Here is a 72,089-nt window from a genome sequence, read left to right on the forward strand (position 1 = left end):
GCACCGACTTCTTCCATCTCTCCAATGAAAACCTCAAAACTTCCTTTTTAAACTGCCTTTCTAGTGAATCAATAGGAAGGATTACTTTAGATATTCCTCTCCTTTATTCCTCTCCTCCTTTTCACCCGCCCTGGTACTATAATTCCGGACTTAAGAGGGAGAGAGTCACCTCTTTCTGTCGCATGCGAGTTGGGCACTATAATCGTATCGCTAACCTTCACAAATATAAAATAGTTTCATCCCCCTACTGTAACTGTGGATTTCCACGACAGGATATTGAACACATCTTATGGGACTGCTCTTCTCTTAATTCTAACCGCCCCCTTCTCCTCTCCTCCCTTCAATCCGCAATCAAAAAACCTCTTCCCTTTCATCTATCTCTTCTCCTTAAAGATCCGTCTCCTTCTGTTGTTAACTCTATCTACTCCTTTTTACTCTCTTACAATCTTAGAATTTAAAGTAATTATCTATTTTCCCTCCTTATCCACAAGATATCCTCTCTCACCTCTTATTACCTCCCCTCCCCCCCTCTTTTGTTATTCTTCCCTTCACACACTCTTAGACAATCTATATATATATATATATATATATATATATATATATATATATATATATATCACATACTCCTCCTATCCAGGTCTCATCATCAACTCCGCCAAATGTAACCGCAATCAAATCAAAGCTGTGAACAAAAGCCAAAATAAATCAACCTTGGAGCGAACTTTACACTGGCCGTAAGGGTTTGGATTGACCCGGTGTCACAAATAGCTAGAAGAAGAAGATATTAAGTTAGCCGGAAATTTTTCAGGCCAACCAAAAATCTTCTTATGGAATCGTTTGTATTTTCATATGAAGATGTTTGAAGTGTAATTAAAAACGTTTGTGAGTAATTAGAATAATTATAAAAAATTAATCATTTTTACAGTATGTAGTTAGCCAACATAACTAAATATTAAAAATTCTCCTTATGAATCGTTTGTATTTCGTATGAAGAGTTTTGAAGTATAATTAAAAAGGTTTGTGAGTCAGGTTGTGAGTTTGTGTTCGTTTTTAATTTTAATTAAATTTTTTTATATTGTGACGTTAGCCGGAAGCTATATAAAATGGACGCTGTCCTGTGATTGGTCGATTTATGGTAAATACTAAAATTTTCTCATGTATACTGATGACCTTAAGTGTAAGCAAAAGAAGCAAATTTATCTCTTTTGTAACTTTTAATCCATGACTAATTTATTATTAATTCCGCATAATCGCATAATAATATATCGTGGATCGTGGTGTGTAGATAATTGAAATATGTTTTTCTACCAATAAATAAGTAAATCTTTTATAATTGTTTTATAATATAAGTCATCAATCAGAAAATGATCACAATTTGTAATTATGTATTTAATTGTTATTTTATATTCGCTTTCAAATAATAAACTATATAATAATAAAATTTATATAAAAAGATGGTAATATATGTAATCCAATTAATTATAATTGACAAAATAATTTCTTGTGAAAAAATAAAAGTAAAAAATATAAAAGAATTTATTTTATAACTTGTATAAAAAATCAGTTTTATGCTAAGTATATTATAATTTTCTGGACTGTAATAATATTTAATATATAATTTTTACTATATAAATATATATTTCTAATATAAAATCTATTTCTACAGATAGTAAGATCGGCTGAGTTATGTCACAGAATATCGCAAGGCTTACATCAAAATGTGAGAGAGAGAAGATGGCATATATCAATGTGAATCTATTGCTGATATTGTAAGAGCAAAAATAGATATCTCTGTAAATTTTATTATTTTTGCATCCGAAAACTTGAAAGTTGCCCATGCCTTATTGGAAGTAAGTCTTCTTTTGTATTTTCAAATATATATAAGCGCATTTTTAGGATATTCTTTTATGTTATCATTTTTTGGTTAATTATTATTAATTATTATTGATTACTTTGTTAATTTTTCAGATAGAAGCAAATAAAAGAAATTTTAATTTTAATCATCTTCATATTGTATAAATTACAGCAATAGGAGTAATAGTTTCATGAGAAGTACAAGGTTTCACTTTAATGTTCAAATCATTATATTGTTCCCATAATCCAGAAAATCGTTTACAATACGCCACAAAATGTCCAGGATATCCTGCAATAATGCCTGCCAATGAAATATTGAAATGTTTACAGGTTATTTAAAATATATTAGAAATATGGAAAGATATTGAACACGCATTTGATATAAGTGATATGAGAATATTTATTACACAACAATTAGTACGACATTAAGGTTTTTACTGTGGATATTATAAATTTTTAATTCATAATATTATGCAAACTGACATGTATCATTGTAAAATAAATTTTCTTTCTGCACAAAATATATGCTCGATAGATTTTTTAATACATTATTTAGTTTAATTAATAGTACTATGGTTTTTTTAATTTACAAATATAATAGTAATATTATTATTTATGCTAGTATATGTTTAAATTAATTATATAATATAAAAAAAACTTCTACTACTAAAATTATTATACTACACATATTACAAAAACTTACTAAACTATTGTATATTATAAAAATCCTATATTAATATACCTATAATAAAAGAAGTAATTAAAATCGATCACCACTGGCAATATTTATTGAGGTAAAAAATCACAATCACGACGTTTCGACCATAGATTTTGGTCCTTTTCGAGTGAACTACAAAAAATTATTTCCAGTAATACAACAAACAAGAAAAATTAATATTACTAAATTACATAGATGTTCAAATAAGATTTGAGCAACAAGTTATATACATACAGTAATTAAATTAACAGTTCTATCGTGAGAAATAAAAAATCACTTCGTCAAGATTATCATGTCACTGTCTCCATCAACACACAGAGAAAGACTAGACAACCTTTATTATTCTATCATAAATATTGTTTAAATTTTCAGTGTTCTTTTGTAAGTTAATCGTGTTGTCAAACTTTTTTATATAAAACATTTCGGCAATTTCTCTCTTTCTCACGTATTTCTCATTGTGTAAAATAGTCGGTGATGACCAATCGAAGTCATGGTTAAATTCCACTTTATGCTTGCTAATAACGGAAAAATTACTTTCGTACACTTTTATGTTGTTGCGATGTTCTTTTATACGAGTGCTTACATGTCTTTTTGTTTGGCCGATATATAATATGTTACAATTTTTACAGTCTAGTTTGTAAACGACTTCCGTTCTGTTATTAATGGGCAACCTATCTTTACCACGTTTAATTATAATTATAATTAACATGTAAGCACTCGTATAAAAGAACATCGCAACAACATAAAAGTGCACGAAAGTAATTTTTCCGTTATTAGCAAGCATAAAGTGGAATTTAACCATGACTTCGATTGGTCATCACCGACTATTTTACACAATGAGAAACACGTGAGAAAGAGAGAAATTGCCGAAATGTTTTATATAAAAAAGTTTGACAACACGATTAACTTACAAAAGAACACTGAAAATTTAAACAATATTTATGATAGAATAATAAAGGTTGTCTAGTCTTTCTCTGTGTGTTGATGGAGACAGTGACATGATAATCTTGACGAAGTGATTTTTTATTTCTCACGATAGAACTGTTAATTTAATTACTGTATGTATATAACTTGTTGCTCAAATCTTATTTGAACATCTATGTAATTTAGTAATATTAATTTTTCTTGTTTGTTGTATTACTGGAAATAATTTTTTGTAGTTCACTCGAAAAGGACCAAAACCTATGGTCGAAACGTCGTGATTGTGATTTTTTACCTCAATAAATATTGCCAGTGGTGATCGATTTTAATTACTTCTTTTATTTATTTACTGGCGATCCTCAATTAAATACCTATAATGTTTTCCGAGTTTTATCATTGTTGGTAAAAAAATATATCCATGATATATTATGCGATTATGCGGAATTAATAATAAATTAGTCATGGATTAAAAGTTACAAAAGAGATAAATTTGCTCGTTTTGCTTACACTTAAGGTCAGTACACATAAGAAAATTTTAGTATTTACCATAAGCAAATCGACCAATCACAGGACGGCGTCCATTTTATACAGCTTCCTGATGATGTTAGAGTAGCGAGGATAAGGAGTGGACCAAATAAATTTTATCACAGATTCATTGAACTGTAATTTTAACATCCAGTAACTGTACGAGTAGAGTCATGAAGCAAGAAAAATATATAAGAAATGAAACTAGAATTTAGAACATAGAATACATAGTGTAGAGACAGAGGTTATACATTGCTCAACCTAACATTCCGCCTCAATGTATGAGCCGTAACATAAATGTAAATATAACTTAAACTTTGCAAACACCAATATAAGAACGAAGCTTAAGGGGTAATATCACCTTGTGTTCACTAAATCAAGGGTCATTTTCTCGAAGCGATTTAAAATAAATGGAAAGATTTATTAAATTCTGATTTTCTCAACAATAAAGTACAGGTCTTAAGGTATAAAAAAAAATTTTTTTTATATTTTTAAAAATCAAAATGGCGGCACTGTAGCTCTTTGAAAAAAATCCATTTTTCGTCGTTGACCTTGCTGGCCGTACCTCTACAGATCACAATTCTGCATCTGGAACAAAAATTCAAAATTTTTCTAAAAATATGGTCCAAGACCTAGTGAATGGCGTAGGATTTTTTTAATTAATCGATTTAAAAAAAAATGGCGTCGATTTGAAGCAAAAGTTTTTTTTCTTTCGAAAAATTCAATCGAAAATCGGCCATAAAATCGGTAATTTTTAATTAATCAAAAAAATCCTACGCCGTTCGTTGGAGAATGTTATTGTAAAGCTACAGTTAAATTTTGAAGTCAATCGGCTGAAAATTGAAGGCGCTAGTGGTACGGACAGCTCGAAAAACATGGTTTCGAGATAAACGCGTTTAAAGTTTTAAGTAGTAAAATTTAAATGAAATTTTTGATTTACCTCTAATCTGCGATGCCTGCACCATACAATTGGCCTTCTAGTTGAAGATTCTCATGGTCGTCATCCTTTCTTGAAGATATTGCGGCCTTGCGAGCTTCTTTAGCTTCTTCAGAAAGGGAGCGCTCAGATAGCTTGATTTGATAGCTATAATTCGCCGATTTATTTCGTACGCCTAATTTTCAATTTTAGAGCAACTGTCTATGTATACCGGAGCACAGTCATCATAAGTCACTACAATTTTAAAACCTAAGTCTTGCTTACTGGCTTCCGTAAATTTTACTTTTTTATGACAAGTGGAACATACTAAATCTTCAGATAAAATAGAAAAAACTGAGGCGAATTGCAGTATGCAATATCCAAATGTACTATCATAATCGATATCATAATTGTCTTCAGACAATTTTATTTTTTTCGCTGACGTGCCGACGCTCTCATCTTGCTCCTCCAGTAAGTATCGATTTTGCACTTTCCACTTGCCGGAATTTCTTTTTCTCTGTATTTTCTGGCTTGTTTTAGTCCCTTTACGGGAAGCACAATCTACTTTACTCATTTTCTAAATAAAGACAAGATAGATTGATAAACTCACTACAATAACAAGAAACACGTGTGGTTCACGAGTAAGCAAAACGCCATGTTTTTCTCTCTCAACGGATTTTTTCGCATCATATCCTTTTACAGTTCGTAAATTTGAATAGTAGAGACGTCTATTAGTCAAATTTTGAATCTTAAAACTATCGACAGTGATTAAGATAGAGAAAAAGACCACAACTGCGCCGCACTCGAGCGCGTTTGAATTACCCGCAAAACAGCGCTGCGGTTTTTTCCGAAAAATTGACTTTTTAAATTATTTAAAAAATCTCCTCTCCCATAAAACCTTTTGGATTTCATTTTTGGATAGTTTATCGAGCATTTAAGTCAATAAAAAAAAAACGAAAAAAAAAAGTCAACAAGGTGATATACCCCTTAATAAATTGGTCTCCTGTGAGACTTTTCGTAAGTATATCGGCAGTTTGCTCTTTGGTATTTACGTAATGCACGTTGATTTCTTTGCTTTGGTACATGTTTCTAACGAAATTGTATTTAACATCAACATGTTTTAATCTACGATGTTCCCATCGGTTTAATAGATGAATCACAAATTGATTGTCCTTAAACACAATGGGATAGGCATTATTCACATTAAAGTCCTCTAAAAGTCCTTTTAGCCATATTGCTTCCGTCAAAGCTATTGTCAAAGCAACATATTCTGCTTCAGTAGACGAGAGAGTGATTCCAGTTTGCTTCTTCGTTGACCAAGCTACCGTAGAGCCGAAGACCTGAAGTAGAAAACCAGTAGTTGACTTGCGATCATTGTCTGTAGCCCAATTTGCATCTACGTAGACTTGGAGTGGTGTTTCTGGATTTAAGCCTCGTTTGAATAGCAGTCCATAGTCGAGAGTGCCTCTGATATATCGAAGAACTCGTTTAAGGCCTTTCAAATGAGTTAATTTCGCCTTGTTCTGGAAACGACTGTAATAGTTTATAGTAACACTTATGTCAGGACGTGTGTTGAGCATAAGAAACATCAGACATCCAACGAGCTCTCTATATGGTTTTATCTCGATTATGACTTCTCCGTCGTCGTTTTCTTGTTTTTCAGGATTTGCTTCCATGGGTGATTTGGAAGAATTGCACTCTGTCATTCCAAAGCGAGTGAGCATTTTTTCCATATATGCTCTCTGGCTCAAAAATATGCCTCTTGATGTTTGCTCGATTTTTATTCCGAGGAAACTTCCAATTTCACCAAGGTCCGTCATAGCGAATTCACTTTTAAGAGCATCAACAATCTCTTGAATCTGGATTTCATCTTGGCCTGCAATGATAATATCATCGACGTAAAGCAGTAGATACAGCCAACACCTTTTGGATGTTGCTATATAGAGACATCTCGTTCTGATCTCGTTCTGATCTTTTGAATTCTTTGCTTTGGTACATGTTTCTTAGGGTCAAAATGAACTCGTTCTGATCTTTTGAATTCTTTGCTTTGGTACATGTTTCTTAGGGTCAAAATGAACTCGTTGAATCGAGCATTCCATGCTCGTGGAGCTTGTTTCAGTCCGTAAGGAACGATTCAATTTACATACGAGGCCATTATCTTGGGTGAATCCTTGAGGTAACTTCATGTATATTTCTTCATCAATAGTTCCGTGTAGAAAAGCGTTTTTAACGTCTAGCTATCTAGTTTTTAGCCTGAGTTCGTTGACTATCGATAGAAGAATTCGCACCGTAGTGAGACGCGCAATTGGCGCATACGTTTCTTCGTAATCCAGGCCTCTTCGTTGAGAATATCCTTTCACTATCAGACGTGCCTTGTATTTGTCGATATTTCCGTCTTTATCCCTTTTTATCTTGAAAACCCATCTATTATCGATGACTTTTCTTTCAGGAGGCAATGGTATTAAATCCCAGGTTTTGTTTTCGACGAGAGATGTAATTTCTTCATTTATCCAATCACTGCCTTTAATCATCTCGTCCTTGTATGTCGTCAAAATGTTGTGGAACATCTTCGACAAAGGATTCTGCGCTGCGCTTAAAGCCAAGACAGTGTAGTCATTTAAATACTTGGGCTTGTTTTTCTGTCGTGAGCTCTTTCTTAAATGTCTGCTTCATCTTTGAGCGTTGTGTTTCTTCGATTATCGTCTTCTTCTTTAGCACTATCGAAGTACCCGGATTCTTCATCACTTGAGATATCTTGTTCTCCGCCTGAATTGGGAAACTCTTGATTCCTTGCTGCTTCTTCTGTAGACTTAAAATCATCATAAAAATCTTCAGACTCGGAAGTAAACTTTAACTCATTAAAAATAACGTCTCGACCTTGTAATATTTTACTACTTTCGACCACAGTCGATATCCGTTCGCACAATAATCTATTAGTCTGCAGCGTTTTGAACGTGATTCGAATTTTCGTTGATCAGTTCCTTTGGAATGTGAAGATGTGCAACGCATCCAAAAACCTTCAGTTTCCGAAGATTGGGTTTTTCTCCATACCAGAGTTCCGCTGGCAGCTTGCCTTTCACAGCGTTCGTTGGGCATCAATTGATTAAGTAAACAGCCGCTATTACAGTCTCGGACCAAAAAATCTTACTCATTTTTTAATTCAAAATCATACAGCGCGCCTTTTCGATTATTGGCCGGTTCATCCTCTCCGCTACTCCGTTCTGTTGTGGCGTATAGGGAATCATGAGTTCGAATTGTATTCCGCAGTCCTCGAAATGTTGACGAATTCCAGTCGAGAGGTATGCCCTTCCATTGTCAAATCTGAATCTGCTTACTTTGAAATTAAAATGAGTTTCTGCCAATGATTGAAACATTTTGAAATGTTTGAGCACTTCTGATTTGGCTTTCAATGTGTACGCCACAGTAAAATGAGTGAAGTCATCAATAAAAGTAAGCAAATATCTTTTTCCGTCAAAGGACGTAACGTCCATTGGACCACAAAGATCACTTTGAACCAGTTCGAGAGGACGCTTTGCTCTGATGCGGTGAGATTGGTGAGGGAGGCGAGTCTGCTTGCCCTCCACACAGGTTTCGCAGAGCTCTAATGAAGTCTCCAATTCCTTCACATCTATTCCATCTGCCATGCTCACCATTTTCTTCAATCCGGAGCTGCTCAGATATCCTAAGCGACGGTGTCACAGTTGTGTTGTTTCACTGATCTTGCAGACATTCGCGGTTTCCGTTACGCTTTCAACACATAGTTCATACAGCTTGTCTTTATGACGCGCGATTGCGGCGACTTTGTCCCCTTTCTTAATGATTGATGATGAATTCCTTTACCGTCTTCAAAGATTACTGAAAAACCATTCATTTCAAGTTTACGAACTGAGAGAAGATTACATTCGAGTCCCGCTACCGATAAGATTCCAGTTATTACAATGTCACTAATTTTCCCGTTTACTCGCGCGCGTTCACTCTTAAGTTCCCGACTTTATTTGCAGTCAACACGTGATCCGACTTTGCAACGCGTATATTTATCGGCGTGGTTAATTTCCGCATGTTAATTAATTTTGTCTTTTCCATTGATAAGTGCTCAGTAGATCCGGAATCTAAAACAAAATTTACGTTTGACACGCTACTGTCACTTCCATTTGAGAAAAACACAAAAGCCTTTTGATTTTTGTTACAGTTATCATCAACCGTGGCATTCGCCGTTTTCGAATTTTTATCTTCGTTTTTCAATTTCCGACACTCGGACCGTTTGTGTCCAACTATGCCGCAGTGGTGACATCTGTAGTCAAACCGAGTACGTCTCGTTCCCGCGCTATTCCCGTTCGAATTAACACTTCGTTATTGTTCGCGTTTCGATTTCCGGTTGAGTTCGCGTTCCGATTTCCTTGCGCTTATTCGTCGTAGCTGAGAACATGGTAGACGAACTTCCACCCATTGAATCTGTGCTGCCACCTCGCTTCGCTTCTTCATCCAATAACCTCGTTTTGACGAAGCTAAGAGTTAACTGTCCACTTGACATTGTTTCGAGGGCTGTTACGACCATATCGTACTCTTCGAGCATTGTTAACAATAGATGGCACACGATATCAATTTCTTCTATCTTAGCACCGGTCGATTTCAACTCCCGAACAAGCTTGTCGAACTTCAAAAAATGAGATGCCATGAATTCCGTTGGCGCGTACGCATGGTCAAGAGTGTTTTTCTAAGACGAAGTTGGCTCGAGACACCTGTACGCTCGAAACTATCCGAAAGAGCCTTCCACATGTCATACGCTGTATATTTCTCCTTCATGTACTCGAGATGATTATCTGAGATACGTTGAGTAATAAGCGACTTACATTTTTTGTCATTTCTTTTCAAGACAGGAGTTTGAGCGGCTGCGATTGCCGCCGGTAGCTTTGCTATTAATGTATTAAGCTCTTCACCGACTAGATCAAAGAGATCATGTTCCTCAAGTAGAATCTGCATACGAAACTTTCAGTTACTGTAGTTGCTTCCATCAAAGAGTGGCACTTTGTACTTTTCATCATCAGCCATTTTTGTCGCACTTTCGCACACGCGTTGTTTCTCAAAACTTTTCCGACTCGTGACTTACAAAGTTCATTCCGCGACTAAATTCCTTCTTCACACACGCAACTCTGGGTCCATAACCTGATGATGTTAGAGTAGCGAGGATAAGGAGTGGACGAAATAAGTTTTATCACAGATTCATTGAACTGTAATTTTAATATCCAGTAACTGTACGACTAGAGTCATGAAGCAAGAAAAATATATAAGAAACGAAACTAGAATTTAGAACATAGAATACATAGTGTAGCGAGAGAGGTTATACATTGCTCAATCTAACACTTCCGGCTAACTTCACAATATAAAAAAAATTAATTAAAATTAAACGAATAACTCACAAACCTTTTTAATTATACTTCAAAACTCTTCATATGAAATATAAACGATTCATAAGGAGAATTTTTAATATTTAGTTATGTTGGCTAACTACATACTGTAAAAATGATTAATTTTTTATAATTATTCTAATTATTCACAAACGTTTTTAATCACACTTCAAACATCTTCATACGAAATACAAATGATTCCATAAGAAGATTTTTGGTTGGCTGAACAATTTCCGATTAACTTAATACGAATGAATACTTGGTCTATATATATACCCTGCCGAAAATGGTCGATTAAAACCGATTAAAATAAAAAGTAATTCGAATCGATCGGGATTTCTGCACCGAAAATACGGTATTAAAACCGATTGAAAATATACTCTGCCGAAAATGGTTGATTAAAATCGATTAAAACAAAAAGTAATTCGAATCGATCGGGATTTCTGTATCAAAAACGATATTAAAGCGGATTGAAAATAGTCAAATTCTGGCGGATTAATGTTGGGTGATATACATCCATCTCAATCCGAAATTATACGATTTCATAAGTTATAGTTAAATCGGTTTTAATGCGTTGTGAATCTGTCGAAGGATGACAAAAATAATCCGTTGCTATTTGAAATTCTACGATTTTGCGGATTACATCGCGATAGACAATTAAAACAGTGTCAAATGTCTTGCTTATATTTCATGAAAATTTTATTTTAATTATCACATTCTACAAGAATACTGTCATATATTTTACGATACTGCTTGGTTGAGTTTCCTTTAACACATTAGTTTTAAAACCTTATAATAAACTCATATTATAATAAAACGTAAACTTATGATAAATGAATAACACATCATAACTGTATGGTATAAAACTTTAAGTAATACAAACAATTTGTATTAAAATTGGAAATAAAATCTTCAAAAACACAAAATTGTTTAAACATAAACAAAAACATTTTAACAAAAGAAACAATTTTTGTTTTACAGTACTATTCTTATACAATATTATTTCTATATATTTTTCTTTTTTTTAATTTAAAATACTTTCATACTGTTGAAAACTTGCAAAAGAAATTCGAAACACAACTGATATTTAAAAGAACAAACTTTTCTGACCATTACGATGAATGAATTTCGGGCGAGTAATCGTAAAGACAACTATCTTCGTCATCCTCAACATTTACGTCTTCCTCGCTTCGTTCGTCAGTCTCTTCGCTGCTTTTACTTTTCTTGCTTTTGTTTTATCGCTGTTTTGTCGTCGCTTTTTCGCATTTTCGTCAATGACTTTTTCACGCGAACCTTTCTTTAAATCAGCAAGTTTTTTTCCCACGTAATAATAAAATTTCAATAATTCTCTCATAGTATTGTCTTTGTGAGGAGCGTCAGCAAATTACTTTTTATACGTGTTATTTATCCAATGCTTGTATATATCTGTATGAACAAAAATAAAAATAACAAAAATACTTTAACTCAATACTATGTTCTTAAAAACAAAACATATTAAAATAACATAGTATTCTCAAACGATTAATTATAAAACGATTACCGATTACTAAAATATTCCATTGATTTTATTTAGAAATTATTAGTGATAAACGTTATATTCTTTTCGTCCAGTTTATTGCATGGTCTTTTTTCACCGTGTCGTGCACTAGTGTATCCTGTAATAGTGCTAGTCATGAGCAATTCATCGTCGAAAACAGGGAAAATAATGTTACTTGCAAATTGACGAGGAGTTTTCGACGAGTTGCACACTCTGTTATAGTGGATTTCACTAATCCACTCGTTTCGCCCAATGTGGATCTGTAGTGCATACATTTATTTTTATTACCACGACGAACAATTTTTATAAATAATACATGGAAAAGCCTGTACTCATTACCATCCCATTAGACTGTCTTGTCAAAATTGGTGGAAAATTATTTTCATACTGCATGTTGATATTGGCAGTCAATATGGTTTTCAGCGTTGCTGTAAAAATTAAAATATTTTGGTTATTTTTATCTATAATCATAACGATTAAAAAAAGTACAAGACTCTGCTCAGACAACACACATGTCTAAAAGATAACTAAAAGATGACTTAAAGATGTCTTATTGTCTTTTATATCTTTAAGATATCTTTTGATCTTTCTGTGTTATCTGGGTAGCCATACAGAATGTAATATCACTTATTAGTGCATTTATTATACTTCAAGAATTTCTGATACTTTTATAAACTGATAAGAAAGATAATGTATACACAATTTCTTACCTTCGCATTCGTCAGTTTTATCGATCAACGCCATTTGCAGTTGTTCGTTTAATTTTCTTACATTTTTCAACTCGGACATTGCTTCCTCCAGCTTTTGTTTTATTTCTTTACGTTCATTTCGTAATTTGTCATTGCGTTCCTGTAATTCTTCAATCCTTGATTGTAATTTCGAGGTTTTTGCAGGGAGCAATGATCTTTTTTTTAACTGCAAAAAATGAGTACAAAAATTTAAGTTATAAATGTATAATAGAGTATTACTACTATAGTAGAGTACTATGTATATTGCAGAGAGGAAAATGTATCCAATGTAAAGACATATGAGATAAAATAATTTTCATCAATATTTCAATGAAATATTTACAATATTTCGACTAAACATTTACTATAAGCTATTATGAAAATTAATTACAATAAAAAATAACTTTTTAGCTTTAAAATCTTGAACAACGTTAGTTATCTTCGCACAAAAATGTCGCAATGTATAAACGTTTAAAAACGACTTTTAGGGTCTTTTTGGGGTACACTGATTACAGTACTTAGAAAACAATGCATGATAAAATTATTATATACCTCTGAAATATGGTTGTCTACATCAGTGGTGCTTTCTTCATATTTAGACATCTAAAAAGACAGTGATATGAATTCCAATTGATCAATGCGTATGTAGCAAAAATAAATTGTTAATTACAATAATAAAATTAAATACATTAATGGTTTCAGAACAACATGTGGTCAAATTGCAGAAATTATTAATTATTAATTAAATATGTACCCTCGAATCATTCGTTTGTAATGGATCATTTTTCGAATCATTTGCTTGTAATGGATCGTTTTTGGAATCATTCGCGTGTAATGAATCGTTTTTCGAATCATTCGCTTGTAATGGATCGTTTTTCGAATCATTCGCTTGTAATGGATCGTTTTTCGAATCATTTGCTTGTAATGGATCGTTTTTCGAATCATTCGCTTGTAATGGATCGTTTTTCGAATCATTCGCTTGTAATGGATCGTTTTTCGAATCATTCGCTTGTAATGGATCGTTTTTCGAATCATTCGCTTGTAATGGATCGTTTTTCGAATCATTCGCTTGTAATGGATCGTTTTTCGAATCATTCACTTGTAATGGATCGTTTTTCGAATCGGTTTCTTCAAATTCAATCGTCTAAAAAATAACGTCACAGAATAAATAAGTTTAGTTTTTAATATTTACCTCTATTGTCATAGAATTAAATACCAATCTAAAACTACGTTTTTGCCTTCGCATTCATTTCAAATATTATTATTTATCTGAACATGCAAAAAATATATTGCAGTTATAAAAATAAATAATTATAAAAATAAATAAATTTATTAAGTTCTAATGATTTATTTGTAATATACTTAAAAATATTGTACAATACCTCCGAATTAATGCAGCCCCCTTCTAATGCTGGTTCTATACATTCCGACGACTGTGCCTCGGGAATTAGTGGATCCCAAAATCCTTTTAAGAAAAAAAAGATATTTTATATAACATTTTATACAATTATATACAATTGTATTTTATATAATGTATCATAAAAGTCATGAGAAATTATAATATAACATTATAAATATACCATCTGGTGTTTTAGGTCTCTCATACTTATGCCGCGCGCATTTATTTTTTCGCTTCTGCAATTTGTCTTTTGACAGTGATAAATTCTTGTAATACTAAAAGATTACATACAGAATTAGAAAAATTAATATACTTCTTTATAATGAAAATATTTCCTTTATGTGTACATATTTTGTGTAATTATATTTTGATATTACTTTTTCACATTCCCAGCAATCCCAACCATTTAGCTTTGCTCTGTCAGCTTTGCGTCGTATATCAATCTGCTCTGCCTCCTTGTTATACTTGATTGGAATTACAAGCCGAAATTGCTTCAATCAAAGTTTCCCATTGAAATTGCAATATATTTACACAGTTAAAATATTGATAGCAAAATATTCTACATTTTTTATATTCAATTTCGTATGATTTTAATATAAAAGTTGTCATCAAGCTTTAGAAAACAGAGCAGATGTAAGTCAATATATTAATTAGATTTAAAAACAGAATAATAAAAAAAAAGAAAAAGAGAGGAAAAACAAGAAACCAAAACAAGACAAAAAAGTAAAGTAAAATTAATTCCTAAAATTAAAAGCGTGTTTCTGTAAAAAAACTACAAAAAATGTTACAAAAAGATCGTAATTGAAAGTTAATAATAAATAAGAATAAGCGGGGCTCAGTGTTCGAAGCACAAATTGATACAGAATAAGTAAAATAATTTCATTTATCCCAAAGATCCTACTAATACAAAAAACTAACTATAATTTAATTATTTATAAGAAACATAAGAGAAATAATTAAGTAACACTATGTATTTTGATGAAAATACTTTGGAATATATGTACATAAAATTTGTTGCAAACATTTTATGTTATACCTGTTCATTAGCATTTTCATCGACATCTTTTATTGTAGGCGACTGTTTCGATAACTTTTCCAGTTTCACTGATAATACTTTTTCCAAAACCTTAAACATGAATGTCAATATATAAGATATATAATATAAAATAAAATAAAATAAAATTATTAACGATTCTGATTATTATTTATATAATATATTGTATATTATACGTATATTATACAATTTGAACATGAAAAATATAAACTTACGGAATTACTTTCTTGTGTACTTTTCGAAGATGGCATACTGTTAAGTGATGAATTAATGATTTCATCTAAGGATGATGAGCTACTCGATGCCGTTATCATCAAACGTTCCGGAATAGCAGGCAACCTTTTCAAAGTTTCCAGTCGCTTTTCGATATCATCTTTCGAGTCTGCAAAATAATAAATTACACGTTTCATGTCTGATTTAAAATAAAGAGGTATATATTAGTTTCATATTTTTAAACAAAATAATTTTGTTAAGAAATAAAATGTGCATTACATACCTTCTAATAACATAATTATTCCTAAGCACATTTTTTTCTTCACCTCCACGCGATACTTAACATTGTTTTTATGTGTGTTTATTGAAAAATTTCGGATTTCAGAGGTACGCACAATTATTTTTTTCCCTCTGTTAGGACCATCAAGGAGTTTCACATACGCGTACATTTTGTTCTTGTGTTATAAAAAAATTTTAACTTACAAAGAAAACAGTGAAATGTGTGTAAATATTGTAACGATCGACCTGGTATTACGAGATTAAGCGGTTTTCAGACAAAATCTATTCTGCACACATGCCGCAGAACATTTTGAGCAGCACGATGCTTCCCACTTCGCTGCATCGACTCGAGTCCTGATCCCCCGTCACGCGATGGAAGTGAATGACAGTCTTGACTCGCACGAGCCTGCGCGCACATGCTCGATCGGTTGTCGCTTGTCGCAACGGTCGCAATTCAAGCGCCCATAATCAAAGCGAAGTAGCCACTACACACGCAGACTGCCTAACATAACCGTAATCCAGGAATAAAGGTTACACGGGATAAAGATTAGTGATTCTTTACAATATATTATTACGAATGCCTATAATAACAGTGTAACATCGGATTATTGTCACACGAGTGTTATTGTTCGAAATACATACAGTTTTTGCAATTTGCGCCTTTCTTCGCTTATGATGAGCTCTTTCCATTTTTGTCGTTGCGGCGTTCTCAACTAAATTCAGATGCGGTGCAACAGGAACACGTGATTGAATTTTGTTCATGATTGAACTATATGTAGAAAATAAATAAATTCTACTATTTGCTGATGCACAATTAGTTCAGGTATGTGTTAAAAATAAGTTGTACATAATGTTTCACGCTGCATATACAATACTAAATTTAATATTTTATAATCACACATGCACAGATGAAAGTATATCAGATAGTATAACGACGATACCCCAACATGGAAAATCGTAAAAAAATAAGACGTTATAAAATGGTTTATACAAGAACTACGAAAAATTATACGAGTACAATGTATCTCCACGCACATCAGCAATATGGAAAACTCTTGCCATAGCTCGACATTGTAATATTGAAAGTAGGTAAATAATATAAATTCATAATCTACATATTATGAATTGTGCATTAATATGATTTTATTTTTTTGTAAAACGGTTTCTTTGAAAATGAAAACAGTACAATAATAGCTTATTTATTATGACTCAGTAAGCAAAATGTGCACAATATGCTAACAGATTGGCAACAAATTCATTTACTAATAATCGTAAATTTCTGTCACAAAATATTTTTTTCCCTAGAAGAATGTATATTTTTTTCATTTATTTTTTAAATAAATAGTATAATTGTTACATTATATTCAGTAATAATGTTATAGGATTGCAAATATTGTAAGTCGTAACACGTGTTGTTTGTTAGGAAATAATTTTTGCACCGGAATAATGTCTCATTCATCAGTTCTTATATATCAATATATATATCATACTTCTAATATATCAAAAAGTTAAGAAAATATGACATATGATATATACTTTCGCAATATTTTTTTCATTTCTGAAATACACTTTATTTACAACAATCACTTCATTTTTATAACTGGGTTTACTCTACATTACAATTCTAAATTATATAATTCTTATACAGATAATACTGGAGTCCATAAAGGCATCAGAAATGCTGCTTGTAGAGACGATTACAATAACATTGCCGAACAACTTGGGGATTGCAGCGAGAGATCTGATGCGAATGACATTACCATGCAGTATTCCCCATGTACGACAAAGACAGCAAGAAATAAAGGAGATAATGACGACACAATTAACAGTAATAAATTTAACAGTAGTGACATAGATTGCATCGACGATGAAAATGAAATAAATAACGAAGAAAGTATGGATAATAGAATAACGGACAACTGTGACAACAACGAAAGTGAAACGAGAAAAGAAAAAGATGACGAAGATAGTTATATTACCGGAAGCGATGTGGATAACAACGATGAATGTATTGAGGAGCAAACGAGTGAAGAAGACGATATCGCATTCGACGATACTGTATTATTTTCAGAGTCCAATTTGACAATACGAGACATAATGATAATAGTCGTCGCATTTTCACTCCGATTTAAGCTGTCAGACGTTGCAAAATCTGCGCTTATAAACATGATAAAATTATTGGCCGAGCCAAAATTCGAAAAAATTAATATTTCCAAATATACTTTAGCTAAAGCATTCGATCCACCAGACAGCAAAGTAGTTTATCACTATTTCTGCGACAAGTGTCATACCAAAATTCTGTATTCGACGTCGAGAAAAAAGTTTATAAAACAATCAATAACGTGTGACTCTTGTAAAAAAAAAACATGTAATTTCATTGAGATCCAATAATTACTTCATGTCAATTGATGTAAGATATCAGTTAGAAATGCTTTTTTCTCACGAAGCAATCAAAGCTGAGATATTCGATTTTATTTCATCAAAAAGTAATAGTCATGCCAATAACTTAAATACATATATAAAGCATATAAAAAATGCATAATTAGAGGCGTTGTATTTCACAGCCAGAAGTATCACAAAGCGAGAAGGACGAACGATACAATGATTCAGTTACATTCAGGCGAATATGGTCAAATAATACACATCATTCTATTAAATAATGAATGTCACATGCAAATATCAAAAATTACAATTAGTTCCAACAAACCGTTTAATATGTCGTACATGGATAGGATAGAATCAGAAGATTATGTACACAGCTCAATAGTTTCCATAAGCGATGTCAAAAGTAAAGTTATTCACATAGATGTAGGATATTGTAGATATTTATGCAAATCTCCGAATATATTTGAAATTCAATGATAAATAAAACTTTGTAATAAATATAATTTTGTTTCTTCATTTATATACACACAGTCGAATATAATATTTATGACAAAAATTCGATTTAATTGCATTAAATCCGATTTTATTTTCATCCGAAAAATCTTAGAATTTCAAATTAAAATAAATTACTGTTGCTTACACAAAAATTGGATTCTTATTGCATTAAAACCGATTTAGTTATTATCCCTGAAATCGGTGAATTTTGGATTAAACCGGATTACAATCAACTCAATTACTAAAAATTGGCTATTATTATAACGAATTAAAATTGCATACTAGGCGGATTATTTTGGATTATACATTAAATCCGATTATTCGTGTTTATTTAGATTGACAACAATATTAAAATGTAATGATTTCGGATTGGAAATAATTCGCGAAAGCGATATTAAAACCGATTGTAATTTGTTCGGAATTAAAATCGATTACTTTTGAATCCGGGCGCGGATTGAACCGATTAAAACCGATTAAAACGGATTATGTTTTAATCGGTTTTAATCGACCATTTTCGGCAGGGTATGTCGTTGGTGCTACAGCCTTAAAGCCTGCGGCACACCGTACGATTTTTCGTATTAGATCGCATGTGAACGTTTTAATTGACGTAATATTGATATTAAAGACTTGTCGAGTCATCGTAATGCTCGCATGCAATCCAGCACGAAAACAAGCATCGTGTGCCGCTGGCTTAAGTCTCCTTGGTCGGTCCGATCTTATATTTAAGATCGTCTTAAGCCGAATCTACATTGATCGTATCGTAACGTCGCAAGTCGTAAGTCGTAGGCAAATTCACCAATTATGGTTGATTATTTTTGAAATAATCGACTGGTTGGTCAATTTGTCTACAACTTACGACTTGCGACGTTAGAATACGACCAATGTACATCCGGCTTAAAGTTCGAGCTTGAAATGCTACGCAGCTATTTGATTGATTGAATAAGGTCTTAAGTCAACTTCGGACCAGACTTAAGACTATAGCACACACTTTCCATAAGATATAACAGTAAGGTTTCGACCAATCGCGTTGCTCAATTTGGTTACGGACAACCAAATTGAGCAACGCGATTGGCCGAAACCTTACTGTTATGTCTTATGGAAAGTGTGTGCTATAGCCTTAAAGCCTGGAGCACATAAAAAAACTTAGACAGTAAAGCCACTGCCTTATTGCTCGACTGTGTTGGTCAATTCGTTTAAGTCTTAAGTTTAACTGTCTAAAGGCTGTAGCGTCGTCTAGAAGAGATTTTAAAGAGACTTAAGACGTAAGACTTAAGAAATTAATCAATTACAATCGAATATTCTCTTAATACTTGACTGATTGGTCAATTTCTTAAGTCTTACGCCTTAAGGCCCGGTTCCCAACTCGCTTTAACCGAAGTTTAACTCGTTAAACCTGGCTTAAGGAAAATGTTGTGTTCCATAATTGCTTTAAACTGCGGTTAACGTTAATTTCTTGCGGTTAAAGTTAAACGCTCAATTTTGGGCGTTTAATGAAGATAAACGAAGTTTACTACTGCAGGGCCAATTTCAGTGTCAAAATTTCTTATCATCGAGAACTACAGTATAATAGTAAGCTACAACTTTTTGAGGTTATATTGATATAATTTAGATTTATACATTGAATAATGGCTTTAGAATACATATTATCTTCATCTGAAGATGAATATTTTGAAAATGTAATTTATCGACGCCCAAAAATTATAAGAAGACGACCTTCATACTTAGAAGAATTTGATGACGTCGATTTTCATGCACGATTTCGTTTATCAAAGAACTCTGTTATTACAGTGCTAGCAGAAATTGAGCAGGAAATTTCTCATAAAACAGAACTGTAAGTATATAAAAAGTATTTATATAAATATTGGATTTATTTTAATAGATAGATTACATATAGTATAGATCACATTCTATAATAGTAATATAGAATAGAATATAGTAGCATCTAAGTCTGTTTTATAATAGATCAATGATATTCAATTAATTTCATAATATATGAAATTATTATTAACAACTTTATAATTATGTTGATAATATGTTCAAATGCACAAAATTTAGTATATTTAGTATATTTAGTATATTTTACCAAATTTAGTATGTTTTACATTCTAACCATTATCTAGTAAACACCAATAAATTTGTAAAATATTTGTTAAATATTGCACAAATCATATTATATTAAAATCAGAAAATAATAACATTGATATAATATTATTATTGATTCATATTGATATAGAATAAAAAAGAAATAAAATGATTAATTCATATTAAATTTTATTGCTAGAAACAATGCAATATCTCCAATAGACCAGCTTCTTTTGACTCTAAGATTTTATGCAACTGGAAGTCATTTCTTATCAGCAGCAGATTTTTCTGGAGTGAGTAAAACAAGTTCTCACAGAATTATTCATCACGTGACTGCTGCTATTGTTCGTCTTCGACCAAGATATATAAAATTTCCTATGCTTGCTGATGAAATAAAAAGAGAACAGATACAGTTTTTTAATATTGCACGATTTCCAAGAGTAATAGGTTGCATAGATTGCACTCATATAAAAATACAGTCATTTGGTAAGTAATTTTTAACATTTTAAAGAAAAAATATGTTACATACAATAAAACAATAAAATTGAGTGCATATTTTTACATATAAAAGCCACACATACAATTTATTTCTTAAATTACATTTACATTAAAACAAATTTTTTTAACACATCGAAATGAGAATTTATTTATAATATATATACAGGGTGTCCCATTTTAATGCCCCACCCCAAATAACTTTCTTATTTTTAATTTTAGAAAAAGATGTTTCAGACAAAAGTTGTATGGTTTCGAGGGGGACATAAGATGGTACCATTAATTTGATCTTGAAGAGTCACATGAAGGTTACGTGAAGATCATTTTCAATTTCTTAAATGGAACACCCTATATATTTTTGCATATTCTTGTAGCTTATCTCGAGAGCTTTCCAAAACACTATAAATAAACATTTTTTCATCAAGTACGTTTCGAGTAATGAGGCTTGAAATCATTTCTTAATTTTACATAAACCATAAAATATCTTGTAAAATATTCATTTTTTGATTATCTTACCTTAATACTTTTATGTACAAAATAATGAGAGAAATCCATTGGTGCAAAGAAAACATACAGTTGTTTTTAAGAAAAAAATATGTAATTTGCAATTAACAATTCCATATTTTTTCTTAAAAACAACTGTATGTTTTCTTTACACCAATTGATTTCTCTCATTATTTTGTACATAAAAGTATTAAGGTAAGATAATCAAAAAATGAATATTTTACAAGATATTTTATGGTTTATGTAAAATTAAGAAATGATTTCAAGCCTCATTACTCGAAACGTACTTGATGAAAAAATGTTTATTTATAGTGTTTTGGAAAGCTCTCGAGATAAGCTACAAGAATATGCAAAAATATATAGGGTGTTCCATTTAAGAAATTGAAAATGATCTTCACGTAACCTTCATGTGACTCTTCAAGATCAAATTAATGGTACCATCTTATGTCCCCCTCGAAACCATACAACTTTTGTCTGAAACATCTTTTTCTAAAATTAAAAATAAGAAAGTTATTTGGGGTGGGGCATTAAAATGGGACACCCTGTATATATATATATATTATAAATAAATTTGATTGAAAAAATATAACTTTTCTCTAAATAAATTCAAATACACACTTCTACATTTTTATATTTCTCAAAATATATATCTTTTATTTATTATTTTTGATTTTTAATCAACAAATTAAATAAATTTGTATTGTATTTTGATTTTTGCTACATACAAATTTTCATTTATAACTGCAAGTTAACTAACAATTATTTATTTTAGGTGGAAATAACGTTGAATATTTTAGGAATAGAAAAGGATATTTTTCTATAAATGTTCAAGCAATTTGCAATGCAAATTTAGAGATAACTGATCTTGTGTCTCGTTGGCAAGGATCAGTGCACGATGCTACAATATTTAATAATTCCAGAATACGTGCCTTATTTGAAGCTGGAACGTTTCCTTATAGAATTGTGCAAGAATTTCCTTATTTTCTAAAAAAAATGATTCATTGTCAGCTTCATTTGTATTGCTGTTTGTGATCTGCAATTCTTCACTCTTCTTAGATTTCAGTGTGTCTAGTGTCCATCCAGCCTAAATTAAGGAATTCGAATTTTCTTCTTCAAGTGTCTATAACAAATATAAATATTTTAAGACACTAATGATATTTCACTAATAATATTTTAAACATCAAATATATAAGATAAATAAGTATACATATATATATATATATATATATATATATATATATATATATATATACATACAATATGTACCTCAATTTGGAAATATTCATTATTTTCTTCACAGTTTTCATCATTTTTCGACTGTTTGCTGCACTGAGGATTATCTATGTCTACAATACATATCATGCTTTATTATAACTTATTTGTTAATACTAACAAAGAAATTAATACTAACAAATAAATTATTGATTTTTATTTTTAAATTCTTGTCCTAAAAAGAATAATTTTTCAAGTAAAATTATTTTATAGTACGTACTTGACATATGATCACTGTCAAATTTATTTTGTAAACCTTCAACTGATGGTTGAATAATACTTTTTACTCTTTCAGCGATTGGATCAATGATATTGATCTTTCCACCACCTATAGAAATTACCAAATTAATGATATATGTACAGTTTATATAGATATTTTTATATTATATATTTAACATGCATATTAATATTTAATATTGTTTTATATGTATATTAAATAAAATCATTTAATATTTAATAAAATATTATAATAAGATGTACCTGTTTTAAAAACTTCATTACGGATTTCAGCGTAATATTTTCTAGTTTTCTTCTTCAAATTATCCCAACAATTCTTTAAACTTGTAATATCTCGATGTCCTGAGATAGAATTGCTATTAAATTCATTTGTGATTTTTCCAACAAGTTTCTTTATCTTTGACACTAACATTGTCCGTCTTTTTATTTTCTATAATGTTTTTTTTCGCGTTCTATTATTTCAATTAATTTTATTTTCTCTAAATTTGAGAAATTTTGTTGTCTCTTCTTCTGATTTAATTGATTCTTAGCCATTCTGTATATCACAACTTCTTTAAGACTACTTGCAAATCCGTAGCTATTAACACGTACACATAACCTGTACAAAATTTCAGCATGTTTAAATCTTCCCGGTCTTCATTTATCAGTAACCAATCACAATTTATGTTCGACAAGAAACAGAGTTTCTTCGTATAGATTATAGGTTTAACTAAACTGTCGTTAAAAACATGCTATGGATCGCAATACGAGTTTAACCATAGCGTTAAATATAACGTTCGTTCAAATAAGTTCGGTTTAAACTCGATTTTGTGGAACCGGGCCTAAGTCTTCTTAAAATCTTATTGAAGACGCCACTTATAGCACACACTTTCCATAAAGGTACAATTTCATTGACGCTAAAAAGTAGCGTCAACCATTGGTTGAATAAAGAAGTAAGTAGTTGCTTCTTTGTTCAACCAATAGTTGACGCTACTTTTTAGCGTCAATGAAATTGCATCTTAAAGGTGCGGCCTCATTGACGCTAAAAAGTAGCGTCAACCATTGGTTGAACAAGGAGGTAAGTATAGTTGCTTCATTGTTCAACCAATGGTTGACGCTACTTTTTAGCGTCAATGAGGCCGCATCTTAAGACATAACAGTAAAGTTTCGACCAATCGCGTTGCTCAATTTGGCTGTCGTAACCAAATTGAGCAACGCGATTGGTCGAAACCTTACTGTTATGTCTTATGGAAAGTGTGTGCTATAAGGCCGCAGCACACACTTTTGCATAAGCGCATAACCATAAGCATAAGAAAATTGATTAGTTCATTTTCTTATGCATATACTTGGGGACCAATCAATTTCCTTATGCTTATGGTTATGCTTATGGTTATGCGCTTATGCAAAAATGTGTGCTGCGGTCTATAGCCTTAAGTTTTTTTATGTGCTCCAGGCTTAAAATGTAAGATCGGACCATGGACGTAAGAAATACTGGACAGAGTGTATTGCTGCGGGGGTGAAGCTCAAAGGGTGAGAGGAAAGAAATGTCTACTGCAACGGAATATGAGGCATGTAAGATGGCGACGGATATTAATTTTACGGAGTGTGATATTTTTGAATTTCTTAATATTCAGAAATGATTCGGAATAACACAGCTATTTCAGATGATAGATTATTTCACGGAATCTCTCATATTTTATTCGATTTACGACCGTGCGACGTGAAAATAGATGCTAAATCTGAGGCATCTAAAATGGCCGCGACAATAAATCCCTTACCCCTCAGGCTTCACACCTAGAGAACCTCTAGGAGAGAGAATGGACAACTGATCATGTGACATGTGATCAAGCTTTTTCATGATTGGCTGGCAGAAAATGTATCAATTTTAGCTATTGCGACGCCAATGCAAAATATGATGACACACAAATAGGTTAATATATGTGTGTCATGTGTGTCCTATTTGTGTGTCATCATATTTTGCATTGGCGTCGCAATAGCTAAAATTGATACATTTTCTGCCAGCCAATCATGAAAAAGCTTGATCAGTTGTCCATTCTCTCTCCTAGAGGTTCTCTATTCACACCTCTTGTCTAAAAGAGTACTTTATCTGTCCTGTATTTCTTACGTCCATGGATCGGATTATGAATACCGGCCATTGTAGACGCCGCATAAAGTCCGTGACGAAGCAGTCTCGTCTTGATTGGTTGAATTCCGATTCGCAATTCGCATATCAATTCAATCCGCATCCGCAATGCGTTGTGTGACACGGGCTTAACGCGTTGCCACGTCCTGTGTACAGGAGCCTTTACAACTATATTTGCTTGGACCTTGTGATTCACAAATTGTTAAATCAACTAATTTCGGGAATAATTCTACTCATAATCGCGATCAGTTCTTACAAAACGCAGATCTTGTGTATAACGAATCATTGGCCAATTAATTTAAAAAAAGGTTTCGCGTACATAGTACTTCAATTGTCATCGATCCCTATTGTAGAGAAAATTCTCGCGCGTTGCTTAGTTGGGTGGTAACCATTGTATTAGGCGTTGCGCCGATGCATTGTGTGTAACAGTGTGTAGTATACATTGAAGTGTCATGAAAAAGTGATTATCACATTGAGTGAAAACTATCCATTTCGAAAATAGGATATGCGATGCGAAGCTTTCAAGGAGAATAATCTAGTGAAGAAAAGTTGTTTGTAATAGAGAAGCCAACATATATAACTCTTAAGTTCATATTCTGATGGCAGAAATACACAAAAATAATTCTTATGTTCGTTCATGACGATAGATATACAAAAATTATCATGTAAAGTCCTTTTCGTACATATTTATAAAGTTGCGAATTTAATTTAATTATTAAGTTTTGGAAGGTCTGATAGCTTTCTTGGAGTTTTTTATTTAAAAAAGAAACGTAATGAAAAAATTTTTAAATAAATAGAAGGTTAAAAAGGAAGAAAGAAACAAATATTTTACACTTTATTATCACAGCTATATAAAATATGTGAGTGAAGATGTCAAAACTGAGGCTATGTATTACCACATTCTTGAACAACATTGAGCTTCCTATAACTTGTGAATAAAGTCGTAAAACAAAGGAAAAAGGTATACAGATAAAGTATTGAACTTATTTACAATTTCATTTTATCATGAATATTATTACACTTTATATTTATTACCATTATTACATATGCTATATGATATATCACATATATTTAATATTAAATATATCCTTTCATATTAGTGAATTATAGATTATATGATAAAATATCATTTACGATATCATATAAATGCTTATTTGTAAGATTGTCTAGAGAAGATAATTTAAATTATATGTTATGTCTTTTATAGGAAGTGAGAGAGGCGGGTTTTTACAAAATATTTAACATTAATGAAATAGTTTATCACTTAAAAATATTATTTGTTATATATATTTTATATATAATATATATAATATGAGTTTTATATATAATATGAATAAGAAAATTATATAAAATATATCAAATTATTTATAAATTTAATAAATTCTTAACCTAACTTGCAAAGAATAAAGAATAACCTGTACAAATTATAGGGCTTTTTATGCAAATATATCTTAAATGGGAAACAAAATTGATGATTTTGGAAATATGAAGCTCTCAACTATTCAAGAGAGCGAAAGAAAACTGCCCCAAAACCGAATCTCTAATGATGAGATCACAATGAATGATACTATTAATGATAAATGTCTAGAAGATAACAGAACTTTAGCAAGGGAAGAGGGTCCTATGGTATCAAATCTCCCTCTTTTATTTGCTAATGGATATCCTACATCTTTGGAGAAAATTACAATGGTGTATAAAATTTAATCTAATATATCTTCTATTATTTTGATATGCTCTACATTGAATTATTTTATATTTTGTAATTAAATAATTTAAAGTAAATAAAACTACACGATAACTTAAATTCTATTTATGAATATTCATAAACATGTATTAATGAATACTATATTCTGCAGGTACAATTGGAACGTTTTATATTGTTTATGGTTCATTGTTCATTAGGCCATGATACTACTAAGGTTATTAACAGACCCAAGTGGTGGCCTCAAGATGTTAAATTTTCAAATCCACTAACAAGACCTAAAAAGATAAATGATGTAAGCAATCTTTTATTATTTATTATTATTATTATTTTTTATTATTATTATTATTATTATTATTATTATTATTATTATTATTATTATTAATAACAATATCTTAGGCCTCTCTTATAGATTGAAGTATTATAAAACCACATAAACTGTTTTTTCAAAAACATTGATTCAAGAATGTCATTTTAGAATTGGATGGCAAACCTAAAAAAATTGGTTTTTCGATGTTACACATACCATAGAAGTGAATATTTGTTACGTTTTTGCTCTTATTTAGCAGAATATCCTCATGAAGAATTAGAATATGTTAATAATTGGGATTCAACAACTAGTTTATATCATAAAAGTACAGGGAAGCTATTAGTGACCTTTCGCAATGAAAACATGGTGTGTATGTTTCGAATCCTAAAATATAAATAGAATTATATTATTCTGAAATATAGAATTATATTAGAATTTAAAAAAAAAGTGTATATATATATATATATATATATATATATATATACACGAGGATCGTTTGATAAATTTGGTAAAAAAGCAAGTAAAACACATTGTTTTGGAAAAAATCTACGTTATTTCTCAACATAGTCTCCATTGAGGTATCTATACACTTGGTCGAACGAGATTCCAATTTTTTAACCGTCGAAAAAATAGACTGTCTCAAAACTTGCAAAATACTCGTTGAATTTCACCGAAATTTACCAAACTTATCAAACGACCCATGTATATATATATATATATATATATATATATATATATATATATATATATAGAGAGAGAGAGAGAGAGAGAGAGAGTTTAATGTATCTTGCTCTTTTTGATTTAATAAATGAGAAAGTTTCTTATGTTTACAGTATTATGACAAAAAAAATGACAGTCCTCGAAGAACACTGTTATCTCATAATGCATCTTCATCAGGTTATGGAAGTAAAACTAAACAACAAGCCTCCATGATGGTTCAATCACCATGTGATGATATTTATTTGTGTGATAATTGTGATGCTGAATTCATAGGTCTTGCCAAAATGAAGGTATTCTGTCATCAGATTTATCACATAACTCATTTCTTGTTATATATTAAATTTATTATATGATAAAATGTTTAACATTATTTATTTATTTATTGTTTAGCAACACGAAAAAATGTGTTGCGGACAAGACCATGGTAATGGCTCACGCTCGCCTACCCCAGATCTATCTATAGTCGAGCCTGAATTACAACAGGATCAATTTCTGGAATATTTCCAATTATCTTCAAATAAGACTGAAACTAAGTCCATTTGTGCGAATAACGCGAGTGTTCCTGATAACAATATTGTTAGACGAACTTCTCGGCGTGTTAGGAGTTCTTTTAGTTTCGCGCGGTACGCCACTATTCCATTCTCATCGCCCGCAGGTATAATACTTGCCAAAAAATCGAAAGCGATGACTGAAGACACGCAACAAGAACGATTAGATAGAATCGAAAGGCATGTTATTGCACCTGTATTGAACGATTCATACAGACCAAAATGGCTAGACACAGAAGTAGATTGTGATAGATGGATAGTGACATACAAACAAAACCGAGATAAACTGACAAATGATTATGTGCATCAATATAAATTTGTGAACTCTTTTAAAAGCAAACCAAGTATGTACCTTATTATATTAAATATTATACATTTTAATATCATTAGGCATTATATATTTTACTTTGCTATTATCAAAGTGATACAAATTAATTGAAATACAATCAATCTTTCGTATTATCTACTCTATTTTTATAGTCTCTACTTTCTTTTCTTCACTGTTTTTCTGTTATTGTATATTTGCATGACTATATGGCTATACATAAAATCAAAAAGAAAGTGAAACAGATATATTATACATCTATATAACTTTATTTTCCAATATAGATAATTTCCTTTATCAGTTTTATATATATATATATATATATATACAGGGTGGGGCATTTATCTTGAGACATCGAAATATCTCGTAAAGTCTAAAAGATACGAAAAAATGTTTCAGACAAAAATTGTATGGTTTCAATGGGGACATAAGATGGTGTCATTAGTTTGATGTTGAAGAGCTATCTGAAGGTCACATAAAGGTCATCTCCAACTTTTTAAATGGGACACCCTATATGTTTTTGCATATTCCTGTAGCTCATCTCGAGAGCTTTCCAAAACACTATAATTAAGTTAGTTTTCATTAAGTACTTTCCGAGTTATGAGGCTTGAAATTATTTCTTAATTTTACATAAACCATAAAATACCTAGTAAAATATTAATTTTTCGATTCTTACCTTAATGCTTTTATGTACAAAATAATGAGAGAAATCAATTGGTGTAAAGAAAACACATAGTTATTTTTAAGAAAAAATAATTAATTGTTAGTTGCAAATTACATATTTTTTCTTAAAAATAACTATGTGTTTTCTTTCCACCAATTGGTTCCTCTCATTATTTTGTACATAAAAGCATTAAGGTAAGATAATCGAAAAATAAATATTTTACTAGATATTTTATAGTTTGTGTAAAATTAAAAAATGATTTCAAGCCTCATAACTTGGAAACTACTTAATGAAAACTAACTTAATTATAGTGTTTTGGAAAGCTCTCGAGATGAGCTACAAGAATATGCAAAAGCATATAGGGTGTCCCATTTAAAAAGTTGGAGATGACCTTTATGTGACCTTCAGGTGGCTCTTCAAGATCAAACTAATAACACCATCTTATGTCCCCCTTGAAACCATACAATTTTTGTCTGAAACATTTTTTCGTATCTTTTAGACTTTACGAGATATTTCGATGTCTCAAGATAAATGCCCCACCCTGTATATATATATATATATATATATATATATATATATATATATATATATATATAATGTACAAAATATTGTATACTAATTGATTGATCTTATGAAATAAATCATCTAAACATTTTTAATATTATAGTGATGATATATAAGATACATTGATTTTTACTCAATCAAATATCAATATTAAAATAAATATGAATATGAAAACTAAAATATTGAATAAATAAGCTACATAATTGTAAAACAATTATAAATTATAAAATTTAAATATAGAGAAAAAAAAAGATCAAAATGACCATTAAATTGTTTCATTAATCTTTAAAAATCACATATTGATCATTTTTATCTTATTGATATTTTAACAATAGAATGTTCCAAAGACTTTAATTAATAAAAAAAGTTAAAAATTTGTTTTAATTTTTGTTGATGTGATTATTTTCTACAGATATAAAAAAAATACATATAATTTTTTGTAATTTTTTCAAGCATTTTGAGACAACTGAAATTGCTATTGTAATCCATATTGTGACTCAGGAACAGAGTAGAAAAATCTAACTTACAAGAGTTAAAGATGAATTGCGTGTGTGTATGTGTGTGTGTGTGTGTGTGTGTGTGTGTGTGGTGTGTGTGTGTGTGTGTGTGTGTGTGTGTGTGTGTGTGTGTATTGTGTGTGTTCATATTGTTTATTTATTAAATTAATTGAAATACTATATATACAAAATGAGAAAAGAAATAATATAATCTTATATTTACGAATAAAATCATGAATATATATAGTCATATAGTTATGTAAATTAAATAATAGAAAAGCAGCAAAAAGAAAAATAAGATTGATTAAGAATGAAAGTAAAAAAAAAAAATATATATATATATATATATATATATATATATATATATATACACTGGATGTGTTAAAAAAGTTTGGACACGGTCGAATATCTCGATAAGGAAGATTTATACTAGAAAGTGTTTCACACAAAAGTATGGCTTGAAGGGGGCCATCAGATGGTGGCAATGATTTGGAGTCATTTGAAGGTCACCGTCAATTTTTTAAATGGAGCAAAATATTTTTTATTGCATATTCGTGTGGCTTATCTCGAGAGCTTTTAAAAACACTACAATTAAGTTAGTTTTCATTAAGTACTTTCCGAGTTATGAGGCTTGATATCATTTCTTAATTTTACATAAATCGTAAAATATTTAGTAAAATATTCATTTTTCGATTATTCTACCTTAATACTTTTACTTGTACAAAATAATAAGAAGAATCAATTGGTGTAAAGGAAAAACATAGTTGTTTTTGAGAAAAAATATAGAATTGTTAATTGCAAATTACAATTTTTTCTTCGAAACAATTATGTGTTTTCTTCACACCAATTGATTCCTCTTATTATTTTGTACATAAAAGTATTAAGGTAAGATAATTGAAAAATGAGTATTTTACTAGATATTTTATGGTTTATGTAAAATTAAGAAATTATTTCAAGCCTCATAACTCGAATCAATCGGTGTAAAGAAAACATACAGTTGTTTTTAAGAAAAAATATGGAATTTTTAATTGCAAATTACATATTTTTTCTTAGAAACAACTATGTGTTTTCTTTACACCAATTGATTCCTCTCATTATTTTGTACATAAAAGTATTAAGGTAAGATAATTGAAAAATGAATATTTTACAAGATTATATTTACAAGATTTTATGGTTTATGTAAAATTAAGAAATGATTTCAAGCCTTATAACTCAAAAAGTACTTAACGGAAAGGTACTTAATTATAGTGTTTTGGAAAGCTCTTGAGATAAGCTACAAGAATATATGTAATGAGAAAATGTAGGTTCCATTTAAGAAATTGAAGGTGACCTTCGTGTGACCTTCAAATAACTCTTCAAGGTCAAACCAATGGTACCATCTTATGTCTCCCTCGAAACCATACAACTTTTATCTGAAACATTTTTCTCTAAACTCAACAGCGTTGGAAATATTCGCCTGGCTAGATTAAAATGAAACACTCTGTATATATGTATATATATGTGTGTATATATATATATATGTATATATATATATATATACACACATATACATACACACACACATACACATACACACAGAGTGTCCCATTATAATTTTCGGATCAAAATATCTTAATTTCATGAGATTATAGAAAAAAATGTTCAAACTAAAGTTGTATGGTTTCAAGGGGGGGCATAAAGATAGTGACAATTATTTGGCCTTGGACAGTCGTTTGAAGGTTACATGAAGATCATCACCTTCAAATTCTTAAATGGAAATCCTCATTTTTTTTTACATATTATTTACTTCGAGAGCTTTTCAAAACACTATAATAAAGTATTTTTTCATTGAATACTTTTCGAGTTATCAGACTTGAAATAATTTCTTAATTTTACAGTAACCTTAAATTATTTAGTAAAATACTCATTTTTCGATTATCTTACCTTAAACTTTTATGTATAAAATAATGAAAGGAATCCATTGGTGTAAAGAAAACACATAATTGTTTCGAAAAAAAATGTAATTGTTAAGTGCAAATTACATATTTTTTCTCTTCAAAAATATTTTTACATACAAAGATACATTTTAGAATAGATTTTTTTTATTAATCATTTATTATAATAAATGTTCAAAATGTTATCCATTGTTTTTTGAACAAAAATATGAACGATTCTCAAATTCTGAATGAACTTTTTGAAAAGTTGCTACAGGAGCTAGCTGTGCATTCTTATACAATTCTTCAATGCAAATCGTTTATATTTTCTACTAATATTTCATAAACAACGGATTTTAAGTGCCCCCACGGAAAAAGTCTTTCAAAAAATTTTCGAAGAAGTAGCTACCTTGATAAAAAAGATGAAAAAATTTCGTTTACATTTAATGTACTTAAATGTATTCTCGAAAACAAAATTGACGTCTTTTGGCATTTTTCGCAAAAAATAGTAAATCGTGAAATAAATGAATGGAAAGTTTTAAAATGAACATTCTGCATATATATTTATTTATTTATCTGTGATTTTATATAAAGAAAAGTAGAGATAGTATAGATAATATTACATCAAAAAATTATCATAATTGAAATATAAAATATAAAATATATAATATAAAATATATACATATCAGAATTTTTTAAAAAGTACATACAATTTATGTTCTTTTTAGTGCTGAATATACGATCACAATTGCTATACGCCACATGTCGACCAATTTATGTTATTCTTACTCGCCTGAGTGAAAAACAAATTGATGAATTAAAGAAGGATTCCTCAAAATATCAATGTCCTCAGAAAAATATTAATGTACGAAAAGTTTTATTAATGAGAAGAGTGGGTCCAGCTTGCAAAACAAAACTGAAAAAGGCAACTTTTGAAAATGCGTCGTTTGTATCTTCGAAACGTAAAGCACCATCGGGAAATGAATTAGATCCGATTATTATTGAAGATGAAGATATTAGTACAACAACTAAAGAGACTTTAATTACATTTGCTGCTATAAAATCATCTGTGGATAATATGGAGACTATAAAACCAATCAAAGAAAGGAAATGTCCATCGAATACAATAATGTTAATTGATCTCTGTTCATCTGACGAAGAAGAAAATGATCAGAATAATCGAACAACTTGCGACGAGAATAGAGATCCTATGATTACCATGGATTCTCCAAGTGCAAAATCTCTCCTGCGAAAATTGACGCCGAAACAAACTTTACGCGAAACTTTGCATTTACCACGTACACTTATTGACAGATTAGTTATCGAACAACATGTGGAACGAAGATAAGAACAAGAATAAATTTTATCCGTTAAATGGACATGTATGTTTCTTTTTCTGATCATGGGTACTTTATATAAGATATTATTGAGATAATAACTTATTCAATTTTTATGTTATATTTCTTATCCTATTTACATATTTATTATCCTATTGATTGATTAATTGATAATAATTGAATAATTCATACTAAATTATCATTATTATAATTTCACGATATTTGAGGAATACAAATGAAGTTATAAATGGAATAGATCAATTGATCAAAAATTAGAATTATAGAATATGTAGAAATTTGTTGTCACACCTACAAAATATGATGAAATATGATTATAATATATATAGGCATATTATAATTTTCAATATAAAATAAATTTCAATTTTTAAAATAGATATGGATATCAAACTATGTACATATAAGGTTTTGAATAGAATATATGCACTTTTTAATATTTTCCACAGTAGATACTGAGAAATTTTATAATATTGCAAGCATTGTTTGAAAATTAAAAGTATTTTTTAGTTACTTATAGCGTATGAAGCAAATATTTCTCGTTAAACAAGAAGTTGAACGATTATTTTTAATTTTTGGAATAGCATAACAGAAATTCCTATATCTGTATTAATAAAATTTATTTAATATATAAAGAAAATATGTGAATATATGATTTATTTAAATGAGAAATACATTGTACATACATTTATAATACATATGTTCATTTATAGTTTTATTCTTGTTTTCTCTTTATTCTAAAAGTTTTTTCTACGAAGAAGGAAAACAATTTACTTTTCCAATCCTTTTCAATACGCTTCAAGACTAATCTTTTTGTGGAAATATTGTGAAGAGGACCGAATGCTAATGCGACGGCCGTACATGCAAGGCATATGACATTGTAAGGCATACTGAAATCGGGAGTCGGAAGACTGATAAGTAAGGACTCTGTCCGTAATTGTACTAAATAGTCATCCCTCGAAGCGTTAAAACTGCAAGTTTAGTTATTGTCGATATGAGTTATTTATACAGTTTATTCTGCTTATGATAAAAAAATTTTCCGTTTTTGTATTAGTTATTGATAAGAGAATTGCTAAGAAAACGAACCTTGAAGTGATTGTACTTCCGTCAAACGGCAGAGCGGTATAATTTCTAGCTATAGGTAATAAAGCTGTAACTATGGCTGGTCCCATGTAAAAACCATGATTAGCGTCTGGTGGATACTCCTGCCATTTAAGAAATAAGTAATCTATATCGATAGTGATTTTCATTACTGAATATGGAGGTAGGCGCAAAATTAATTCTAAGTAGTACGGGCTTTTTCTTTCCTTTCCAGGTAGATAACGCTGTATCACTGTAATATACACAATATTAAAAATAATATTACAAAATATATGTATCAATATTTAATGATGTATATTGTAAAGTTGTCATATAATAAAACTTCTTTTGTAAATTTTACCGATTGCTTATATTGTATATACGTTATAGATTGTGAATAGATAATAGTCAATCCTAGAGATCTTTAGATTCAATCCTTTAGATTATTGTTTTGTATTTTATGTTTACTTACATGGATGAATTTGTTGTCCATTCTGAGTTATTGTAATAGAATGTAAGTAAACCAATAAGTACCATGGAATATTTTCCAATAAGATCACGTCTAATGTCTGCCAGTGATTGTTATATAATTTAGTTACTAAACTGCCTCTTTCTTGTCCATATCCTGAAAAATTATATATTAATATGTATGTATGTGTGTAAATTTATTTGAGCTTTTTAAAATGGAAAAAGTTATTTGTTATATTATAGGTAATATCATTGTAAATTCAACAAATACTGTGAAAATATCACAATAGAACAAAGAATGATGCAACTTATATGTATCGATTATTTATCAAACACTGATTAATAATATTCAAAATTTTCAAAAAGAAAAATAGAGTTTGTGCAACTTGACTCTAAATAGTAGTTCTTCTTTTAATAAATTATTAATAGTTATTAAACTACTATAATAATTTATAATAATTTAGTAAAGAAAAAGACTTTTTTGTATTCCATATAAAAGGAAACATACAAAATTTGATCATTGTTTATACAAATTGCATATTTTTGTTCTTATGATGCAAATGATATTTCCAATATGATAGTCATTTTTTACTATTTTATATTTCTATTATTAAAAAGAAAAAACAGAATTTTTTAAGAAAAAATATTTTCGACTTTTTATTATAAATTACAGTTTGTATGGAACAGATAAATTTGTTTTTTTTTTCTTACAATTAGATTATTAGAAGATTAAACACAAAGAATTTAAAAATCCTGTGAATAAACATCCTATATAAATAATATATAAACACACACATAAATATTCAAGATGAGTTATACAATTTACATAGAGTTTATATAATTATGATTTGTCAATTTATTATAAAGAAATAAGTAGCACAATAATAATTATTTTTTGTGATTTCTTTTTTTCTTAATAGCATGTATGATGTACTCGAAAAGTGCAACTACATCCTTTTTTAATAAAATTAATCTTATTTTATATATAAATAGAAATTTCTATTATTTTATATATAAATCGATTGTTCAAAATATTCAACATAAGAAATTATAAGAGTAGAATAGCCAAAAATTGCATAATTTACAAATTATTTTAGTTTAGTCGAATTTCAAATATGAATATTTTACACTATTTAACTTCAAATATGAATATATATTTTGTAAAATATTCATTTTTTTTCAACATTTTACAATACACTTCATAAAATATCTCATATTATACATTCAATTTTTAGCGACATTGTGTAACTTTTTTATGCTGAATATTCTAGGAATCAATTTATGTAAAAAAAATTTTTAAATTTTATTATAAAAGAATTAATGATTCTTTTCTGAAATATTGTTGCATGAAAAATAAGATCATAGAAAGATAATAATACACCATTCAATTATTTCCTCTATCACTTTTTTATTATATTCAATAAAAAATAACTTAAAAAGATTAATTATTTTAGTTTTTTTTTATAACTGAATGATTTCTAAATTATTCCATCACGTTATAATTTAAAAAAATGTTATTAAAATATAAGAAATAGCTATATTAATGTATTTTGTTATATTGTAGTTGATATGTAACTCGTTTGAAAATTGTATTGCAAAATTAAAAGTAAATATTATATTAAGTTAAATATTATATATTTTAGAACAAATTGGTTATGTTGATTATTATTAATAAGATATTAATAGTTAAATATAAGATTTGTTGCGAATTAGATTATTGAAGATCTGTATTAAATATTCCATTATATTTATTAAACTTAAGAATTTTTAAGGTTGTTTAATATGTAATGAAATGATATTGACATTAAAATTATACAAAAAATTTTTGTAAAAAATATGTTTTAACTTTGTAACTATATTACATATATAAATATATGTATATAAATCAAGAGACATGGTAGTATCTCGTGCCAAGCTCTCGTGCGAAACATTAGCGCGGCACTCCGTGCATCTATACCCGAGTCGGACAGTTGAGAGTAACTCAGATTATCGAATTTCAATAACGGCTGGACGGATTGAATTCTTACTAGCCTTAATCGATAGAGCGGGTTTGAATTGTATAGAGAAAGTATCTTTATTTTTATGCTGCGTGATCTATAAACGGAGATATCATAACGCAAAATCGAGGAAATATGAAAATTTTCAATTAGAAACGTCTTAGATCATCATCGCACATGTACACAACACATAGAAAGAGAAACCGTACATTTCCTACTCTCGACAGAAGATTGCGCTAATGATGCTTTGATATCAATGATATGTGTCATTAGTATGACATGTATCATTAACCGCATTTTGAGTATGATAAATAATAAAGCGCAAGTAAAATAATAAATAATTAAATTATTAATTAAAAATTCGCAAAAGCAAGGTATGATAATTGGAGCGCATTGTAAATAAATATATCTATTTTACAAGCCAAATATAAATATATAGAATATAATAATAACACACACACATTTTATTTATATATATATATATATATATATATATATTTTTTTTTTTTTTTTAATATCTCTCTTTTTGATATCTCTTAGCAAATTATATTAAAAAAAGAAGTGATAAAATCCCCCAAAAAAAGGTAAAAAAAGGGCATCAAGTTCATGCACTAATTATTATAATTTAAAATTTTTTAATTATTATAATTCTTATATTATGTTCACAAATTATACTTTTTACTTTATAAATTTTTATAAGATTTATTCAAGCTTATGTTTTTTCTGTCATATCAATTTTATATAGAATGGAAATCTAAAAGATTGGAACATATTCCAATTATTAGTCTAACATTTAAATTTAATGACTTAATTTCTTTAATTAATTTATATTGATTTATATTTGGAAATTTAGACTTTTAAGCCAAACAATATATTAATAAAATTGGCAGCGCCAAGTTTTTTAATTAAAATTTTTTTACTTTTTTGTTTTATATTAATTTTCAGTTTTCAATTTTAAATAAATTTTTAATTTTTTAATATTATTATTTTTGAAAATTAAAACAACTATTTTGTATAACAATGTTTTCAATTAAAATATTTCTATTTAACTTGTACAAATTTCCTTCTATTTATCTTGTACAAATTTTTATTTTTAGTTGGCGCAGTTTTTTATATCACTACTTTTGTGGACAATATGACAGTTGGATACAATTAGTGCATGAACTTGTGCTCTTTTTTTACCTTTTTTTAAAAGATAAGTTTTTTGGGATTTAAATATATACAGGGTGGGGCATCTAAAACAGGTTACCTGTCGGAATAACTCAGCTGCTTTTGGTGATAGAAAAAAAGCTTCAGACCACATTTGTTTGGTTTTGAGAACTATAACCTGAGATCAAATGATTTGCAATTAACAATTACATATTTTTTCTTAAAAATAACTATGTGTTTTCTTTACACCAATTGATTCCTCTCATTATTTTGTACATAAAAGTATTAAGGTATGATAATCGGAAAATGAATATTTTACAAGATATTTTAGGATTCATGTAAAATTAAGAAATGATTTCAAGCCTCATAACTCGGAAAGTACTTAATGAAAACTAACTTAATTGTAGTGTTTTGGAAAGCTCTCGAGATAAGTTGCAAGAATATGCAATAAAAAGTAGGCAGTTCCTTTTAAAAAATCAAAGTTGATCTTCGTAGCTTCTCCATCCTTTTATCTACAAAAAAACCATTGATCTCAGGTTAGGTTCTCGTAAAACCAAGCAAATGTGGACTGAAGCATTTTTTTCTATCACCGAAAGCAGCCGAATTATTCAAATAGCCTGTTTTAGATGTCCCACCCTGTATATACAGGGTGTCCCAGACCACCCGTCTCACCCGATTTTTTCGTAAACGCGACATTTTAAAGAAAAATGTTTCAGACAAAAGTTTTGTGACTTCGAGGAGGACATAAGATGGTGTCATTGGTTTGACCTTGGATAGTCGTTTGAAGATCACGTGAAGGTCACCTTTAATTTCTTAAATGGAAACCCCCATTTTTCAATGCATATTCTTGTAGCTTACCTCGAGAGCTTTCCAAAACACTATAATTAAGTACCTTTTTATTAAGTACTTTTTGAGTTATAAGGCTTGAAATAATTTCTTAATTTTATTTCTTAATTTTAAACCATAAAGTATCTAGTAAACCATTCATTTTTCGATTATCTTACCTTCATACTTTTGTATACAAAATAATGAGAGGAATCAATTGGTGTAAAGAAAACATACAGTTGTTTTTAAGAAAAAATATGGAATTGTTAATTGCAAATTACATATTTTTTCTTAGAAACAACTATGTGTTTTCTTTACACCAATTGATTCCTCTCATTATTTTGTACATAAAAGTATGAAGGTAAGATAATCGAAAAATGAATGGTTTACTAGATATTTTATGGTTTATGTAAAATTAAGAAATTATTTCAAGCCTTATAACTCAAAAAGTGCTTAATAAAAAGGTACTTAATTATAGTGTTTTGGAAAGCTCTCGAGATAAGCTACAAGAATATGCAATGAAAAATAGGGGGTTCCATTTAAGAAATTGAAGGTAATCTTTATGTGACCTTCAAACGACTATCCAAGGTCAAACCACTGACACCATCTTATGTCCCCCTTGAAACCATACAACTTTTGTCTAAAACATTTTGTTGTATCTCACCAACATTCCGAGATATTTTCCATTATAGATTAAAATGGTCCACCCTGTATATATATATATATATATATATATATATATATATATATATATATATATAATTGCGCCATTTTTAATTTGTCAATTTAATTGGATTCATATTCACTGATCTCAAAACAATCTTTAAATTTAATTAACAATATCGATAAATAAAAGCTATTTAATAGATTCTCAATGATAGATTAAATATTTTATAAATATTTTATTAGCTATAATTGATGCACAAATAAATTGCTTTTTCAAAAAACTGTTTTATAAATAGATAATTTGATTATATAGTTAATATAATTGTAATAAAATATGTAATAATATAATTAATTTGATTGTAATTAAACTTCTTTAGCACATGTTAATACTAAAGTTATAATATAACAAAGTATATTAAAATATTATCATTTATTAAAAATATTATCATTTCTTATATTTTAACTACAAATTTCTCAAAATCATGATAGAAGAATTTGAAAACTGGAATTGTATTATTGCATCAGAAAAACTACTAGGAAAAAGACATTTTATTTTTTAATATTAAATTCTTGAATGTCGCTAGTAGATAAAATAAAATAACGTAATTTAAATCGACCACACTGGCAATTTATTGGTTGATAAAGAATCACAACGTTTCGACTACAGGTTTCGGTCCTTATCAAGTGAACTACAATAATTTCCAATATTATAAACAATAATTAAATGACAATAAAATGTGAACAAAAAGGAGAAAAAAAATTATGTACATACAGTATCTTAGTTAACCAATATATAGTGAGAAAAGAGGAAATCACTGTGTCAAGATTCCGTCATGTCAACCTCCCGATCAAACACAAAGAGAAAGACTAAACAGCCTTTATTAGTATATCATAAATATTGTTTAAACTATCAGTGTTCTTTTGTAAGTTAATTGTGTTGTCAAACTTTTTGATAAAAAACATTTCAGCAATTTCTCTCTTTCTCACATGTCTTTCATTGTGTAAAATAATCGGTATTAACCAATTGAAGTCATGATTAAATTCCAATTTATGTTTGCTAATAAGACAGATTGCACTATAATTAGTCGTGCAATTTAATGTTGTTAAAATGTTCCTTGACACGAGTGCCTAAATGTCTTTTCGTTTTGCCTATATATGAATTATTATAATTTTTACAATATAATTTATAAATGACTTCAGTCCTGCTATTAGTAGGCAATCTATGTTTTCCACATTTAATCAATGCATTCAGTTTCTTAGGTACATTATAGACAACATTAAGACCTACATTTTTAAAAAACGCGACTAATCTCATCACTCAAGCCTTCCACAAACGAAAGAAGAAATGTAACAAGGTGTAGCTGTATTATCACATTCAATATTCATATTTACATTATCACGATGTTTTAAAAAATCAAGTCTTTTTTGCACGTATTAATAATTTGAGTTGGAAAAACAATTGTTGGAAAGAATCTGTTTAACAGTGTCAATATTCTTAAAATAAAATCGAACGTCTGATAATAAAATAGCGCGGTCGACAAATGGTGTTCATTTTATATTTAAACGGATGCTTGGAATGAAAATTAATGTATCTATTAGACCAAGTAAGTTTTCTATACCAATCAGTCAAAAGCCGACCATCCGAACGAATAACCTTCGTGTCCAAAAAGCTAATGCAATAATCAGACTCAGTTTCGTGTGTAAATGTCAAACGTTGATGATAATTATTGAAAGTCGATACAATCTCGTCAATCTTTGAGCGTGGAATAATGATAAAAATGTCATCAACATATCTATAATACAACTGAAAATTAAAACTCAACAAACTCAAACAATGCGCGCGTTTCTAAATTGTTTTCCAACTCAAATTATTAATCGTTACGTTCAAAAAAGATTTGATTCTTTAAAACATCGTGATAATGTAAATATGAATACTGAATATAATATGAATACTGAATGTGATAATGTAAATATGAATACTGAATGTGATAATGCAGCTACACCTTGTGACATTTCTTTACCGTTTGTGGAAGACTTGAGTGATTAGATTAGTCGTGTTTTTTAAAAATGGTAGATCTTAATGTTGTCTATAATGTACCTAAAAAAACTGAATGCATTGGTTAAATGTAGAAAACATAGATTGCCTATTAAATAGGACTAAATAGAACCGTTTATAAATTAAACTGTAAAAATTGTAATAATTCATATATAGGCCAAACGAAAAGACACTTAGGCACTCGTGTCAAGGAACATTTTAACAACATTAAATTGCACGAAAGCAATCAGCCTGTTATTAGCAAACATAAATTGAAATTTAATCATGACTTCCATTGGTCAATACCGGTTATTTTACACAATGAAAGACATGTGAGAGAAAAATTGCTGAAATGTTTTTTATCAAAAAGTTTGACAACACGATTAACTTACAAAAGGATACTGAGAGTTTAAACAATATTTATGATATACTAATAAAGGCTGTTTAGTCTTTCTCTTTGTGTTTGATCGGGAGGTTGACATGACCGAATCTTGACACGGTGATTTCCTCTTTTCTCACTATACAGGGTGGGGAAAAACTATGGAAGCAAACAATTATTTCCGAAACTATTCATTTTTCGACAAAATGTCTTAGACATAATTTTTATGGTATGAAAAGATGTATTATGTGGCATAGACGGCATGACCTTGAAATGACCCTTACGAGCTGCATACAAATAACGTAAAAAATTTCAAATGGAACTCGTCAGTTTTTGTTACAGATTCTTGTAGCTGATGTCGAAACGTTTACAAAACACTGCATATGAGCCCCATTCCCTTAAAAACACTCCCAGTTACGAAACAATTGTGATAATTCGTATCGACGAAATTGAAAATAGACAGCGTACGTGTGATTACATGAATGTGTGTAACGCGACTGAACGTCATTATGAGAGATCAGTACAACAGTAGCGATTACTGCAACAAATGGAGAATAACCCGCTTCGATCATTTCTGCCGATACGAAAGACACGCGAAGTTCGTAGAATCAGTTAAGGCGTACATCGAACCGTACTCAAGGAAAGAGATTGCGTGATTCATCCAACCAGTTAAGACAAGATAAGTGCGATTCATCCAACCAGTTAAGGTAAGATAAGTGCGATTCATCCAACCAGTTAAGACAAGATAAGTGCGATTCATCCAACCAGTTAAGGTAAGATAAGTGCATGTTATTAGTGGACGCAACTGAACGTCATGATGCGAAATCAATAAGCAATGTCAATGTGCATACAAATTGTTTGTATCACAATTGTTTCGTAACTGGGAGTGTTTTTAAGGGAATGGGGATCATATGCAGTGTTTTGTATACGTTTCGACATCAGCTACAAGAATCTGTAACAAAAACTGACGAGTTCCATTTGAAATTTTTTACGTTATTTGTATGCAGCTCGTAAGGGTCATTTCAAGGTCATGCCGTCTATGCCACATAATACATCTTTTCATACCATAAAAATTATGTCTAAGACATTTTGTCGAAAAATGAATAGTTTCGGAAATAATTGTTTGCTTCCATACTTTTTCCCCACCCTGTATATTAATTAACTAAGATACTGTATGTGTATAATTTTTTTTCTACTTTTTGTTCACATTTTATTGTAATTTAATTACTGTTTATAATATTGGAAATTATTGTAGTTCACTGATAAGGACCAAAATCTATGGTCGAAACGTTGTGATTCTTTACCAACCAATAAATTGCCAGTATAATCGATTTAAATTACGTTATTTTATTTTATTTTTTATTGGATTATATATTAACAATTATATAATTCACACCAAGCACATACACACACAAACTGCATATCATATATAACTCATTTTATAATTTTTTTTAAATGCGTGAAATAATAATCATAAAAAAATAAATTATGATCAAGATACAAATTAACAAAATTTATATAAAAATAATGGAAATAATCTTATTTAGGTCCAACTTCGGTTCAAATTCTGTTTTATATGTCAACAAATATTTTTCCATTTTTAAAGAATATTCAAAATAATCCTCAAAAAAATAATTATTTTCTCAAATTAAAGTGATCAATTAGGCGTAAAAAGCTAAAGACCAAAATCAATAATATAGATTAGTAAATCAAAATATATATTAATAATTTATAATTACACAAGCTCAAACAAACAGATATAATATATATAGATATTAAAGATGTGTGCGGACATTTCGACTTACTTTTAAGTCATCTTCAGCGCAAATTTTGTAACGAAAATAGAGCATTTTATAAAAAAGTTCGCAGAAAAAGAAAGCAATATAATTATACGCAGAAAGAATATAAACTAATACTAATCTTAAAGGAGATACAACTCTAAACGCAATGGTTGTTCATAGTTAATTGTAAATGGCTTCCAATTATTTCCATATGAAGTGAAACCACTCTCATTTGGGTTAATTGGCCCAAAGTTGAGTATGGTTCCTTGGAAAATCTGTAAAACCGTATAAAAATAAAAATAAAAATAAAAATAAAAGTAAATAGACTATAGGAAATTATTAAACAATGTAAGTGTTTTGAAGGGTCAAATAATGATTGAAAATAAAATTAATAATAGGTTTTAAATAAATAATGAAAAGGAAAAAAATGAGTCAATAATATAAAACAATGCTTGTCATTGGTATAAAAATCAAAGATATATGCGGTCCAATAACAATTAGATAATTAAAATAATAAAATAAAAAATATAAAAAATACAAAAAGTAAAAAATAATTTTTATAATTAAACTTGTGCAGAATTTAAAAAGTTTTATATGAACATAAAAATCATTAAGATACAAATAACTTACATTGCCATGAGGAACAAAGTTGAACATGTATATCGTTAAAAGAATCTATCTGAATTATGTTAACATTTTTAAAAAATTCTTCTGTATCACTTTCTCTTACGAAGGCAAGAATATAAATGACCAAAATAACGTACAGTTAGTCATATAAATTTCTGTGTATGACCCTAGGAAGACAGACCCTGACAGACACTAGGAAGTTTATTTATTAAATCGTTGTAAATGTTAGGAAAATATTCTGTATCCGTTTGTAAATTTAAACCGTTACGTTGTCGTTTAATGCATAGCATTTCAGAAATTAACCTTTTGTTATAAAAGGATTCTTGATCTAATATCTTGACGTCATCTCATTTGAATTCATGATCAAAATTCAACCTATGTTCGATAATAACAGACTTATTAGTTGTACATCTATCGATATGTTTCTTATGTTCATTTCATTCTTGTAATTAATTTCCTGCCTGTCTGTCCAACATAGGATGCGTCGCAATTTCCGCATTCAATTTTGTAGACGACATTCGTGTTCGAAACTTTCGGGATGACGTCTTTATGGGCCCTAATGATTGTGTTGAGTTTATTAAGACTATAATATGACAACATAGTATTCGTGTCTTTAAGAATGTATCTTAAATTATCAGTTAATGCTGGTAGAAATGGAACCGTGAAATATGATGAAGCCTCTTTTTCGATTACGGAATTAGATGTAGATGTACGTGTCAAATAGTGGAGTCTATGAGTAATCGTATCAAATATAAATTTTAATAGATAACCATTATTAAGTAAAATCTCAATAATGAGTATAATATTCTTGCGATGAAATATCGGATGCGACAATATAAAGGCTCTGTCAATTAGGCTAATTATTGTGCCTCTTTTTTGGCAGTCAGGATGTTGTGATAGAAAATTCAAATATCTACTTGAATATGTTGGTTTATGGTACCAATCAAAATATAGTTTATTATTATCTGATATAATCGTAATTACTAGAAAATTAAGAGACTTATTATTTTCAACTTCCAATGTGAATTGTAATCTAGAGTTGAATGAATTAAAAATAGTTAGTATATGGTCAGTAAGATTGGAAGGACACGCGGTGATTATGTCATCAACATATCTAAAATAGAGTGGTGGTATAAAATTAATTGTATTTAGAGCCCTGTTTTCAATATCTTGCATCACTATATCCGCTATAATTGGTGAAAGGGGGGAAGCCATTGGAGTGCCATATAATTGTCGATAAAAAGTGTTGTTAAAAACAAAAAAGGTGGAATTTAACACCATTTTCACTCCTAATAAAAATTCGGATTTTAGAAGATCCGTGTCATCTTTGATATATTTCCATCTATTTGAAATATCAATAGCGAGGTCAATAGGAATATTAGTGAAGAGTGATGGCGGAGTTGACTCCCACGTCAAGGGAGATAAGTTTGTAATCACTATCTAATTGTACATTATTCAACTTTTTTATCAACTCAAAACTGTTGCACAAGTTTAATTATAAAAATTATTTTTTACTTTTTGTATTTTTTATATTTTTTATTTTCTTATTTTAATTATCTAATTGTTATTGGACCGCATATATCTTTGACTTTTATACCAATGACAAGCATTGTTTTATATTATTGACTCATTTTTTTCCTTTTCATTATTTATTTAAAACCTATTATTAATTTTATTTTCAATCATTATTTGACCCTTCAAAACATTTACATTGCTTAATAATTTCCTATAGTCTATTTATTTTTATTTTTATTTTTATTTTTATACGGTTTTACAGATTTTCTAAGGAACCATACTCAACTTTGGGCCAATTAACCCAAACGAGAGACGTTTCACTTCATATGGAAATAATTGGAAGTTTACAATTAACTATGAACAACCGTTGCGTTTAGAGTTGTATCTCCTTTAAGATTAGTACTAATTTATATTCTTTCTGCGTATAATTATACTGCTTTCTTTCTCTGCGAACTTTTTTATAAAATGCTCTATTTTTGTTACAAAATTTACGCTGAAGATGACATAAAAGTAAGTCGAAACGTCCGCACACATCTTTAGTATCTATATATATTATATCTGTTTGTTTGAGCTTGTAATTATGAATTATTAATATATATTTTGATTTACTAATCTATATTATTGATTTTGGTCTTTAGCTCTCTACGCCTAATTGATCACTTTAATTTTGAATTTACAGAGAGCTTTATTACTTTTTGTTTCTCAATATAGTTTTGAACATCTTATAGATTATAAGAAATCCAGATAAATATCGGATTTGTATTAACAATAATACAAATAGATAATAAATAAATGGATGAGAAATTCTAAACTACTGAAATTTCTATACTTTTATTTGAATTTACTTAGTTTAATTAAAATCATTTATGCAATATCTATTGATTTAAGATATTTTATTTTCATATTGAACATAAAAATACCAGATTATATTTGAATACCATATTTTTAAATATATCAAGATTGATATATTGAATAACATAGACAATGTATTCATAGTTCATTCTTACATTTAAGATTATTTTAAGTACAGTCTCAAGCCTCTTTTTAAGATTCCATTCAACCAATAAAATGATATAACATTTTGAAATCTTAAGATGATCTTAAATATAAGAATAGACTATGAGCTCCAAGCAATTTGTAATGAGATGTTCAAATTAGAGATGAAATGTTCCAAACTAATTATTTTAAGCAATTATTTTAACAGTAGACAACTTGTTGAAATATAAAACTATTATTAATTATTTATTATTATTGAAGTATAAAATAAGATATAATTCTGAAATAAACTTATATATTTTATGAATACTTTCATTAGTTTTGTTTCTTATATTTACCATTATATTTCATATAGTAAATAGTCTATGTTATTCAATATTCATGAATGGACTAAATATTAATCACTTACAGAATAACATTAATAAACCTGATTTTCTAAAATTATAATTTTCCAAAATTATGCATAATAAATATAAATATAAATATAAAATATGTAGTTGCAAACAATATAGATTTAATTATAAAAATGTTTTTCAAAGCAAAATGCATACATACCAATAATATATCTATTTGCATAGAGGATTGAAGGATAGTTTATATTAGTATTAGCTCCCATATTGTATGTAGCAGCAATATTAAATATTCCTTTACTAGAATGAGTTTTGATATCATATACTGCTATTTCATTCTGTTGTCCTCCACGTAAGCTAATAATTTTTGCACTTGGTGGTGGTGTTAATTCATATATATGATTCGTATTATTGCTTGATATATCAACATATACATTACTTAATGTTGCAAGCGGGCATGCACCTTGAAGTCCCATTCCAAAAAATTTTCGTATTGACCAATCCTAAGCAAATTAAGAACATTAATAATTTAGCAACACGTTTAACAGCACGTAATTTATGATTTTATTACATCTATTTTTACCTGATTCATGTCTATCATTATATCATATATTAAGGAGACAGTTTGTCGCAATTCTAAAGAAATTCTTGTGCAAGTTATATCACGACATATTGATCGAAAATGTATTCCAATAGAGTGATAATTTGTATTATGAATATGTGCAGAATTTAGTAATGTTGCTAGACCTCTCTAGAGAAAAAGTTGATTAAATGTTACAATGAAAATAATAATATACATAGTTTACAATTTGTGAATACCTTGGAATCGCATGGCAATAATTTCTTAAATGGTGTTAGATTTTCTGTACAAACTATCTCCTTTGGTAATGATGAATAACGTAAGTGATTAGCATTTATTAGTCCATCCATAACTAGTCCAGTAGGACGAAAGGTAAACTCTGGTGACATACTATTAGATGTATCAATAAAATTCAGAGATGCACAAAGTAATCCAGCTAAAGCATTTGTCAAACCTTTCCATTCTTTATCTATGCTATAAAAAAATTTATTATATTTTTAAAAAATCTTTCTATATAATTGAAATAAATTTCTATATAATTAAGCAATAAAATTTCTCTTAAGTAAAATTATATTATTCTGTATATTTAATACATCAGAAATTAAAGTCACAACAATTGAAATAATTTGTTTCGTGGTCTCATAAATTTAAATATCAATGAAGCATTTAATATGAATGTTTTATTATATTATTTTTGATATTATACATAATTATTTCAGATTATTATTAATATGAAAATTTATTATAAAATAAATACTATTTCTTACTTTGTTACATTCTTATTAAACCAGGCAGTAATTTCAGCACCAGGTCCAGCATCATGAAATGGATATCCCCATTTTTGATAATTCCATAAACCTTCTGTTAAAGTAACATGTAACTCATCGATATTATGACGTCCTATGATTTCACCCAATCCTCTTGGAAAGAGATGCAAATGTTGAACTAAAATTATATTTTTTTTACACTTATGTGAATAATTTAAACTTACTACTTAAATATTTACTTACGCGCTTCTATATGTTTTGCTGTTTCCCATATTGTGGTAAATTGAAAATAAGCATAAATATGATTACTTGATAAAGGTTTTAACATTAATTCCTCGTCGAAGAAATCATTGTATGCATTATTACATGTTATCAAGCCAGAAAACAATAATATATACAAGGTTACCATATTATTTTAAGTTGCACTAATTAAATAATTTCGTTTTAAGTTAATAACTATTTTTATGAGATAAATATTTTTTTACATTTAGTAATGCATTGAATAATATGTGTATATCATATGATCGTTGTTATTGCTTAATTTTAACCTTGGTACTCCAGTGTGCATATACCTAGGCCCATTGAATAAAGAATAATATGAGGAGCATGTGCGACTCGACTGACGGTTATATTTCGAACTACAGTTAAGTCCTATGCACAATGAAAAACACGAGACACCTCCGATTAGACACAGTACAATTGAACACAACTGGCTTTGATTGGCTAATCGTGCTTGATCGTGCTGGTTACCCTAGGCATCAGTCGATATGATTGGCTGTGTCTAATCATACTGTGTCTAATCGAGCAATCCTCGAAAAACACAGGCAATAGATTTCAACCTATCGGAAACCGTGTATCAATGCACAATGAAAAATATAGGAACGTGGAACAGGCAGAGAGAAACCTGAGAGCGGTCACCAGCCTCGACGGGCACATTTCTCGATGCTTGACGCGCCGTCTGACAAAATGGACGTGAACTATGTCCATTACGCTCGGTAACGAAACATGGTTTGTGTCTATGATATGGGTTCATGTCCGAACTATTCAGAGATGGACAGTCGGATAAGAATCGATAATTCATCGTTCTGTCTTTGTCTCATCAATGACAGACCACACGACTGCCACGCGACGAGCTTATGATTTTGCTTTCCTCTTTCTCTCGTCGCGCTTTCACGTTCTTCGTATATGATGTAATAACGAAATGATCTTCACATAATCCTAATTTTTTAAGGGTATTGGCAGACAAGTTTTCCAACTTTGTATGTCTTGTAACAAAAATACAACACATTATGAAATTACGATTACATGCTTACTTCAAGCTGCCATAGCAATTGGTATACCGAATGTTTGGTAAAAAAAATTTTTTTATGTCAGGCGTGTTGGTTATAATCAATTCGATAAAGTGCTACTTCATAATAGCGCGTAGCAGTGCAAGTAAGATGACTGCTTGTCACGGCGCTGACCCGAGTTCGAATCTCTCTGCTGTCGTTTTTTTTATTTTTATTTTATGAAATAATAAAATAACAAATAATATGTATTGAATTTGTGAGCAGAAAAGGCAAAAAATTAATAAAATAATGACAATTATTGCACAAAAACATACTTGTATTGCCTATCCATGTATTGCATCTTGTATCCTTCTGCATTGGAAATCGGAATAGCCGTTTCCTATGCGAAAATCTCCCATTCTTACATTCTTTACTTTATTTCTGTACACGCACTTATCATAATAACTATCTATAGGGCACTGACTCGACATAGTGATTGTTTATTATAATGCAAAACAAAAAAATATAAAAATAAAATTAAAAAAACTTAAAAATAGAAATAAAAGAGAAATACAACACGTGATAAAAAATTTAAAAAATTACACAACCAACACAATAAAAGCATACACGCATGTACGTGTACACGCAGAAATATTTACAGATAATGTGTCGTGTTATATAAAAGAAACGATAATACGTGTTGCAAAATACACAGATCTTACAGATCGTTAAAAAAATATAAATTTAAAACAATAGAAAAGATCTGTTATGCACAGATAATGAAGTACCGCAGACAAATCACGACAGTGAAACGTAATTCTTTCATATATTAATAAAAGATTAAAGAATCTGTTTATTGTTAATGTAAAGTTATTTTGTATATCATCATACAAAATCATCATATAAAGAATTATAGTTTCACAAACTGATTTATCTATCTTTTTATTATTATTTTCAAAATTAAATATAATTACATAAAAAATGATTACATAAAATTAATCATCCGAATTATCGATCTCATCAAGACATAAGCCAGGATGATATTTATCATAAAAACATGAAAAACAATGTAATACAATATCTAGCGCATTGGATGCTGTATTGTGCCGTATATGTGTGAGCAATCTTATTAAAACTTTATTTTTTTACAAGAAAATTATTCACATCATTCGATACACTAGATGTTATATTACATTATGTTTTTCATGTCTAACACTAACACGCAAATGCATCAAAGTAAGATATCATTCGCATTGATATATATATTTTTTTAATTAATTAATTATTTAAAAAATATATAAAATAAAATATTACTATAATAATATGAGAGTTGTAAGCATTTATGAAATACAGATATAATTATTTTAAATAAAAAGAAAAGGTTTTATTAAAAAACATTTTTAATAAATGTCTTTATAATAAATAAATAAATTTGTCTCTATATATTGGGCGCCCGAAGTCGTCTCGAAATCCTATCCGAATTATGTAAAATGTAGCGCGTGAAATATGAGACGGGGCCGACAAGGGATGGAAGGAGACATGAGCTTTACGATAGAAAATCACCGCTCGCCTCATGCCTACCGCCGCGTGATTTGCCATCATTGGTGAGACAAAATCAGAACGATAGATTATCGGCTCTTGTCTAACTCTCATGTCCATGTGAATAGTTCAGATATGAACTATAGCTCGGACATGAACCATAGCTCAGATACGAACCATGTATTATTATCGACTGTAATGGATGTAGTTGACGTCCACTTTGTCAGGCGGCGCATTAGGACAATGTGCCCGTTAAAGCGAGGTGGCCGCTCTCAGGTTTCTCTCTGGAACAGGCAATAGGAATAAAATTTTCGACCTGACCAATCACAGTGATATGATTTTATGTACTTTCTTCTTCCGCTGAGTTCTGATTGGACGGCTCTTGTCGCTATCGCCGTCATTGTGAATTGACGACGATAATTTCTTATTTCTTGTTCCCTGTTTCCTGTTTCTGTTGCTTGTGCTTTTCATTGTGCATAGGGCTTTAGCTACACTCTCAGCTGCTTTTGAGACACCTAAGGCCGGTCTTATATTTAAGATTGTCTTAAGTCTGGTCATTCATAGTCCGATCTTATATTTAAGATTGTCTTAAGTCTGGTCCGAGGTTGACTTGAGACCTCATTCAACCAATCAAATGACTGCGTAGCATTTCAAGCTCGAACTTAAGACGATCTCAAATATAAGGTCGGACTATGAATACCGGCCTAAGAGTAGCATTCACTATATACTACCAGTATATAATACCTTTGGGAACACTCACAAGGGGAGGTCGTGACCTTGGGAACACCGATTTGAATAAAATTTTAAGTGCGTGTAGTACTCGACCAAAGAAGTTTTTGAGGAAAGTGAGAGAACGCAACGCTCAGCCGTTTTTGAAAAAAACCAAGTGAAAAATATGCCGTATCTTGTATACCGGTAAGTTTAGACTGAGTCAAGTAAGCGGCGTAGCTCGGGCGGTAAAGCCCGAGACTATTATGCTGCTGGTCACTGGTTCGATCCCAACCTGTGGTAGTTTCTTTTTTTTTCATTTTTTTTACGCGAAACCTACAATATTTTTTTAAATGAAATAAATTTAATAAATAATTTAATTTTTTGTTTTTATTTTGTTTTTATTTTAGGAAAGGCAATTTAATTTATTTATGATATATCGTGTTAGAGATTTCGCGAGATTAACGCGGGATGCGAGCGCGACGCGGGATGATGAAAAGTCCACAAGGAAAGGAAAGTCGACGATAAGTCTATGTGTATATTTGCTAGTATTGTCATTTATTATAATCAAAAAAATATAAATACTAATTACACAGTCTTAATTTCAATTACGCGAAACCAATCGGGAAATTCGAGCAGAATTTCGCGAGCAACGGAGACGATTAATTTAATCCGCGAGCGACGGAAAGACGTTTTAGATAATCGAAGTTTAAGCGAGCGCTTTGAAGACTTTTTAGCAAAAGGCGCGGTGTCCCGCGGGCGCGTCAATTTATAGTGGAGCCCTTCTCGAAAGATCCCGATTTTTCTAGAACTCGGCAGTTGCTTATTCAACGTTCAAATTGAGCGTTAAAGATTTATTTATTTTCCTCGGATCTTTCGAGAAGGGCGAGCGCTGTTTTTAAATTGCGCTGACAAAGCGATATCCCGCTATCGACTGCCAGGACCGCCGACAATCGCTTGGGCCCTCGCTCTTTTTTATTATGCAGCGATGATGTTTTTGAACATTTCCGCCCGCCTCGCCAAGAGCGTTTGGCGAAATTGATATGCTGGCGGAGGATACGCTGCCCGTCGTGCGATCCGATCTATTGCGGCTGAGGCTCGTAATCCCCACGGTCGTTGATGGGTAGCACGACGAGTTTCACGACGAGCCGTACGAATTCGGAGGCGGCGGTGCGCACGGTGACTACGCGAACTTGACCATCTTCTCCGGGGTGGATTCTTGTGATACGCGCGAGTGGCCATTTCGTGGGTGGTGTGATCTCGTTCCGGAGAAGACAAAGTCGGCCGACTTTGAAGCGCGTCTCTTCGCGCAACCACTTAGGGCGGTGAGTTATGGAGTGGAAGTACTCCTTCGACCAGCGTTCCCAAAAGTGATCTCGCATTTTTTGCAGGAGCTGCCAGCGGGATAAGCGAGACGTCGGTTGATCCAGCAAGGACGGTTCGGGCACTGCAGTCAAGGCGGCTCCTACTAAGAAGTGTCCGGGCGTCAGCGCAGCTAGATCCTCAGGGTCGTCCGAGAGTGCCTGCAGCGGCCGCGAATTAAGGCACGCTTCGATTTGAGTGAGGAGGGTGCTCATCTCCTCGTATGTCAGCTTGGCGTCGCCAATTACCCGTCGGAGATGATGTTTGAGCGACTTGACTGCGGCCTCCCATATACCTCCGAAGTGCGGTGCTGAGGGAGGATTGAACTTCCACTCGATCCTCTCGGAGATGAGACCGTCGACGATCCGGCGGCTTTCTGACGTGCCTGCGGTGAAGAGGGCTTTCAGCTGAGAATCCGCTCCCACAAAGGTTGTTCCGCAGTCGCTCCGAAGACTGCGACAGATGCCTCGGCGAGAGATGAACCGTCTGAGAGCCGCAAGGAAGGCTTCGGCCGTGTAATCGGAGACCACTTCAAGGTGTACGGCTCTGGAAGCAAGGCAGACGAAGACTGCCACGAAGGCCTTGTAGGAGCGGTGTCCGCGCCCCTTGATTGTGCGGAGTTGAACTGGCCCGGCATAATCGACCCCGGTGTGAAGAAAAGGCCTCGCTGGAACTACGCGTTCTCGTGGAAGATCGCCCATCAACTGTTGGAGGGTCGCCGCCCGCCATCGCACACAAGGAAGACATCGCAGGATAGCCTCTTTGACAAGTGCTCGACCTCGTGGAATCCAGTATCGCTGGCGGATTAATGATAAAGTGAGCTGCGTTCCGCCGTGCAACGCTCGTTTATAGCAGTCGTCCACGATTAGCCGAGTGAAGTGCGAGCCCTTTGGCAGGAGGACGGGATGACGCTCGTCATAGGCCAAGATGGAGTGCTTGAGCCGACCTCCAACCCGCAGGAGACCCTCGGAATCTAAAAGGGGACTAAAGCGAGCAAGTGAGTTTGATTTATTGAGTGCAAGGCCCTGGCTTATTAATTTTAATTCGGTCCTGAAATTTTCAGACTGTACTCGCCGGATCCAACAAACTCGAGCTCTTTCTATCTCTTCTGCGGACAGAGTACCGGGAAAGCTCCGGTGAGTGCCAGTAGCATGGCCTTCCTTCACTCTCAGCCACCGTCGACACCAGGCTGTCACACGTAGGAGTCTCTTCAGGGAGGAGAATCGCACCAACTCGGCGGCCTCGCTCGTCGATGCTGCTGTGGCCTTGACGTGGATTCGGGTGCGCCTCTCCGGCAGGTGCTCCTCGGTGATGTGATCGACGGCAGTCGGCTATGCGGCTGCTTCTAACCTTAGCCAGGGCGGACCTTGCCACCACAGCGGATGACCCAGCAGTTTTTTGGGGGGAGAGACCTCGGGAAGCGCAGTCGGCTGGGTTGTCCTGGCCTGGTACGTGATGCCACGCAGCCTGCGGGGTGGTCCTCTGGATCTCGGAGACGCGGTTCGCGACGTAGGTCTGCCACCTGGATGGATGGCCGCGGATCCAGCCCAGCGCGACGGTAGAGTCCGTCCACAAGTGAAGTGGCGCAGTTAGATCGAGGATTTCCATGGCGTGCTTGGCTAGGCGGCAGAGAAGCACGGCGGCGCTCAACTCCAAGCGAGGTAACGACACCTGTTTGAGCGGCGTGATCTTTGTTTTGGCGGTGACTAGACTGACAATCCACGAATCGTTTGACCATGTTCTCAGGTCATGACGGCGGAATACGCTCGTTCTGAGGCGTCGGAGAAGCCATGGACCTCGACGCGGGTGCAAGATGGATTCAGATTGATCCAGCGAGGTACTCGGATTTGCTCGAGTGCTGGTATCTGGGCGTGGAAGGCGACACAGGCTGACGCGGAGACGTCGTCGAGCGGGGCATCCCACTCGAGTCCTTGAAGCCAAGTTGATTGGAAGGCAATCTTGGCGCGGACCACGACCGACACTAGCCAGCCGAGAGGGTCGAATAGTTGCGCCACCAAGGACAGCACGGATCTCTTGGTGACGGATGACAGCGCAATGTGCCGGATGGTGAAGGAGAAGTCGTCCGTGGCGGGGTGCCACTGTAATCCCAAGGTGGAGTGAGCTTCGTGCGGTCTCCAGTCACGGGTCTCGCGCTGCAACCGATGCTCCGGCGGGATGTCCGAGATCGCAGCTGAGTCGTTGGCTGACCACTTCCGGAGAGGAAAGCCGCCCGCCATGCAGATACTGGACAGCTGGCTGCACATTTCCTGGATCTCCGCAATTGTCGACGCTCCGATCAAGATGTCGTCCATGTAGAGGTCTCGTAGAAGCGCGGCCGCTCCCAGAGGGTACTGCTTTCCTTGGTCTTCGGCTAACTGTCTCAGAGCGCGCATTGCTAGAAACGGCGCACACGCCAGGCCGTAGGTCACCGTGCTCAGCTGATATTCCGCAGGACTGCCTTGCGGGGAATCACGCCACAGGATCCTTTGCAGATCCCTATCGTCCGGATGCACCAGGATCTGCCGGAACATCTTCTCGACGTCGGTGGCTAGGACGAAACGGTGCTGTCGCCAACGGAGCAGCACGTCGGCGAGCGGAGGCAGCAAGTTCGGGCCTACCATTAGGTGGTCATTCAAGGTTTTGCCCGAGGCAGTCGGCGTTGAACCGTTGAAGACCACGCGCAGCTTCGTGGTGACGCTGCTCTTTCGCAGGACGCCGTGATGCGGCAAGTAATGCACCGGCCTACGTGATGTGGCGTCCGGAGTTACGCGAGACATATGGTGCAAGTCTTCGTATTGCCGCATGAAGTCCGCGTAGAGAACATGAAAGGGAGGATCCCGAGCGAAACGTCTCTCCATGCTGAATTGTCTTACGATGCATTTTTGACATGGTGATAATGTGGTATCTCTACTATAAAACCTCGTGCCGGGACCTCGTTGCCGCATCAGAAAGTTTCAAAGAGTGCATACAAGTACGTGAAGAAGACATAAAAAAATGGAGTACATTTATGAAAATTGCCCGGAATGGAAGAAGCGATTTTCTAACCTGCTCTGCGTCTTATTAGTGAAACTGGCGTTTCACTGGGAGGTAAGTATTGCATTTGCTAATATTTTATAAAAAATTTGTATATCTATATTAATTATATTTTTTTATATAGTCCCAAGATGATATCCAGATTCCGGGCTTTATAAACATACAGCGCCGGCAGTGGGTGCGGGCGGAGCGGCGGTGGAGGAGACACGACCTCTCCTTCATGTGGGGTGACGCTCCGGAGAGTCCCCCGAATGACGAGGACATTTTTGACCTTCGGCGGCTCTTCGGGGAAGAGCCCTATATGGAGGAGGAGATTTGGGTGCCCGGGGAGTTTCGGGCACCCAATGGTGTACAGAATGGGGAGCACAGATGTAAGTATTTTTATAAATTTTATTATAACTATATATATATATATATATATATAATTTTTTTTTCTGTTACAGGAACGGCCCCCTCACCTGGCTCCCCTGGCCCCTCCACCCCCCCCCGCACCCCCAAATTATTTTTATTATTATTATTATATTATTATTTTATTATATTATTATTATATTATTATTATATTATATTTAAATCGTAAAAATTATAATCATAATTTTAAGTACACACACGCACACACACACACACACACACACACAAAATGTATAAAAACACACACATTTTTAATAAATTTTATTTAATTTTAATTGAGAAAAAAATCTAATTATTTACGCGCCTTTCCTCGCGTCCCCATCCTTGCGTCTCTCTTGCGCTAGTTGTAAGTCTCGCGATATTATCGTTCTCTCTCGCACGTGTTATCTTCGCGGTATCGTTCTCTTTCGCACGCGCTAATTGTAAGTCTTCGCGCTATCGTTCTCTCTCGCACGCGCTAATTGTAAGTCTCGCGATATTATCGTTCTCTCTTGTACACGTCTTGGCGCTATCGTTCTCTCTTTCATATGCGTTCTCTCTCACTCGCGTTGTTCTTGCGCTATCGTTCTCTCTCGCACGCATTGTTTCTCAATATTATCGTTCTCTCTCTTTCATATACTCGTTGTTTACTTACCTTTGCGTCGTTCTTCTCCCACCTATACGCCGTCCTTGTTCCACGTTAACGCCATCCTTGTCGCGTTCGTAGCACTGTCCTCTTCATACACTTTGCACTGTCCTTTTCCCATACGTTGCGCTGTCCTACTCACACCACCGTCTTCTTTCCGCTGATCCCCCTTCACCGCGCGGACCCCCTCGTCCATCGCTCGCGCCGCGGATCCCTCTTCACTGCGCGGACCCCCTCGTCCATCGCTCGCGCCGCGGATCCCCCTTCACTGCACGGACCCCCTCGTCCATCGCTCGCGCCGCGGATCCTCCTTCACTGCGCGGACCCCCTCGTCCATCGGTCGCGCCGCGGTTCCCCCTTCCCCGCGAGTGACGTCACCCGCCGCGCGCCGCAGTTCCTCCTTCCCCGCGCGTGACGTCACTCCCCCCGCACCGCGGTTCCCCTCGCGCCTCACCCCCCCTGAGAGGTCCTGGGTTAGAACTGACATAGTATACCTACTATTGTATATTCCTATCTTATTGTATTTGGTCTCATGCGCGCGGTTTGGCTCGAGGCGGACCACTGTGCGCCGCGTCCAATAAATTTATACCTCGATCGCCTCTGGCTAATCGCTTCCGCAATCGCGTGCCTGGGCCGCAAAACTGATAGCCGGGAATATGGAATTCGATCGGAAGCGCGTTTATCGCACGATTTAAGAGACCGCAGCCTCTTACGATTCTCGCTGACATACGTAACAATCTTTTATCAACGGAGGCGGACCGTCAATGTGCGTTCGCTGCCACGGCTGGTTGTAATGTCGCATGCACGAACGATATTGTCGAACCTCCGGATCAGCCTTTATATATTCAGGAAGCTTGTCCCACAATCGTTCCACGTAATCACCGAAATTTTCCAGTAAAAGAATCTTCGGAATATACTGCAGCTGTTTGGCGGTAAGTCCGAGAATGTCTCTCTCGTCCGACAGAAGGAGAAACATTTTTGATACTGAGCGGTTTCGAGTCGAGACACCTCTATTAATTGGTCTCCCCCTCGCGATCATTCGCAAAATTGGTTCGAAACAGAAAACATGCGGTTCATACGACAGCCTTTGACGATACACGTGACGAATTGTGACGACAGATTACGCTCGATGGGGGACAACGCGGAGATGCGCAGACACGGTACGATGTTACCGACTACTATACGCGCGATCGTTTGCGGTCCCTCGAATTGTGGTAAAACCAACGTTTTGATAAGTCTACTGGAAAGTCCACACGGTGTACGTTTCGAGAACGTGTACGTGTACTCAAAGTCGCTGCAACAGCCGAAATATCGATATCTGGAGAATTTATTGACGCCGATCGACGAAATCGGCTATTTTACGTTCTCAAATAACAGTGACGTCATTCCACCGTGCGAGGCACGTCCAAACTCGATTTTTGTCTTCGATGACGTGGCGTGCGACAAGCAAGATACGATAAGAGAGTACTTCTCAATGGGTCGTCACTCGAACGTCGACTGCTTCTATCTTTGTCAGACGTACGCGAGAATACCGAAACATCTTATATGCGACAACGCGAACCTGCTGATCTTGTTTAAACAAGACGGTACAAATTTAAAACACGTGTACAACGATCACGTGAATACCGATATGTCGTACGAGGATTTCAGTGAATTATGCCGTACTTGTTGGCAGCAAAAGTATGGATTCCTAGTGATTGATAAGGACAGCGCGCTTACGAACGGGCGATACAGAAAAGGATTTAATGTGTTCGCGATACCGCGAAACGATTAGTCGCTGTCGACATTCCGTCGAGAAGGGTGAAACGCTCGACGTTCCGTCAACATAGCTGGAAACGATAATATTCGCGAGCGTGAAAAGATTGCGCGGGAGATTGAGAAAACGAGCGAATCGATCCGCAAGAAACATCGCGCTTTGAAGACCGGTAAGATCGACGAAGATATCGCGGTCACGACTCATTTTAGACCTATTATTGAGCCGCTGCAAAAGATCGTCGACAACTCTAGCGCAATCGCGGTGAAAAAAGAGCCAGAGAGTAACGCTATAATTAAAACGTTACCCATCAAGCGATATAAGGAAGAGGAGGAGGAGGAGGAGGAGGAGGAGGAGGAGGAGGATGCGACACCGAAAAAGAGGAAACGATCGGTGAAAGCGAAACGTTTATCAATGTCGCATATATCTGATCTATCGGAGACTTTATCGGATGAACCACCGATAACCTCTACACCGTTCGCGCCGAGAATCGCACAACCCGCGATACCCGAATCACTCGCGATCGAAGATGTTTTCGAAACTACGGGCAATCCACCCGAAACATCCGTTTGAAACATGTTACAAACGTCGGAAGGTCAAGAAGTGTTACGAGAGAACTTGGGACCACTGGGGCAAAAATACATGGGCGCTCTTCTTAGCGATGACGAAAGAAAAAAAACGCGATCGATCACGTGTACGGCGTCTATTTCGACGAGAATGGAATGCGTCTCGGTAACAAACGATTCGGCATTGACAAAGATGACTCTATAATCATAGACAATGTAAGATACATCGGTATACCGGGATTATACGAGTTGATCTTCATGAGAATTCCCAATGACGCCATATACACTAAGGACGATGCGCAAAAATATAAGAGCATATTGATGGCGACGAGTGCGCATAAACGTCGATATAATGCACAAGGTCAATTAAGGAGCAATAAAGGATACAAGTATAAACAAATAATCGCGCCGTTAATGTTGATTCGAATCAAAAAAGAAAAAAACGGGAACGGGAGTATTCACGCCTCATGCGATGACGCTAACCGACAATAAGATCAATTACGTGCACTGGGACGATCCCAACGAGCTAGTGGATCGCCTGCGATTGCTCGATGCTTCGCGTCGAGCTGGCCACAACGCTCACGACAACGAGATCTTGTCGATCATAGAGGAACTTCGCGAAGCCGGCATTATTATAAATTAAACGGCGCCTCGACGAAACTAATCAGTCGATCGACGACACTCGCATCGAAAAACAATGCCTATCAACAAATTTGGATTATTCGAACGGAGAAACGAAGAAATCAGCACGAGCGATCATTGGGGGTAAATTGGTGACGAGTTACTTGCGTCAAAACGCTCTGTGTCGCGTCGCAACGGACTATGACGCGAGGTCGCGCAAGATTCGCCGTGTAGCGCAACCTGAGGCTGATACCGATGCGGTCAACAAACTGTACGTGGAAGAATGCGTTAAAACGTTGAAAAATCAATGGAAAGAATCAGACGAGAAGCTGACTGCGTTCGAGAAGGACCTGCGATCTTTGCAGACTGCGATAAACGAGCTTCGTCGTACGATTAACGTTAATTCAGAAACAGTTATCAACCTGTAATGTGCTGTAGTGAACGGCTTAGGAGCGGCTATTGTACAATTATTAAACATCTAGAAAGGTTTACCGAACGGCTACGAACGATTATCCAACGGTTATCGAGCTATAATGAGTGGCTGTGATCGAAGAGGAAACGGTCTCGAACGAAGCTACGAACGATTCAAGAACAGCTGCGAACGAGGCTACGAGCATCTCAAGGACGGCTGCGAACAAGGCTATGAACATGTCAGGAACGGCTACATACGGATGCGGCTACATCAGGAACGGCATACAAGTCCACAACGGCTACGAACGAGTCAAAAACAATTGTCAACGAGGCTACGAACGGGTCAGAAACGACTGCGAACGAGGCTACGGATTGCTTAAAAACGACTATCAACAGGGTCAATCGCGCCAACAAAGGGATCAAGAACGGCAGTGAACGGCAATTGAACGGCAGTGAATGGCTAAGGAACGGCTATAAACGACAATCTAACAGGTCAGCAACGGCAATCAAACGGCTATTAAACGGGTCAGCAACGGCAATCGAACGGCAGTGAACGGCAATTGAACGGCTACGAACGGCAATTAAACGGCTACGAACGGCTATTGAACGGCTAATTCGATCGACGAATCGAAACAACGATGGGCCGACGATCGGGAATAACCGGTGAAGCGAAGAAACAACATAGTTTAGAGATACGGCAGTTGGTGAACGAACTGCACACACCGAGAAAAAATTTCCTCCGAAGACACGTAATAGTGCGGGGATCAGTGTTCCGATTAGGGATTCCGTGCGCGCGCATGTGTGGTTCTGCGCATGAGCAATCGTGACGTCACAGGTGATTACAGTAACGTACTAAGCATGTGTGTAATAACGTGTATAGTTTTGGCGGGACGCTATCGCCATGACAGGAGGAGGACAAGAAAGATCAATAGGAGGATCGATAAGAAGATAAATAGGATATAAGCTAAGTGTTTATTATTTTAAATCGTAAGATGGACGGTTTTGTACAAAAAAGAGCTAAAAAATCGAGAGTCAGACGTTTCCAATCATCATGGTTAGATGAAAATATTTTTAAAGGATGGTTAGCTCGCCATCCTACGGAAGATACAGCTTTATGTCTTGCATGTAATAAAACCATCACATGTTTTAAAGCAAATTTAATTCGACATTCACAATCGGTGCAACATTTAGAACAATTAAATATAAATAAAGAAAATTTAAATGTTAATGATTTAGACAGTAATAATAGAGTTTTATCACATGTAGAAAAAGTGAAACGCGCAGAGATAAAATTAGCAGCATATTTTGCTGAACATAATATTTCTTTTTATTCCGCGGATCATTTAATTCCATTGTTGAAAGATATCTGTGCAGAGCCTGAAGTTGTGTCAGATCTTTCACTAGCTCGAGATAAATGTACAAATATTGTTACCAAAGTAATTGCAAAGCGCGAAGTGCAAGAACTTATTAAATATATTCAAAATTTAAAATTTTCCATTTTAATAGACGAAAGACTGATATTTCCGAAACTAAAGTTATGTGTGTTCTTGTACAATATGTTTCACCTTTAACAAAACGAGTAACAACGCAATTATTAAATCTCTTAGCTTTAGATGCAACAGATTGTTCCGCGAACAAAATTTTTGAAATTTTTAAAAGTATGCTAGATAAAAATAAAATTCCTTTAGAAAATATTGTTGGAATGGCAAGTGATAATGCCTCTGTAATGATTGGATGTAACAATTCTTTTATGTCGCGTTTAAAATTAGAAATTCCGAATCTTGTCGTATTAAATTGTATTTGCCATTCATCCGCGATTATAGCAAGTAGAGCTTGTGATAAACTTCCCGAATCTTGTGAAAATTTGCTTCGAGGAATTAGTAATTATATCTCAGGTAGTGCAAAGAGATGCGCAATTTTAGGTGAATTTCAGGATTATTTTAACGTGGAAAGAAATAAAATTTTAAAATTGTCGAATACTCGGTGGTTAGTATTACATAAATGTATTGTTAGATTGTTAAATAATTGGGATATTTTAAAAAATTATTTTGTTTTGGCTGTAGTAGAAGATAAATTAAAATCTGCGGAAATAATTTTAAATCAATTGAATGATCATTTTATTAAAGCGTATTTATTATTTTTGAAATATTCGTTAAATTTTTTTAATAACTTTAATGCTCTTTTTAAATCGCGTAAAGTGTTGATTCATACTTTGTTCGAAAACAGCCATCGATTAATTCGCGAAATAGCGACAAATTTTGTTATCCCAAAAGTTTTAGAAAATATTATTGATTTTAATGTAGAAGATGAAAATAATTTTAAAGATATTAATGATATTAATGTTGGACCCGAATGTGAAAGTTTTTTACAAACTTTACCTTCAGAATGCGCGCAAGAAATTAAATTAACTTGTTTACAGTTTTATATAACTGCTGTTCGCGAAATGTTGAAACGTTTGCCATACAATGATGTAATTTTTCAACAATTAATGTTTTTACAGCCGAAAATTGCGCTTTACGATGAAAATAGAATCCAATTTAAAGATTTAACTTTAATAGCAACGCGTATAGGGCACATTGATGTGATACAATTAGCTTTTGAATGGACAATTTTACCATCCGTTTTTAATAATGAAGAAAAAAAAGAATTAGAGTCTTTTGAAATAGATTTCATGTGGAAAAAAATATTAGAACGTAAAAATTTTAACGACGAGAAAATGTTTCCAAATTTAGAATCATTAGTCGAAACAGTCCTTTCTTTTCCACATTCAAATGCAGAAGCCGAACGAATTTTTTCTATAGTTACTGATGTTAAAAATAAAAAAAGAAATCGATTATCGAATAATACTGTTTCCGCGATATGTACAATTAGATCAAGTTTTCAAGCTAAAGGCATTAATTGTATTAATTTTGATGTAGATTCCGAACATTTAAAATTACACAATCCGCAAAATTTATATGCAAAACCAAGCAATTCATGTGATGGTTCTTAATATACCTTTATTTTTATATTATGTTTTTTATATTATTTTTTTCATATAATTAATTTTATACATCTAGCCAATGACTCTCTTTGTACATGTTATGTTTTCAAATTTTATTTTATTTATTAGACTTACGTTAGATCTTAGATTCATAATTTATTTTCTTTTTATTATTAGCAATATGAAAAGTTTATTTTAACTGTGATATTATTTGTTTTAATACCTGCTGTTTGTGCAATTTTTTTTATTAGACTTACGTTAGATTTTAGATTCTCAATTTATTTTCTTTTTATTATTAGCAATATGAAATGTTTATTTTAACTGTGATATTATTTGTTTTAGTACCTGCTGTTTGTGCAATTTTTTTTATTAGACTTACGTTAGATTTTAGATTCTCAATTTATTTTCTTTTTATTATTAGCAATATGAAATGTTTATTTTAACTGTGATATTATTTGTGTTTCAGTATTTAATATTTGTGCAATTTTTAATTTTTGCAATTTTTAATTTCATATTTTAATTTTATATTTATATTTTATTATTGTCAGTATTATTTATTAATTAAGAAATTTTTTGTTGTTATATGAATACTGGTAAGATTTTTGGCAGTTTTCCTTACCCTTGCAACAAATGTTGGTATTCTTTGAGATGTCTGCCAAATAAAATATTTTTGTTTTATTTTATTTATTTTAAATTGAGTGTTTTATTTCAAGAATATGTAACTTTTTCCTCTTTCCTTTTATCCTTTATAATAATTAATATGTATAAAATAATTTAATTATATATTATATATATATATATTAATAATTATATGTTAATAATATATATTAATAATTATATATATATATATATATATATATATATATATATATAACGTGTTATATATATAACGTCTTTATACACACATATATATTTTTATTTATAATTTTTTCATATGTATCTATATAACTGAGTAACGGTGCCCTTTTTATTAGTATAAGGTACTTCATTGACAGCGTATTGCCGCACATGCGCGCGCACGGAATCCCTAATCGGAACACTGGCGGGGATACGATGATCTGTGGCAAGCCGACATTGTCGAGATGCGTCCGTACTCTCGTTTCACCAGAGGTTACAACTACATACTCACAGTCATCGATGCGTTGAGCAAGCACGCGTGGGCCGTACTGCTCAAGAGTAAAGGCGGAAGCGAGACAGCTGACGCTATCGCCGAGATAATTCGAGATAGCGAAAGGTGTCCGAAAAACATACAGACCGACATGGGGAAGGAATTTTATAACGCTGACGTGCAACGGCTCATGCGAAAACACGGCATAAATCATTATTCTACGTATTCGGTATTGAAGGCATCGATCGTCGAGCGATTCAATCGCACGCTAAAAGACGACATGTGGAAGATGTTTACGTTGAACGGATCTTACAAGTGGGTCAAGGCGTTGCCGGGACTCGTATCGGATTACAACGCGCGCAAGCATCGAACGATCGGTATGCGACCCGTCGACGTTACCCCCGCGATCGCCGAAAGACTCTTGGCTACTGTATACAACCGTGTAAATATCGCGGGTCCGGCGAAATTCAAAGTAGGTGACTCGGTACGCGTTAGCAAGTACAAGACAGTTTTCGAGAAGGGTTACACGCCAAATTGGACAACCGAGGTGTTTAAAATTGTAAAAGTGCAGCATACTAATCCCGTGAGTTATTTACTCGAGAATTATCGCAAAAAACCTATCGCTGGAGCGTTCTACGAGCGCGAGTTGCATCGCGCGAATTATCCCGACGTGTATCTCGTGGAAAAAGTACTGCGCAGTAGAGATGACGAGGTTTACGTGAAATGGCTGGGATTTGACAATTCGCACAACTCTTGGATACATAAGGACAATATGATTTAATTTATATACAGTGTTTATTAATATTTCTTTCAATAATACTATATATATTCTTAATATAAGTATGTAAGATATGCGCTACATAAAATATATGAAATATAAATGTGCAAGATGTGTATTATATAAAACTATATGAAGTACAAAATATATACAGTAATAAATAAAATATATACATGTATTTACAAAGGTATCCTATAATGTCCCCATGGTAACGTGTCAGTCGAATCAGATACGATATATCGCTTGTCATCGTACGGACTCAGAGCAATTTTCGTCTCGCGGACGGTATACACTTGGTGCAGTTTAGATCTTATACACGACTGCTGTCGCGTCATTTCGATCTCTTCGTTTAAACACCGCGTGTAATCTTCGAAGGTTATCGTTCTCGCGACAACGTTGCTCTTGACGCCTTTAACTTTCTTCGTGTCTTTCTTTCCGTCCACTCGTAACGCGTACATCTTTGCTCTGAACCCGACGAATTCGGTCATTATGGCACCGTTGTTTTCGTCCTTCATCAGACCCGGTATCTTTTTATTTACAAGCGATATATCGTACGCATTGTCCACCGTATAATCGCTCGTGTCGAATCTAACAATGTCGCGCTTCATGTTGTCGTACACATCCGCGCACTCGATGTGATATATGAGACTATCCGTATCGTGTACATTACCCGGCATTTGTCGCGATACAGAGGATATATGTACTCGTGATGAAATTCGTACAGACACGTCTTAGATATGTCGAGTATGCACATATCCACGTAAATCGGTTTGTAAAATTTTACCTCGAGTTTATGCAATTCTACCGCAATCAGATTTTCTGAAAAGAAGCTTCTGCTATGGAAATTCGGTTTCGATCATCGCTTCCGCGCCGAACCGACCGTCCCATTTTGTTAATAATTTTACATCGACCCGATTACGCACATTTTCCATCGTTTTGCCAAATACCGCGTTGTTCATTAATTTATATAAATTTTTCTCGAAATCGTTTTTCGCGAATGTTCTGAAACGTGTATTTAATTCTATGTAATTTCGAAGCCATGGAGATTGAGAAAATTGTAAAATTCTATGTATTTTTGTTATACGAAGGCCGTGACGCGTACACTGTTGTAGGTTACGGTAGTGTATCACGTAACACTTCTTATCGTATAACGTTGCGAGGAGCTTGTCTTGCCGCTTGCCGGGCGGCTTGTCGCGTGTCGGACAAAATGGTAGGTCGGTGTGCGTATCGTGAAGATGTTGCGGGTACTCGAGATCGATTTCGAGGATATACCCCGTGGGCGAATCTAACGCTATAGATGATACGTCAAAATTCGACGCGTCGTCGACCCATCGAAAATCGGCGTAAGGCAATGATTGGCACATTGCCCATCCGTATAAATTATTAACGTCAAAATACATCAAGTAAGACGATGGTTTCGATGGATCGTACGATTGTCGCATATACTTGTTATTAGCGCGCGCGTATCTGTTGGAACATTGGCTCAGACCACCGCGTATACCGCGTTCTATAAACATGACCATGTCGATATCTGTAAGCAACTCGAACGTGATCTTTGTATACTTTAACATGGTGTCCCACGTGTATCCGGGCAGAGTATAATAATACGCGGGGTCGAGTCCGTAACTTTTTATGCAGCTATCGCAAAAATTTTCGAAAATATCGGCTAATAACAAGACGTCGATTTTGAGATACATGTCGCTGTATTCGCCCAGCGTTCGAATGGAGAATCGCGTCCAGATGTTCTCTACGTGCGCGTAATCGCTCTCGAATATAGTTTCACCGGTCAAGGAACTGTAAAACGATTCGCGCGGTGGTAAACGCGTATCTCGCAACCTATCTACCGAGTCGATGTATTCGTACGGAAAGATGCCTTTTCGCGTTAATAAACTGAAATTTTCCGCGGATAAATTTTCAAATTTCGATTTTAAAATTTTGAGCTTATCTCTGTCTAGATAAGATGCTAATTTGTCGAGACTCGATGTAAGAAATTTGTACGAATCGATGAAGCGTAATTTTACATTATTTTTCCAATCGCCTTCCTTAAGGTCGACATTTTTCGTAAACGAAATATATTTCTCTTTCGTTATCGGGAGTAACTCGACTCTCCCTTCGAATGCTGTGGCTATTTCCTCGATAATAAAATGCGAATCGTAACCGGATAAATTGTGGAAAACTATCGGAATACAAAAAGATTCTTTGTAATTTAAATTGCAATTTGAATGCGCGGGACCTCTGTACCGCCCGGTCAGATGACAATGATCGCGAACGCGTGTATCGTCTTGCGCGAACGGCTTTTCGCATATATGGCATTGAGTGGCGTTGTGAAATTTTTCACACTCTTCGGACGTTAAATTAACCATGGGGACATTGGTCGTTAAAATATTCTTAACGCGAATTGCTAAATTTTTAAGATCTTCGACAAACCACGCTATACAATCGACGCTACGACGCGAATGATACGCCGATAAAGATTCATCGTACGAATAATGCATATAATTCGCTATACTAAATACCCGATGATGCTGGTACAATTTTTGTTGTTGTTCTTCCTCCGTTTTGGTTAGAACGCATTCCAGGTCGGCGTACACGACGAATGAAAGCCGCTCTTTCCTGTTGTAATTGTTGAACTCGAGCCACTTGTCCTTGTCACTCGGCAACCGGATAGCGCAGTCGTTCATCTCCCCGCAGTCGACCGTATGCGACTGCAACTTGTCATCTGAACTAAAATAATGCAGGCATCTGTAAAAGAAAATTTTTTTTAATTTTGAACAATTTGTTATATAAATTATAATTATTTTATATTAATATATACATACCGATCGCAGATATATTTGTGATTCTTGTGTTTGCTCAGTTGTGAGCTCACGAGCCGGGATAAATTTTTTATCCACGTGAAATGTCCTACGTCTTCCACGTATAGCAGATTCACGTGCTTATCTCGCTTCTGCTCTGTCAGTCGTAGTGGAACAATGTTCTCGCTTTCGATGCCGTACACGTTGATCGAGATACTGTTTGCGAGTTCAAATTTTTTAATTTGATTTAAAGTTACTGAAAACTCAATGTCCCGGAGATTCAGCACTGTCGCGTAATGCGGGTACGATGATTCTCGTTCCGCGTTCCTTTCTGCGTGATATAGAGCGGCGAGCACTGCCTACGCGAAACACGCATTGTCTTTAGGCTGTACGTTAACCACCGCCCTTTTCATCATAATCTCCCGCGACAATTTAATGTGGCATCCCGCGCACATTGGATTATATTTATTTACATTAACAGTTAAATTCTGTATTCGCGACAATGCCCAGCCGCTATCGCGTTCCTGAAACTCTTCCAGAGACGCTAAAGTGGGCTCGATAACGCGGCGCTCGAACCACTCGCGTAAATCCGATGTGCGAAAGAGTTCACAGTTTCTCGTATTTATACTTTTATTCGCGCGTTTATCACCCGACACAAATTCACCATTAAACACAGTGTTCACTTTTACACTGTTGTGTCTTTTTAGAACGTCTTGCACTTGCTCGAGCACGATGTCTTCGGCATCCTCGAGAAATTGACGAGGTTCGATATAGTTTGCGTTAATCACGGCACCGGTCAGAATATGGCTGTCGAACGCGGTATCGATCTCTCGCCAAACAAGTCTTTCAGCGTTATTGTCACTGTAATCACCACCACTGGGAATAAACCGTCTCTGCAATCGAATCTTTGCACTTTCTAGTCGCGCGATTTTAGCCACCAGAGATTGTCTATTTCCGATCGAGAGCCGCGGACGCTTGACACGACTGCGTTCTTCGAGCTCTTGGATCAATTCCTCGCAACGCTGCAGCCACGCGAAATACTCGCCCAAAGTGGCAATTTGGCGAGATCCCTCCATCAGATCGCGTTCGGTCTGCTCGATGTTTTCCATTTTCCTGTTTTTTTTTTTCACACTTTTAAAGCACTACGTCACAGTTTTCTACGGATGACTTTTGCACACGATAAACAATACCGTTCTCTATCTTAAACGTGAAATCGCGCAAAAATCTTTCTAACGGAACATCGCTATACTTTTTTACAACCGACGTGTCGATGGGCGTTCAAATCACATACTATGATGATTTGATGCACTTCAATCCTTCTTATATATGAAGGAGGAAACAAAGGTGCAAAGCTGCCGAACATCGGCGCTCATACGCGTCGCAATATCGTCTCTTCCGAGAAAAAATTACGGAGGACGATTCTGGGAGGTGCCATTTGTTTATATTGTTTATAAATTCTCATGCTGCGTAATTCAATGAGAGAGAGAGATAAGGATACGTCGAATGGAAAAAAAATCTAGAATTACTTATATCGGGAGTGAGGAGTGTACCGCGAAAGCCAATTTGTTTTGCAAAAACATGTCCCAACGCGTTAGGATATAATACAATATTGCTTAAGGAATACCGCTGTTTATATTGTTTTTAAATATTTTATCAACCGGGCATGTAAACAATATTGCGATAAAACATCTAACACGCGCCGCTGCCGAAATCCCTCCGTCCCGCGTGACGTCATTCCCCCGCGCCACCGTAATCCCCCGCGCGCCACACCCCCCCTGAGAGGACCTGAGTTAGAACCCGCCCTATATATCTACTATCAACGTACTTTCTTTGTTTCCGATTCAAAGATTTTTATTATACTTAACGTCATGATTTTATTTTGATTTTGGACGCTTTGTTTATCTCTGAACTTTGACACTAATAGTCTATTTAATGTCTTTCTTCGAGACGGATGTATTATCCTGTAATGTGGCTTTATTGCGTCGTTTTATTCGGTCGATCTCATGTGGTGAGTGTTTGACAAAGAATTTTTAATTTTTGAGTTATAGTTAGACAACTAATAGATTTACGGATCTAATCTGAATTTAGAACAATCACGGCCTCTTTGCTTGTTTCTTTCTGCATGTCTTTGCCAAGACACTGTATGGAGAATATGAGAGAAGGAGAGACGTTCTGGAAACATCCACTACGTGGTCGACATCTAATACTGCTAAGAATTTGCACAGTTAATTACGCAGCCGAATATACGGTCCACTCGGATACCATTCATGCGATAAGCGTAATCCTTGTAATTTTTAAGTTTTAATTTTCCTAAAATTTTTTTAATTGTACTGAAGAGAGTCCAGTTGAGGACAGAAACGTACGTTTACATCTCATCATATAATGCGCATATTCATTAATAGTTACTTATACATTTCATCACATAATGCGCACAGTCATTAATAGTTACTTAATTTAAATGTATTGCAACGTTATTAAATCTATTCTTATTTATTGACTTTAACATTATTGCATAATATTAGCTCCTTAAGCCCGATTACTGTTTAATTAATTTTTAACATTTTCATGCCCATGTCATTCCTCCGCATTAACAGCGCATGCTGTTTGTTCTAAAATGCCTGCATATTGCGAGGAATTTCTAAAAAATTGCTACTTATCTCAATAGTAGTCCAAAACGTTCGACTATTTTTCTTGAATTTTGCGAACGTTTAGAAACAAATCGTAAAATATTGAAATTATGTGATATACGCTGGCTTTCGCACTATTTATGTATCGAAAGGCTTCTTGAATCTTAGGATACAATTAAATACTTTCTTACTGAAGTGGTTGTGAGTGAAAAAACAAATTCTGGAGAATATTGTTACGCCCGCGGCGAGGACTTCGATAAATATCGAAGTCGCTCACGAAGAAATCGGCCGCTCGCGAGTCACGCGAAATAAAGAGACACTTTTAAAAGGAACTTGGAACTTTAATGCACTACACAGAACAACACAAACGGTAACACAGAACGGTAATACACCAAAATTAGCGGCTCGATACAAATTCGCGTCCGCGCAGCCAGACAGCTGGAACCGAACTCACCTGACAGTCGTTGTTTATAAACAATCTTCTTGCCGACGGGATCCGGACAACGGCAGGGCCGTGACGACTCGCGCGCGTAACACTGCCCCTCCTCTTCAA

General features: G+C 33.3%; 7 protein-coding genes and 1 pseudogene across 11 annotated transcripts; 4 read left to right on the plus strand and 4 right to left on the minus strand.

The window, feature by feature from the left end:
* Window positions 1-11,362: 11,362 nt before the first annotated feature.
* Window positions 11,363-16,230, minus strand: LOC105254773 (putative uncharacterized protein DDB_G0274435). Of its 3 annotated transcripts, none has more exons than XM_025411446.1 (12): window positions 16,192-16,230; window positions 15,273-15,439; window positions 15,040-15,129; window positions 14,381-14,494; window positions 14,185-14,278; window positions 13,987-14,069; window positions 13,359-13,748; window positions 13,157-13,207; window positions 12,587-12,791; window positions 12,216-12,304; window positions 11,880-12,136; window positions 11,363-11,764 (listed from the first exon to the last, which is right to left on the minus strand). In XM_025411446.1, exons 2-11 carry the CDS (start codon window positions 15,369-15,371, stop codon window positions 11,909-11,911), a joined length of 1,443 nt encoding a protein of 480 aa, XP_025267231.1. In that variant the 5' UTR covers window positions 15,372-15,439; window positions 16,192-16,230; the 3' UTR covers window positions 11,363-11,764; window positions 11,880-11,908. The 3 variants fall into 3 exon arrangements, with proteins under 3 accessions (XP_025267231.1, XP_025267222.1, XP_025267224.1); XM_025411437.1 differs by lacking the exon at window positions 16,192-16,230 and adding an exon at window positions 15,554-15,987; XM_025411439.1 differs by lacking the exons at window positions 14,381-14,494; window positions 16,192-16,230 and adding an exon at window positions 15,554-15,986.
* A 230-nt stretch (window positions 16,231-16,460) lies between these two features.
* LOC112638889 lies at window positions 16,461-18,402 on the plus strand (annotated as a pseudogene).
* Window positions 18,403-19,596: 1,194 nt separating this feature from the next.
* On the plus strand, window positions 19,597-22,589 carry LOC112638933 (putative nuclease HARBI1). Of its 3 annotated transcripts, XM_025411578.1 has the most exons (5): window positions 19,599-19,691; window positions 19,765-19,998; window positions 20,065-20,260; window positions 20,711-20,997; window positions 22,283-22,589. In XM_025411578.1, exons 2-5 carry the CDS (start codon window positions 19,920-19,922, stop codon window positions 22,540-22,542), a joined length of 822 nt encoding a protein of 273 aa, XP_025267363.1. In that variant the 5' UTR covers window positions 19,599-19,691; window positions 19,765-19,919; the 3' UTR covers window positions 22,543-22,589. The 3 variants fall into 3 exon arrangements, with proteins under 3 accessions (XP_025267371.1, XP_025267356.1, XP_025267363.1); XM_025411586.1 differs by having other exon boundaries at window positions 19,597-19,998; window positions 20,218-20,260; XM_025411571.1 differs by having other exon boundaries at window positions 19,598-19,998.
* LOC112638947 lies at window positions 22,439-23,886 on the minus strand. The gene is made up of 4 exons (XM_025411592.1): window positions 23,263-23,886; window positions 23,003-23,110; window positions 22,777-22,856; window positions 22,439-22,630 (listed from the first exon to the last, which is right to left on the minus strand). The coding sequence occupies exons 1-4, from the start codon at window positions 23,429-23,431 to the stop codon at window positions 22,595-22,597; spliced, it is 393 nt and encodes a 130-aa protein (XP_025267377.1). The 5' UTR covers window positions 23,432-23,886; the 3' UTR covers window positions 22,439-22,594.
* A 1,392-nt stretch (window positions 23,887-25,278) lies between these two features.
* On the plus strand, window positions 25,279-33,834 carry LOC105254389. Its single transcript, XM_011263033.3, has 8 exons — window positions 25,279-25,806; window positions 25,989-26,102; window positions 26,572-26,830; window positions 26,998-27,138; window positions 27,322-27,519; window positions 27,987-28,163; window positions 28,264-28,765; window positions 33,113-33,834. The coding sequence occupies exons 3-8, from the start codon at window positions 26,597-26,599 to the stop codon at window positions 33,730-33,732; spliced, it is 1,872 nt and encodes a 623-aa protein (XP_011261335.1). The 5' UTR covers window positions 25,279-25,806; window positions 25,989-26,102; window positions 26,572-26,596; the 3' UTR covers window positions 33,733-33,834.
* A 557-nt stretch (window positions 33,835-34,391) lies between these two features.
* On the minus strand, window positions 34,392-49,377 carry LOC105254388 (GPI transamidase component PIG-T). The gene is made up of 8 exons (XM_011263031.3): window positions 49,195-49,377; window positions 48,952-49,129; window positions 48,424-48,658; window positions 48,188-48,355; window positions 47,810-48,107; window positions 35,289-35,441; window positions 34,823-35,069; window positions 34,392-34,707 (listed from the first exon to the last, which is right to left on the minus strand). Exons 1-8 carry the CDS (start codon window positions 49,358-49,360, stop codon window positions 34,452-34,454), a joined length of 1,701 nt encoding a protein of 566 aa, XP_011261333.1. The 5' UTR covers window positions 49,361-49,377; the 3' UTR covers window positions 34,392-34,451.
* Window positions 49,378-53,548: 4,171 nt separating this feature from the next.
* On the minus strand, window positions 53,549-56,686 carry LOC112638911. Its single transcript, XM_025411508.1, has 3 exons — window positions 55,593-56,686; window positions 54,952-55,539; window positions 53,549-54,812 (listed from the first exon to the last, which is right to left on the minus strand). The coding sequence occupies exons 1-3, from the start codon at window positions 56,684-56,686 to the stop codon at window positions 53,549-53,551; spliced, it is 2,946 nt and encodes a 981-aa protein (XP_025267293.1).
* A 16-nt stretch (window positions 56,687-56,702) lies between these two features.
* On the plus strand, window positions 56,703-57,356 carry LOC112638954. Its single transcript, XM_025411607.1, has 3 exons — window positions 56,703-56,915; window positions 56,986-57,232; window positions 57,305-57,356. Coding segments are annotated over exons 1-3 (342 nt in total). The 5' UTR covers window positions 56,703-56,822; the 3' UTR covers window positions 57,307-57,356.
* The last annotated feature ends 14,733 nt before the right edge of the window (window positions 57,357-72,089 follow it).

This window comes from Camponotus floridanus, unplaced genomic scaffold, assembly GCF_003227725.1.
Source record: "Camponotus floridanus strain SB8 unplaced genomic scaffold, Cflo_v7.5 scaffold106, whole genome shotgun sequence".
NCBI classification, from domain to species: domain Eukaryota; kingdom Metazoa; phylum Arthropoda; class Insecta; order Hymenoptera; family Formicidae; genus Camponotus; species Camponotus floridanus.

Bases quoted from the DNA above. Each gene is read 5' to 3' on its own strand.
- LOC112638947 (XM_025411592.1), bottom strand. From the start codon at position 23,431: ATGTTAGTGTCAAAGATAAAGAAACTTGTTGGAAAAATCACAAATGAA. The intron at 22,857-23,002 runs GTACGTACTATA...TATGTATTGTAG, and splicing joins TGACAGTGATCATATGTCAA to ACATAGATAATCCTCAGTGC. The intron at 22,631-22,776 runs GTACATATTGTA...TATTTGTTATAG, and splicing joins ATGAATATTTCCAAATTGAG to ACACTTGAAGAAGAAAATTC.
- LOC105254773 (XM_025411437.1), bottom strand. From the start codon at position 15,719: ATGTACGCGTATGTGAAACTCCTTGATGGTCCTAACAGAGGGAAAAAA. The intron at 14,279-14,380 runs GTAATATCAAAA...GTAATCTTTTAG, and splicing joins ATTGCTGGGAATGTGAAAAA to TATTACAAGAATTTATCACT. The intron at 13,208-13,358 runs GTACATATTTAA...CTGTCTTTTTAG, and splicing joins TACAAACGAATGATTCGAGG to ATGTCTAAATATGAAGAAAG.
- LOC112638933 (XM_025411571.1), top strand. From the start codon at position 19,920: ATGAAGATAAACGAAGTTTACTACTGCAGGGCCAATTTCAGTGTCAAA. The intron at 20,261-20,710 runs GTAAGTATATAA...TTTTATTGCTAG, and splicing joins ATTTCTCATAAAACAGAACT to AAACAATGCAATATCTCCAA. The intron at 20,998-22,282 runs GTAAGTAATTTT...TATTTATTTTAG, and splicing joins TATAAAAATACAGTCATTTG to GTGGAAATAACGTTGAATAT.
- LOC105254389 (XM_011263033.3), top strand. From the start codon at position 26,597: ATGGGAAACAAAATTGATGATTTTGGAAATATGAAGCTCTCAACTATT. The intron at 27,139-27,321 runs GTAAGCAATCTT...ATGTCATTTTAG, and splicing joins GACCTAAAAAGATAAATGAT to AATTGGATGGCAAACCTAAA. The intron at 28,164-28,263 runs GTATTCTGTCAT...TTTATTGTTTAG, and splicing joins TAGGTCTTGCCAAAATGAAG to CAACACGAAAAAATGTGTTG.
- LOC105254388 (XM_011263031.3), bottom strand. From the start codon at position 49,360: ATGGTAACCTTGTATATATTATTGTTTTCTGGCTTGATAACATGTAAT. The intron at 48,356-48,423 runs GTATTCACAAAT...CTTTTTCTCTAG, and splicing joins TATTGCCATGCGATTCCAAG to AGAGGTCTAGCAACATTACT. The intron at 35,070-35,288 runs GTAAGTAAACAT...TGTATATTACAG, and splicing joins TGGACAACAAATTCATCCAT to TGATACAGCGTTATCTACCT.
- LOC112638911 (XM_025411508.1), bottom strand. From the start codon at position 56,686: ATGGAGAGACGTTTCGCTCGGGATCCTCCCTTTCATGTTCTCTACGCG. The intron at 55,540-55,592 runs GTATTCCGCCGT...GTGGATTGTCAG, and splicing joins TCCGACGCCTCAGAACGAGC to TCTAGTCACCGCCAAAACAA. The intron at 54,813-54,951 runs GTACTCTGTCCG...TGCTCGCTTTAG, and splicing joins CACTCACCGGAGCTTTCCCG to TCCCCTTTTAGATTCCGAGG.
- LOC112638954 (XM_025411607.1), top strand. From the start codon at position 56,823: ATGGAGTACATTTATGAAAATTGCCCGGAATGGAAGAAGCGATTTTCT. The intron at 56,916-56,985 runs GTAAGTATTGCA...TTTTTTATATAG, and splicing joins AACTGGCGTTTCACTGGGAG to TCCCAAGATGATATCCAGAT.